General features: G+C 45.8%; 4 protein-coding genes and 1 long non-coding RNA gene across 16 annotated transcripts in view; 3 read left to right on the forward strand and 2 right to left on the reverse strand.

Annotated features, from left to right (window-relative positions):
* Window positions 1–6,894: 6,894 nt before the first annotated feature.
* Window positions 6,895–8,676, reverse strand: LOC120108642 (cytochrome c oxidase subunit 6b-3-like). Its single transcript, XM_039122300.1, has 3 exons — window positions 8,515–8,676; window positions 7,442–7,530; window positions 6,895–7,307 (listed from the first exon to the last, which is right to left on the reverse strand). The coding sequence occupies exons 1-3, from the start codon at window positions 8,521–8,523 to the stop codon at window positions 7,103–7,105; spliced, it is 303 nt and encodes a 100-aa protein (XP_038978228.1). The 5' UTR covers window positions 8,524–8,676; the 3' UTR covers window positions 6,895–7,102.
* An 18,540-nt stretch (window positions 8,677–27,216) lies between these two features.
* LOC103701372 (tetraspanin-15) lies at window positions 27,217–27,753 on the forward strand. The gene has a single exon (XM_017841363.1). The coding sequence runs from the start codon at window positions 27,217–27,219 to the stop codon at window positions 27,751–27,753; it is 537 nt and encodes a 178-aa protein (XP_017696852.1).
* A 3,896-nt stretch (window positions 27,754–31,649) lies between these two features.
* LOC103701186 (putative per-hexamer repeat protein 5) lies at window positions 31,650–32,214 on the forward strand. The gene has a single exon (XM_008783158.4). The coding sequence runs from the start codon at window positions 31,714–31,716 to the stop codon at window positions 32,119–32,121; it is 408 nt and encodes a 135-aa protein (XP_008781380.2). The 5' UTR covers window positions 31,650–31,713; the 3' UTR covers window positions 32,122–32,214.
* Window positions 32,215–40,185: 7,971 nt separating this feature from the next.
* Window positions 40,186–42,053, reverse strand: LOC103701187 (UDP-glucuronate 4-epimerase 1-like). Its single transcript, XM_008783160.4, has one exon. The coding sequence runs from the start codon at window positions 41,765–41,767 to the stop codon at window positions 40,469–40,471; it is 1,299 nt and encodes a 432-aa protein (XP_008781382.1). The 5' UTR covers window positions 41,768–42,053; the 3' UTR covers window positions 40,186–40,468.
* A 26,456-nt stretch (window positions 42,054–68,509) lies between these two features.
* Window positions 68,510–71,587, forward strand: part of LOC113462349 — a 10,244-nt gene continuing 7,166 nt past the window's right edge. For 5 of the 12 annotated variants that reach the window (XR_005509906.1, XR_005509908.1, XR_005509904.1 and 2 more), the window contains exons 1-3: window positions 68,510–68,757; window positions 69,534–69,780; window positions 71,254–71,587. The exon at window positions 71,254–71,587 is cut by the window's right edge and continues 11 nt beyond it. This is a non-coding gene — a long non-coding RNA (uncharacterized LOC113462349). Of the gene's footprint in view, window positions 68,758–69,533; window positions 69,781–70,744 lie in introns of all 12 variants that reach the window. The other 7 variants (XR_005509911.1, XR_005509912.1, XR_005509909.1 and 4 more) reach the window with 6 other exon arrangements.

A 71,587-nucleotide genomic window follows, 5' to 3' on the forward strand; every position in this document is an offset into this window, starting at 1 on the left:
GAATCCCTCAAAACCCAGCGCCCGAATCCGATCGAGCCCTCATTCTGCCCTAGCTACTCCCCTATTTCTCCTCTCCGGCTTCCGTCTTCCTCCTCTCCGGCACTCCCTAACTTCCGTCTTCCTCCTCTCCGGCGCTGCCCTAGTCACCCGTCTTCTTCCTCTCCGGTGCCGACCATCCGACTCCAACCTCCTCTCTCCTCCTCCTCTCCGGCGCCAACCGACCAACCCCGACCTCCTCCACCTGAGGTATTTTTCTCCTCCTTCCTCCTCTCCTCCTTCTCGCTTGTTCTCCTCCTTCTCCGCCTCTTCTTGTTCGTGTGTTCGTGGGTGTTTTTTCTTTTTTTACAGATTCTCTAGCTTTGCCTTCGCCGAGGATCTCCTCCTCCTTCCTCCTCTCCGGCGCTGTCCGAGCAGCCCTCAAACCTCGATCGAGCGGCAACCCTGATAAGTATGATCGTTGATGCACAATGAACAATTATTTTTACTATTTTGTTGCTATTTGGCTAAGTTAAAAAATTGAGTATCAATCAGTTCTCCTAAGAGCCTATTTAGATAATCTATCAAGATTTGGACTGAATTTTCTACTGGATTTATAGGCTTGTAAGCCCATTTGAGTACCGTTTTTATCAACCCAACACTCTCCGGCCTGAATCATGTGGGACTTTTTTCCTCCTTGGAAATTAATAGGCCTAGAATCAGTTAACAAATCCAACCCCCAGCTTCCCCAAGAACCTTTAATCAAAGGAAGGAAACATCTCCAGCAACTTCCCAAGAAATCAGTAATTGCCTTACTTCAAATGAAAATTCACATATCCATACCATTGATCATGATCTCCAATATCTAAATTGCATAGAACTGAATGTTTTGAAGGCCTCTTATGCATTGATGTGAATGTCCAGAGATGCAGTTTTACCAAACAATATGTGCACTCAAGAAATTGAATTTCTTGACATAGGCATGTATGGCGTGGGTGCTAAGTGTCCAGAGTGTTTAAAAACTGTGACATGGGAACACTTGTGCAATATAATTTATAGAAATAAAAATGTATTACCTTAATATTAGCATAGTTAAGACAGTCAGTAACATTTTTTCAACAGAGAACTTATATAGGCTATAGGTTTGATACTTCACCATAAGAGCCTAGACATTTTACTAGTATTTATTTGGTAATATAGTTGAGAATTAAGTGCTGACAATTGCTATGATGTTTCTTAGATCCTCAAAAAAAAAAAAAAAAAAAAGAAACATGCAAATGCTCACACTTCTCTGAGTAGGATGCTCCATTTTTTCCAATATTGTGTTGTCTTGTGTTGGCTTGGACCTATGGAGTGATATTGAAGGTCTTCCAATTTTTAAGAGTGATTATGTTTATTTTGAATATTTTGCATGATTTTGGTGCTACAATAAGCAGAATTCAGGATCTTTCTATTTTTTCGTGACAAGAAATTGTCTACACTTTTGCTGATATGATTTTACAGTATCTTTTATGTAAAGCAAGAAAGTTAACAGGTAAGCCTCTTGTTCTTTGGCATATGTATACTTCCTCCATGGTAGTAATTGTAGATAATTGTTAGCTTCTGAACTCTATGTGGTGATGTCTGATGCACTCCCACTTGTGCTCAAGGAACAATCATAAAATATTCTCATTTACAGGTTATGTTGATTCTTGAAATGATGTATCTCATGATATGGTAGGGCTCAAGGAAAGCCAAACCAATACCGGAGCCCGTATCGATTGGCGACCAGCATGGTACGGTACGGATCCATACCATACCACGTCGATAAAATCATATTGGAATTTTGTTTAATCAATATACTAAGCAGCAATGCATGGACTTCGATATAGATGTATATTGATTCTTTTTTTTGTATACTAGGTAACAATATGCCCGAGGAGACGATTTAGAGATGTGGAGTTCCAGCATTCTCAGGTGGGATCTACTTCTGATCAGTCCCTGCAGTCCCAGCAGCCATGTGAGCACCAGCAGCACGAATCAGGATCTCAGCGTGAGCCTCCTGCTGATTGCCCGGAGGATGAGCTTCGGATCTAGGGTAATTCGATTTAAAGTTCATATTTTATGTTCATATTTGTCTTCAACTTTTTAAGACATATTTTATTTAATTTTAATAGATGGACAAGGGACGGTGAGGACGAGACGGGGACCCACTCAAGCAAAGGATGTGTGGAAGCTTCCTCCGGGTGAGAAGATCATCATCCGATGCAACGAATTGGGACAGCCCATCAATAGAGCTGGAAGTCTTCTATCAAGCTTTTAGGATCGGTTGCACGCAAGGGTCAGCTGTGTCTAACTTCTTTATTAATTTTACTTTTTTAAAATATTAATGTGATTGTTTTTTTGAGAGAGAGATATAGGAAAGAGCTACAACTCTTATTTCAGAGCGCGTCGGGGAGTCATCATCATCCGACGCGGCAGTCGCGTCGAGGCTCAGGTCTATGCCGAATTGATGGGCCCAGAATGTTATGGTCGCATGAGGGGTTATAGTGTCGGAGTCACCCACTCAGCTGTCTGCAGTGAGCCGATATACCCAAGATGCCAAATAAGGTACTAGCACTGCAGAGATTTGTAGTTTGAAGACAGAGATGGCACAGATAAAGCAGTCATATGAGACAAGGATAGAGGAGATGAGGCAGAGTCATATGACTGATATAGCGGAGTTGAAGCAGAGCCAAGAGTTGAAGTACAATCTTTGCAGGATCAGCTTGACCATATTTCATCTTTTTTGCAGAGATTTGCTTCTCCGGTACATAACTAAATCTATTTGAATATTTTATGTAATTATAATTTATTCTTGTATGAGCGTGATGACTTTCGTATTTTTAGTTTCTAAGTATTTTTTTCTTGTAGGTTGCTGATACTTCATCTACTCGTAGAGATGATGATGCCATCGACCTTGATACATGTAGATTGTATACTTAAGAATTTGAGATGTATGTTTTTAGAATATTTTTAAGTACAATATAATCAAATATGATAATATGAAATTTTGAATGAAAAGTTCTTGTTTGCGACGTGTATTTTGTTATTTATGTGATTTAGGCCCTGTTTGGGGAAACTGTTAGTAGTAAAGCTTTTGGAAGTAGAGCTGTTGGAAGTAGAGCTGTCTGAAGCAAGCGTTTATAAAAAGCTGTTTGTTGTTTGGTAACTACATTTCTAAAGTGCTGTGGCACTTTAACATGTGTTTGGTAACAAACTGAGAAAGTACTTTTGTGTGACAAAATGACCATAAAGGACATACAGTTTATCAATAGAGCATAATAAAATATAATATGTATTAATACATTATATATATGATAGTATATTATGTAATATAATATTATATTTATAGTATAATACAATAATAAATATATTAATATTATAATTATTAATGTAATTAATTTTTCATCCTTCTAATGATCATTTATCTCTCTAAAAAATAGAGAGAAAGGAAGAAGAAGATAGAGAAGGAGGGAGAGAAGGGCGGGATAAGAGTTTTGGGAAAAAAAGTGTGATTTAAATAGGGGTATTTTGGTCCAAAAAATAGCTTCCAACAAAGCTGAAAACAGCATTTTCGGAAAGCTCCAAATTGGAGCTTCTCCCCAAAAGCTGTTTTCAGCTTTCCGCAAAAGCTGAAACAGCTTTTCAAAAATTTTACCAAACATCATTTTTTATCTTAAAGTACTTTTGGAGGGCCAGAAAGTGCTTTTTAGCCCTCCAAAAGCTCCCCCAAACAGGCTTAGTGTATTTGTTTTGTTAGAATTTAATGTATACAGAGTATTAAAAATTGCTTTTACGAAAAAAAAATTTAAAAAAAAAATTTCTATTGCCGACGCTTTTAAGCATCGGAAATAGCAAGTGGCACGAAATCTGGCACGCCTTTAACGACGCTTTTAAGCGTCGGAAATAGCAAAATGGCATGAATCTGGCACGCCTTTAACGACGCTTACAGCGTCGGTCAAGAACCATAAGCCGACGCTTTTAAGCGTCGGCCTAGGTCCGACAAAAAAACCAACCGTTTGAAACGTCGGTCCAAGTTCACCGACGCTTTTAAGCGTCGGTTACCTCACGGATGAACAATGCTTAATAGTGTCGGCATAGATTGACGACGCTTTCCTGACGCGTCGGCCTAAACCGAGCCCACGCCCACCTACGCGACGTCTTACCCATGCTTTTGGGGGGCGTTCGTAGGAAATCTACCGACGCTTTTACCAAACAAAACGCCGGGAGATATCGACAGCCTGTGCATTGGAATGAGTGTCTAAAAACCTTACCGAAAGTGGTTTGCCCCAACTCATCTTCTGCTCCTGCAGTTGAACCTGTTCTAATTAAAGACAATCTATTCTTGTTTAGCTTGTTTATGAAATGTTGCTGGGTCTTGATAGTAGCTGCTTATAGGCATGATAGTGTTCTGAAGATTTTTTACAATCACATTGCATCTTAGTAGACAGCGACACATCAAATGAATCCAACTGGCCACTAAGACCACCAGATTAAAGCTCAAACAGCCATCATCGACCACTATTTTAAGTACCAGTTTGGGTACCCATACTGGCACCCAGCTGGTGCAGTATCATTATAGTACAGAATTTTGCACAGGACATACCGGGTGTTGGTTTTATTGGCAATAAAGTATTGTATGCCCAGTACAGACCAGTACTCAAAAACATGTCGCAACAACCGATGAAATGCATCCACATGAAAACATACTGAACAAAATTTCGCAGTATTTAAAAAGGATCTTAAGCATAATCGAGAAAGCGTATGTGCAGAAGGAAAAAAAAGCAACAATTTGTGCCCTTCATTTCCTCTATTCAAAGGCATGTCAACTTTAAGATGCCAAGTTCCCAACCATATTGAGTTTCAACTTGTTTCATAATCTCTTGAACAACAAAATCTCATAAACTATCAATGTTTGTAAAAATAATGTGCATATTTCGATGAACCATGATATGGTCCATAGATATTGGACAGACATTAATCGTTCTCTTCAACTGATACGGTGTTCATGGTGTTCATGCATCTAATAAGCAAGGTTTCTCCATGATGATTCCATTTATATTATCCTTAAACATTTATGATCACAATCAAATTTAGATAAAAAGCACTTTCAATTTCCTGACATATAATTGATGACCATACTATCGACAAATTAAGAGATGTGATTATAGCACAAATGCTCAAAGCGGAATTATGATGACATCCTTGACACTAGGCAAGCTCAATGGGTCCATCATGCATTTGGAGTTTCATCAACCTTGAGCAATAGGTGGATTAACAACTCTGAAAGTAAGCTTCTTGAGGCTCTCAATCCAATGGTTGAAGTATTCAGTCACAAATTTGACCCTCAAGTGTCCATGCTAGCTATCACATAACCAGTCCTTATGCTCCAATTGCTTCTCTACCTCCAACAGCAATCCTATATAAAATTATGTCTAATTGGGATGCACTTGGACTGAAACTAAACCCACAGCCACAACATGCAAATATATCAAGCTAATATTTGCTGTTCTAGATCCTGTGCTCCTCATTGCATCGAGAGATCAAGTTCTTCCATGTCGTCCTTAAATCGAATTTCTTGCTGGAGTTTGTACATTTGAAAAGGAGAAAATAGAGAAGGTATTTATCAGGTAGGAACAACGTTCACTAAAGTCCATCTTCTCCAGTGAAGTTTAAGATGTTTATTCAACACAAGATGTTAAAAAAGAGAATGACCAAAAAGGAAGTCAACGAGATCATATGGAAGCGACAAAATTAGTTGCTTACTGAAGAATGTTAAAGATACAGTAAAACCTCATTCACGATCGAGGTTTGAGAATAAAGAAATGGCAAAAGACTAGCATGAATTGCCGATGTATAAAATAAGTTAACAAGAAATTCAAAACAAATCACAGAAAATTTGGTTAAGACTGAAACTGAAAAGTTTCAATTATGCTGTCAGAGTTCGAGAAACTTTGAGACATCCTTCTCATTATCTTGGGTTAAGTCAGGACAAATGGCCAGCAATCTCTCATCACGGTCTTATATCTTAAGCCATGTTCTCAAGGTTCTCTTTCATATTCTCAACTACTATCTCCTACATCCACGATGCAGCAATCTAATACCCACCACTCACCAGCATATCCTCTTACCCAATCCTCCCAAAAGAAAAGAGCTTGCCCAACAAATCTTTATTTACTCTTTCTACTGAATATATTTATAATGCACTGGCAATTATAAGGTGCACATGTCCTTAATTCATATATGCTTTAGAACTCTCATGCATATCATAATATTCACTTATCCACACCTATGCAAGTACCAGTTACAATACTCTTCTTTCCCAGGATTCAGATGCCAGGTGGTCCAATTCTGAAAATGCAAGTTTGTAAACCCCTTCTTTTGCACAATTTCAGCTGGCAATGATCATCAAGTAATACTACTCTCCACTCCCAATTATGTTTACATTCTCATTCCTTAATATGCAATCCATTTCTTTTTTTTTTTGCATCACCTAGCATTGAATTCACATCAATTTGCTAACAAATTTCAATCATCTGGAATATGTAATCTAACATAACCATAAAAAATTAACTTAACAAACTTGAAACATATAAAACTTGTACCTCATTTAAATCCAACTGGAGAAGAAGAAGCTAGAGGAGCCTTAGATATTATTAATTGCTGAGAAAATGAATAAAAAATAATACCAACAGATAAAAAGGAAAGAAAGGAAAATCAAGAACTTTCTTATGTTTAATTGGGATAAAAAAACTGCAGTGGAATTTGTAGGCAAAATAGTCAATATATAATTGTCTCCTCCTAGTCTACTTGCCTATCTGTTATTTTCCCTTTAAAAGCCTTCTTTTGGAGAGAAAAAAATTCTAGGTTTCTTAAAGAAAAAATGTGGGTATTACTATCTACTTAAATTTGATCTTACAATTTTGTTTTTCATTACTACAGAATGGTATAGGTCATTCTCCTTCTTTCTTCTCTCTTACTTTCTTAGCAAACAAATAGGACCCTAGATTTCATATTAACCAAACAAGGGAATGGCCACCAAGTTTATATTCCATATTAGGTTGTACCAAAAAACTTCTCAAAGGACTCCCACACAGGATAAACTTTAAACAACAAGGGAATCTGTACTGTAACATGAAAATAATGGTTCTGTGAGGCTGATGATAAATATTAAAGTACAAATTAGACTGAAGATAAGTGTGCTAGAACAGGAGGCATAAGCACTCACCCATTCCAGTGGGCACAAAGATCTATAGTATCTGGCAAACTTTTGACAATCAGCAGCATCTTCACCTTTAGCCTTCAAACACCTGAATTTGCAGTTATACGTCTGGCTAATTACTTTTACAATATGAATTGGCATGGTCAATAGAAGATGCACCAAACAGACTGTAAGCGGTCAGCATGCTACTTGCATATTAAATATAGATTAAAACAACCATACTTGTGATATTCAATGTAGCGAGTAAAACAATGACTTGTCTGATTTGCTGAGGGAAAGCAAAAATCTGCTGGTGCAGTTTTCAACTCAATCTAATAAACAAGACGCAATAATATAAAAAGATTAGCATGAAATATTCACCACAGGCATTCTCATACTAAAAGAAGGAGAAGTGTTGAGATAAAGCTATCAAGCAACCTAATAGGAAACTAATGTTTAAGCACAAAAAATCAAATGAAAAAACTAGATGCAAGAAAATTTTAGAACAACATTATTAGGTACAAGTTACGTGACCATCCAAGCATCTAAGAAATTCTGAGATTGACTCGCAAGTTATGCAATTCTGAGATTATATTCACAATTCTCGGCTTTGACTGAGCAATTTCATAAAATTATACCCAAATGGAGCATTCGATATAGTATGAATAAGTTGCTTATGGCAACTAGAACATTTGTTACTCATGGAATTAGATGAAAGAGGTTGTGTATTTGTAGATGAAAAATTGCAATGTATTTATATATTCTACTTCTTTTATTCTTCAGTGCGCCAGAAAAGAAAATGCCACAACCAAAGGGAACATTCTTTCATCAGGCAGCATAAAAAGAAGAAAAAAAAACAAAAATAAAAAGCATGGTAACAAAAGGAAAACAAATGAAACTACAAAAACGTGAAAATTACGTGATGATCCCATCAAGAAAACCAAAAAAAATGGAACTGAAATTATAAAACAAAATAAAAAAAAACCTTGGTCAACGAGTTACCCCATATATTTACAGTGAAAAAAACAAAGAAGCCCTTGTATAAGAAGCGCTGAGAAATTGCTTGGATCAAAGATAAAAGAAAAATAGATAGAAGACCATCTAAGAAGCTAAAGGAGAGAACTTTTGACAAGATCCCCTAAAGCATCAAATATTTAGAAAGATTCTTGGCCGATAAAGATTAGCAGATCCGTAAGCGATCTCATATACATAAATAAATGGAGGGGAAATAGGAGAAAGATCGGGTCAGCTAGGGTTAAATCGAGCGATCGTAACATCGATTGGTCGATAGAGAGAAAGTGGTGAGGGTCGTTTACCTCCGCCATCGGTAGCTTCTTGGCCGCACGAGACGAAGCTCCGGAATGCGGCTCACCACGGAGGCCGGACGCCCTTGTTCGAACGTAATAAAAATGGATCCCCGTTGTCTCCGTAGATTTTCGACCGTTGCATCAGAGTCGACAGCTGACCGTACTGGGACAGAAAGATGAAACTTGGGCCAGGCTGCATTCCGCTACGGGCCAAGCTGATTATTTTTATTATTATTATTATTATTATTATTACTACTGAAATAGATGTATCATACATAGCAGGTAAGAATATATTTAAAAAAAATCAAAAGATAACAAGTTCTAAAGGCACCAGATAGTCCCCTCTTCCGCATAGGAAGCTATCCACAAGGCCTCTTCAGAATGGTTAGCCGCATAGGAAGCTATCGACAAGGTCTCTTCAGAATGATTAGCCACATAGGAGGCTATTCAATCTGCTGCCCCATTGGCCTATCGATATATATGCTTGGCCTACAAGACCATCCCACCCCTCACCATCTTCTGAATATCCTTAAGAAGCAGATAGTAATCACCCGCTTCTCCCACACTCTACTGGATCCATTTAATAATAGTTGCCAAGCTGCCCTTAAGCATTAAGGTATTGGCCTGTAACATGCGCCAGGTATACCTTAGGCAAGTTCAGGCAGCTCTCAACTCTATTTCTGCAACAGAAATATCGAAAATCTGGCAACCACTAGCTACAATCACTCTAGAATTTAGACCTCTAAGAATGAAACCTGCTTCTCCCCTGCTACCGCCATGGTACTCGTTTTCCTGCCCGAACTAGCTACGTCACATGGCTTCAGATATCACTGAAGAGACACTGCAATGAGTACGTAACCTGCGATGAATACTAAATACCTTAAATATTTAGTAGGACATGTGTTATTACGGTTATCAATTAATCATTACAGGAAAAGTGCATGCAAACAATATAAAACTAGACTCATTGGTCGTCCAAAGACACGAGTTACAAAACAGGACGTAGCATATGAACCATGGACTTGTATTTCTGATATCATGTGCAAGCAAACCGAAAACCAATTCTTCAGGGGAGGCTTGAAAGCATATCAGTTCATCTTAAACTAGCTCTTGTAAAATTTTCACCATGTAATTGAGTGGGGATTTGATTACTACAATGGCGGTTGATGACCTCAGGTTAACCTCTAATGAGATTCCAGTACAGAAACTAGCATAAAGATGATCAGCCTCTCACTACTATATATGAGAGAATGCATGGTTGCTTAACATGGCATAAAACTATAGAAGAACAAGAGAACAAGGGCATGTTCCGTTTGCAACTATAGAACAAAACAAGAGAACAAGAGAAATTTGAAGTGGTGCATGGATGGCATGAGGCATAGTGATTTGTGATGGGCCTATATTTGTAGAGCTGATCATAGGTCAAGCCTTGGGCCTAAATTTTATTTATTTTTAATCAGATTTCATACCGAATCTATTTAAAATTTGATATTTTTTGTACCAAAGTCCGGCCCAAGACATAAAGGGAGCAAAATAAGTTGTGAAAAATGTCAGAGAGACTGATTACATTTGCGGCAGGCCCGCTAACAGTGGAATGGGCCAGGCCTCAGGCTTAAAATCTATTCATTTTAACCGGGCTTCGGGCTGATGATATATAATATTTAATATTTTTTATGCCCAAGCCTGACCCATAATCAGCTTTGGCGTTGATGCAGCTTAATCCTTTCCCATGTAGATGACCCTTATTCACGCTAGATCTTCCCCAAAAAGGTTGAGTAGCCCAAATTATTTCATAGCCAGGGGATGATTACTTATTGAATCAGATTTTGACAAGTAAACCGTAAATGTAGCCATTGTTCTATTCATCCATTCAGTTGTTTGTATGATTATTTGTAAGAGTTCAGAACTTTACCATTTGTAGTTGGACTAGAAAAGACCGGTATGCTGATCACAGGCCATCTATGCATTATGCAACGGTCATGTTTGAGTGGATCATGTGTGGATATCATGCCATATGGAGCTTTTCCTTTTATAAACCAGATTTATTAAACCAATCTAGAATAAATATATTTGTAGGAATCAAAAAATAAAATGTCTAAAAATTTAGCAGGAAAATCTAGCCAACAAGAAATATGGCTTGTTTTCCCCTACAAAAATCTAGCCAACTAGATACAGGAGATCGTGGAACAGCATCGGATACAGCCGTTGCAGGGAGTAGTGGAGCAGGAGGCCTCGGCGTGCCTCTGGGAAGCAGCCTGTCGTTATCAAGAGATCTCCGACTCGGGGTCGGAGTGCTGGATCAGGGGGCAGCCGACTCGGGGTCGGGCTGCGGTGCTGAGGATATCCGACTTGGGGTCGGATTGCTAGATTAAGGGGCAGCCGACTCGGGGTCGGGCTGCGAAGCCGAAGATGTCCGACTCGGGGCCGGACTGCTGGATCGAAGGGCAGCCGACTCGAGGTCGGGCTGTGGAGCCGAAGATGTCCGACTCGGGGTCGGATTGCTGGATCAAAGGACAGCCGTAGTCTTCATGGGCGCGCGTGCCGGTCACGTGGAGCATGGCGGCTTAGTTCCCCCGTAACAGTAGCCCCCCACTTCCGAGCCTGGAACCAGTAGGGGAACGGGTGAAGGGAGTGATGCTTCGAGATTGCCGCCATCCCTCGGAGAGGCGCGCGCGCTTCGAGCTCCCCGCCTTCTTTATGGCGTATGGCGGTTGTTGCTGACCTGGCAGTCTGAGGATTTCGGCGGACATCCTTCCTTAATGGTGCCGATTCGCCTTTGGGGCGCGAGCGACCCTTCGGCGGCCAGGCGTCCTCTGGCGTCATCGAGGCATCACCCGCCTTTCCGCCTATTTAACCGGGGGCCCTCCCCCGTCCGTCTTCCTCTTTACAGACATTTTCGAGTTTTCCCTTTGCGCTGCCGTTGTTGCCGTCGGACTGTTCGCTTGCTTCTCCTTTGACGCTCTCGGAGCCGTTCTTCCTTCTCTTCCGGTGAGTTACCCCATTCTTCTACTTAGGGCTCTCCATACTTTCTCCTTTTGTACTAGTGTACCCCAGTCGTCCCGGTCTTTCCCCCCTTCTTGTCTCCGTCCTGACCGTAGGTTTATTGGCCATTAGGAATGGGCGAAGTGAGAGCAGACCACATTAAGTCGGAGCTGGTCGCCGAAGACTTAGACAAACTCGTGGCTCGGTACCACCTTCCCGAGGCCTGCAACGTTACGCTCCCGGGGCCTGAGGAGAGGATGTCCCATCCTCCTCCAGGGAAGATCGCCATCAATGAGGGCATTCTCCAGGCCGGGTTTCGCTTTCCCCCTTCGGACTTAGTCGTGCAGGTACTCCGGGGTTTAAGAGTTGCGCCGACGCAACTGGTGCCGAACTCGTGGCGTGCCCTGACGATCTTCCAGGTTCTCTGCCGCATGCACGAGATTCCCGCCACTCTGAATGTTTTTTGGGAGTTCTACAGCCTGAGTGGCCACCCCCAGGACAAAGGGTGGTGGTGCTTTGCGGCGCGGCGAGGGTGCGGCCTCGTCAAAGAGGCTCCTTCCTCCATTCACGGCTGGAAGGAGCGTTTCTTCTTCATCGATGTAGATCCCTCTTGAGAAATCAGGGCGACCTGGGAGACGCCGATGAAATCCCCGATCGGCCTATCGAGACTGTCGAGGGAGGAATCCGATGGCTTGGCCGCCTTGAAGGGGTTGGTTGCCGAGGGCCAGCTCCCCCCGGTGGCCCGCCTTATTTCCGAGGATACCTTGGTGAATGTCGGTCTGAGCTCGGTCCCCACCGACCGTGAGCCCGCTACCACTTCTTTTTTGACTCTTTTCTCCTCTTTCGTCTCGTTCCTTCCTTCGGTTTCTCAGCCCTCGACCATCTCGTTCTTGTTGCAGAGATTGACGACGTCATGCGGTCGGACAAGGGACCGGCTGTTGGTAGGTCGTCCCTACTGGAAGCGGTCCGGAGGAGGAAACAAGCTCCTCCGAGCGGGGCCCCGCCGGCGAAGAAGTCCCGCAAGGAGGTGCCTCCGACGCCGACCGACGAGTCCGGGCCCACCGATCAGGGAGACGCCGTGGGCACGGACCGGCAGCTGACGCTGTATCAGCCCTCCGGTGGTGAGACTGCCGCTATTCCGGAGGTATCATCCGAGCCCGCTCAAGACGGACGGGTCGGACGTGATCGGTCCCCGGCCCGGCCTTCGACTCAGCCGGCTCCTGATGATTCGAGGAGGGACGCGCCGAGGCCCCGGCCGAGCGGGGCCCTATCAATTCCTGGAGTGACCCCCGCCTCGAGCACAATCAGCAGGACTCTTCCCCAGGCGATGGATAAGGGTAAGGCTGCAGAACCACCATCCGGCTCCGGGGAGAAATCGGGGTCGGCCTTCACTACCGATGGCGCCCGAAGCCTCATCGAAACAGTGCTGCTGGAGAAGGACCGTCGGCGGGTCCGGGAGTTGGGGGTCTCTGACGTCGGAGCTGCCAGCTGCGTCTGTCTCATGTCGGTGAGTGTTCTTCTGGCCGCTTTTCACCATTTATTAGCTCTGTTGTTCTCCGCCTGACGCCCTCACTTTTCCTATCTCTTAGCTCGCCCAGTACATGATCCGTCTAGAGGAGTGCTACAAGGAACAGGCGGGGCTTCTGGCGAAGGCCGAGGACCGACTGAAAGCAGTGGAAGAGGGAGGCCAGGCTGTGGCGGGCAGGACGACCGGGGACCTTGAGGCGAGGCTCCGGGAGGCCGAAGAGCGGGCACTCGGCTTCGCCGCCCTCGAGAAGCAACTGTTGGAAGCTCGGGAGCAACTCAAAGTCGCCTCGGGCCTCGAAAGCAGGGTTAAGAAGGCGGAGGAACGAGCTGAAAAGCAGTCCCGGAAGGTCGCGGACTATCGAGAGAGGTGGGAGAAGGCTCAGTGGTCTGCCGACAGCGCCCGCAACCGAACCCGGTCTCTTGAAGCCAAACTGGGCGAATTGGAGTCAGCCTTGGAGAGGTCCCGCGCGAACGACCAAGAGCTCCGTTCGCGCCTGGAGGAAGCTGAAGCCGCTCGCACTGCTGCCGAGGCGAAGCATAAGGAGGCTCAGGCTAATCTGCTGAGGGTCTCCTCCGAGGCTGAAGACCGGATTGTGGCGAAGGTCTTGGAGGCTAAGGCTCAGATTACGGAGCGAGCAGAGGCGGCGCTGGCCGAGAAGAGTGCGGAGATCGGGCACCAGGCGGTACAGGCTTATCGTCAGTCCGCCGAGTTCACCCGTGATATGTCGGAGGCGGTACGGGCCTATCGTCAGTCTGACGAGTTCATCCGTGACGCGTCGGACGCGGGGTCCGAATCCTTCATCTTAGGCTTCGAGGAGGGCCTGGCAAGGGTGTCGGCTAAGTACCCCGAAGTTGACCTGAGTGGGATTTCCCTTCTCGACTCCTCTCCGGCGCCATCGCCTGCTGATTCTCCTACCGTCTTCCTACCCCCTGCGGACGAGCCCGACGCTCCCGACCCGGGGGTTCCTCCAAGCTGACCTCTTGTACCTTTCGTTGTCCTCTTTTTTGTATGTCGGCGTTTTGCCAAATTGTATGGGCCTTGGCCCTGAAACAATGAAAATTAATACAAGTCGAATGTTTCTTCATCTCGCTTTCGTCCTCCTCTTTTTTTTCTTTTTAACTCTTGGCAGCGTCTTGCCGACTCCTGACTCTCGAAGTTCTTCCGGCCCTAAGCCAGGCATCCGAGGGTTAGGCCTCAGGAAATTCTTCCGGCACTAAGCCAGGCGTCCGAGGGTTAGGCCTCAGGAAATTCTTCCGGCGCTAAGCCAGGCATCCGAGGGTTAGGCCTCAGGAAATTCTTCCGGCACTAAGCCAGGCATCCGAGGGTTAGGCCTCAGGAAATTCTTCCGGCACTAAGCCAGGCATCCGAGGGTTAGGCCTCAGGAAATTCTTCCGGCACTAAGCCAGGCATCCGAGGGTTAGGCCTCAGGAAATTCCGCTCGTCGGTCGGCCAAGGCTGGCGCAAGCCGAGGCGACCGGTCGGGGCTTCAGGCTAGTCTGGTCCCGGGATGGTCATCGGGTTAGCCTGGCATCCGAGGGCCGAGCCTCGGGAGATTCCGCTCGTTGGTCGGCCAAGGCTGGCGCAAGCCAAGGCGACCGGTCGGGGCTTCAGGCTAGTCTGCTCCCGGGATGATCATCGGGTTAGCCTGGCATCCGAGGGCCGAGCCTCGGGAGATTCCGCTCGTTGGTCGGCCAAGGCTGGCGCAAGCCAAGGCGACCGGTCGGGGCTTCAGGCTAGTCTGGTCCCGGGATGGTCATTGGGTTAGCCTGGCATCCGAGGGCCGTGCCTCGGGAGATTCCGCTCGTTGGTCGGCCAAGGCTGGCGCAAGCCAAGGCGACCGGTCGGGGCTTCAGGCTAGTCTGGTCCCGGGATGGTCATCGGGTTAGCCTGGCATCCGAGGGCCGTGCCTCGGGAGATTCCGCTCGTTGGTCGGCCAAGGCTGGCGCAAGCCAAGGCGACCGGTCGGGGCTTCAGGCTAGTCTGCTCCCGGGATGATCATCGGGTTAGCCTGGCATCCGAGGGCCGAGCCTCGGGAGATTCCGCTCGTTGGTCGGCCAAGGCTGGCGCAAGCCGAGGCGACCGGTCGGGGCTTCAGGCTAGTCTGCTCCCGGGATGATCATCGGGTTAGCCTGGCATCCGAGGGCCGAGCCTCGGGAGATTCCGCTCGTTGGTCGGCCAAGGCTGGCGCAAGCCAAGGCGACCGGTCGGGGCTTCAGGCTAGTCTGCTCCCGGGATGATCATCGGGTTAGCCTGGCATCCGAGGGCCGAGCCTCGGGAGATTCCGCTCGTTGGTCGGCCAAGGCTGGCGCAAGCCGAGGCGACCGGTCGGGGCTTCAGGCTAGTCTGCTCCCGGGATGATCATCGGGTTAGCCTGGCATCCGAGGGCCGTGCCTCGGGAAATTCCGCTCGTTGGCCATGCGCCTGTCGCTTGCAGCCCGACGGGGTTTCTCCGTGGCCAGCTGCGATCGTGTTTCTCCTCTTCTCCAAGCGTTGCCTGGGGAACACCAGAAGGGCATTAAACGCTAATTGATGCGTTACCTGGGAAATCGGATCGCCAGTTGCTGCTTGCGAGGAGTGTCAGTTAAGCGGCCGTGATGCGCGCGTTCTTCGGGGCGGATGCGGCCTGGGCGCGAGCGGAGATATGTGGATCTAGGGGTACGTGCCACCCGGAGTGTCCTGCACAAAGAATGCGATTAAGGAGAATGACGCTTAGGAAATTACGGGAAGATACGCCTCGAGAGCCAGAACGGCTCCGGATTCAATGCGTCCGCATTTATGGGAGCCACCCGCATCGGAACGACCGGGGGGCTGCAGTTTGGCTATAAATACAGGTGCAGGTGCGATGGAGTTTGCCAAGCCGGAGCTGTTCAAGTTGCCATGGATCGTGGACCTTCTCTCTGGCGCATGGCTGAGAGACTCCTGCCGAAGGAACGGGAGGCGCGCCCCTCGCGACTTCAGCCAACTAGCCGTTTCATCTGGGATCAGCAAGGAGGGTCTCTCCGGCGGAACTCCGCTCTAGGCGTTTCATCCGGGATCACATCTTCCCTTCTTGAAGTTCAGCCTCCCGATTGAGCTCTGCACCAGACGCTCGATCCGGGACCGCGCCTCCATATGCTCTTCTCCCTCGTATTCCTTCTCTCCTCTGACACTGGGGAGGATCGGAATATCCTTTGGAGGCGGCGTTCCCCTGGGGGCAGCGGGAGCTTCGTCTGCGGCGGCTCCTCATCCTCTTCGTGGGGCGTGGATGGCGCCTCCGGTTGGAGGTAGTGTGGACTTCTCCTTCGTCCACTTCTTCTTCATCCGCGCCGGCTCTTCGTCTCTTTCGTGAGACGCCGATGGCGCCTCCGGTTGGAAGCACCCACTTCCGACGGGATTGCAACCGCTTCAGACGGAGGTTTCGGGATCCCAGATCTTCAGCTCCTCGGAGTCTCCACCTCTTCTTTACTTTCTTTACACCCTAATTCCCCTCTGGGAATTCCTTGTAATCACACGAGCACGCCGTTGTAACCAGAAATTATTGAAATGCAAAGTGTTATACATTTTTGAACTGTCTTTCTGGCATCGTCGTTCTACTGGTAATACATCCGCAGGTTAGCGGAATTCCAGCTCCTTAGAATTTCTCGACCATCTAGGGCCTCCAACTGGTAGGAGCCAGGTCGGTTTACCCAGCGAACCTTATATGGGCCTTCCCAATTTGGCGCTAGCTTCCCACCTTCCGCAGGTCGAGATGCTTTAGCTCGCCTTAGCACCAGATCTCCGATTCTGAAAAGCTTCGGTCGGACCTTGGAGTTGTAATATCGGGCTACCCTCCGCTGATACATCGCCATCCGAACCTGCGCCATTTCCCTCGCTTCTTCCAAGAGATCCAGGTTCCCTCGGAGTTGTTCCGAATTGGCCTCGGGTCGGTGCGCGGCCACCCGAGGTGAGGGGAGTCCGAGCTCCACGGGGACAACGGCTTCCGTGCCATAGGTTAGGCTGAAAGGCGTCTCCCCGGTAGGGGTCCGATGCGTGGTCCGATACGCCCAAAGGACATTCTCGAGTTCTTCGACCCAAGCTTGCCCCGTCTGACCGATTCGCGCTTTGATTCCTTGGAGGATTGTCCGATTTGTGACCTCGGCCTCGCCGTTGGTTTGGGGATGCGACACAGATGTGAACCGATGCTCGATCCCGAACTCCTCGCAGAAGTCACGGAAATGCTTGTTGTCGAACTGTCGCCCATTATCCGAGATGAGGACCCGAGGTACCCCAAATCGGACAATGATGTTCTTCTTCACGAACTTCCGGACTTGCACCTCCGTGATAGTGGCCAGCGGCTCTGCCTCCACCCACTTGGTGAAGTAGTCGATTGCAACAATCAAAAATTTCTGCTGAGCTGAAGCAACGGGGAATGGTCCAAGGATATCCATTCCCCACTGGGCAAAGGGCCAGGGTGCCGTGATTGGTGCCAAGGGGACAGAAGGGACTCTCTGGACGTTGGCGTGGCGCTGGCAGGCGTCGCATTTCCGCACATGATCCTTTGAGTCCTCCAACAAGGTAGGCCAATAATAGCCTTGCCTCATGATCTTATGCGCCAAGGACCTAGCCCCCAGGTGTGATCCGCAGATGCCTTCGTGGACTTCGCTGAGGGCGTAGGCCGCTTCCGAGGAGCGGAGGCACCTTAAGAGGGGGGCGGTGAACGAGGTCCGATACAGCCTCCCTTCATAGAGTACGTAGTGGGCGGACTTCATGACGAGTCGCCGAGCTTGATTTTCGTCCTCTGGGAGGATCCCTTCGGCGAGGTAGGCGACGAGCGGGTCCATCCAAGATGGCTCCGGATCAATCGCCATCACCGCTCCGGCCTCGCCGATGCTCGGGGCATCCAGGGTCTCCAGGTAGATCGCCCTCGACAAGTTGTGCGCGTCTGCGCCCACCAAGCGGGACAGCCTGTCGGCCCTGGCATTTTCGCTTCTTGGGACCTGCTGAATGTCAACACTGCCGAGGTCGGGAATGAGTGCTTGCACCTTCCAGACATAGCTCTGCATGGTCGGGCTCCGAGCCTCGAACTCCCCTCGGACCTGCCCGACCACCAGCTGGGAGTCGGTGAAGACCTTCAGACGCCGGATGCCGAGCTCCTTGGTGAGTTTGAGTCCTGTGACTAGGGCCTCGTATTCCGCCTCGTTGTTGGTCACTGGAAATCCGAACCTCAAGGCATACTCGGCTATCACTCCATCGGGACTGGTAAGGACCAGCCCGGCCCCTCCACCTTCGGGGTTCGACGACCCATCAATGTGAAGCGTCCAGATTGGGAGGTCGAGGCTGGGTGTTTCCGGCGGCCTAGGTTCCACCTCCTGCACAGTGCACTCAGCGAGGAAGTCCGCGAGCACCTGGGCCTTGATGGCGGGTCGGGGCTGGTAGCGGATGTCGAACTCACCAAGTTCTACTGCCCACTTCACCAGCCGTCCCGCATTCTCAGGATTGCTGAGGATCTGCCGCAGTGGTTGATCGGTCAAGAGGGTGACAGGATGAGCCTGGAAATAGGGGCGAAGCCTCCTGGCCGCGGTGAGCAGCGCGAAGGCGATCTTTTCCGCCTTCGTATACCGCGTCTCGGCATCCCGTAGGACCCGGCTGATGTAGTACACAGGCTTCTGGAGCTTTGCCTCTTCCCGAACCAGTACTGCGCTGACTGCGGTTGGGGAGACCGCCAGATAGAGGTAGAGCATCTCCCCCTCTTGCGGCTTGGACAGCAGGGGAGGAGACGCCAAGTACTCCTTGAGTTGGTCGAATGCCACTTGACATTCGGCCGTCCAAAGGAAGTCTTTCGGGCGCTTCAACACCTTGAAGAACGGTTGGCAGCGTTCGGCCGATTTTGCCACAAATCGTCCGAGCGCGGCGACCCTTCCAGCGAGCTCCTGAACCTCCTTCACTTTGGTTGGAGGGGACATATCTTGGATGGCCTTGATTTTGTCCGGGTTGGCCTCGATCCCCCGCTGATTGACAATGAAACCGAGGAACCTCCCGGCCGAAGTACCAAAGGCGCACTTCGCTGGGTTCAGCTTCACGCGAAACTTCCGCAAGGTGGCGAAAGTCTCCTCCAGATCCGCAATGTGCTGGTCTGCATGGCGACTCTTCACCAGCATATCGTCCACGTACACCTCCATGTTCCGGCTAATCTGCTCCTTGAAGATTTTATTGACGAGGCGCTGGTAAGTGGCGCCAGCATTCTTCAGACCAAAGGGCATTACCTTGTAACAGTACAGCCCCCGGTCTGTTATAAAGGCAGTTTTCTCCTCGTCCTGTGGAGCCATCATTATTTGGTTGTAGCCGGAGAAGGCGTCCATGAAAGACAGCAGCTGATATCCGGAAGTCGCGTCGACCAGTTGGTCTATCCGTGGAAGCGGAAAGCTATCCTTGGGGCACGCCTTGTTCAGGTCAGTGTAGTCGACGCACATCCTCCACTTTCCGCTCGCCTTCCGGACAAGTACGACGTTTGCCAGCCACTCGGGGTAGCTCACCTCCCTTATGAAGCCTGCATCCAAGAGTTTGTCTACCTCCTGGTCGACCACCCGGATCCGATCCGGGGCACAGTGTCTCTTCTTCTGCTTTACTGGTCGGTGGGTCGGGTCGACGTTGAGGGCGTGAGAAATGACCTCCGGGTCGATCCCGGGTACATCGGCCGCCGACCAGGCAAATACATCAGCATTGGCTAGGAGGAATTCCACTAACCTGAGCCGAGCTTCCGAGTCGAGGTTGGCACCGACCCGGACCGTACGGTCCGGGCGACCCTCTTCAAGGGGAACTTCGATCACACCCTCGGCCGGCTCCCCGTGCCGCAAAGCCACCTCGTCTCTGGCGTCAAGGGACTCGACGCTTAGGGCCTCCACGGGCTTCTCCCCTTTGAGAGTTGCTAGGAAACATTGCCGTGCGGTCGGTTGGTCACCTCGGACCTCTCCAATCCCGGCCGCCGTGGGGAACCGCATTAGCAAATGGTATGTAGAGACTACCGCGCGAAAGGCGTTCAGTCCGGGTCGTCCGAGGATAGCGTTGTAGGCTGAGGGAACACGGACGACCAAGAACCCGAGCCGCACCGTGGCTTCTGCGGGTGCAACGCCCGCAGTCACAGGCAGCTCAATGACACCTTCGGCCGAGATAGCGTCTCCAGTGAATCCTATGAGGGGGGTGGATGTTTTGTGCAACACTTGTCGGGACAAGCTCATCTTTTGGAAGGCCTCGTAAAACAAAATATCAGCTGAGCTTCCACTATCCACAAGAACACGCCTTACATCATAGTTCGCCATAGTGAGGGAGATCACCATGGCATCATCATGGGGGGTCTGAACCCCCTTTACATCCTCATCACAAAAGGTGATTACATTTCCGACCCGCTGCCTCTTCGCGACGGCCACCCCTGATGCTTCCACCGAGCCCCCTGCGTTTCTCACGGGCCGAGAGCAGCCCCCAGTGATGGTGTGGATTACGCCCGCGACGGGTCGATTCTGCTCCCGAGGCTCCTGAGGGGCCGGGTCGGCCGGACGTGGGTCTGCGGGGGGACGTCGGTCGTTTACATATCGACCGAGACGCCCTCGGCGGATGAGAGCCTCGATCTCGTCCCGAAGCTGGAAGCAGTCTTCGGTATCGTGGCCGTGGTCTCGGTGGTACTCACAGTACGCCCGAGAGGGCCTCCTCCCAGGGATTTTCTTCATCTGCCTCGGGACCGGAAGGTTCTCCCGCCCCTTGACCTCCATAAGGATCTGGGCCCGGGGGGCCAGGAGTGGGGTGTACCGGTTGAAGCGTCGGTGCGGAGAACGAGGGCGTGGGGCGCCGTGGTTCCTCGCCGGTGACGGGCTTCTGCGCCGATGTTGAGGCGTCGGGCTCCTCCTCTGGGGTGCCTCTTTTCGCCTTTTCTTCCCGAGCTTTAGAGGGGCCTCGGCGGCCTCCTTGTTCCGGTGGGCGGCTGCCTCCTCGGCGTCTGCATACTGGTTCGCCCGAGACAACAGCTCCTGGAAGCTCCGCGGCAGGCGTTTGTCCAGGGAGAAGGTGAGTCTGCCCTTCCGGAAGCCACGCTTCAGGGCTGAGAGAGCCACCTCCTGGCTCAGGTTCCGGACCTCCAATGTAGCCTTGTTGAAGCGGGTAAGGTAATCCCGCAGGCTTTCTCCCTCGTTTTGCCGGACATCAAAGAGGGAGTCGGAAACCAATCGCCGCCGGCTACTGACGGCGAAATGGCTGATGAAGAGGCGAGTGAACTGGTCAAAGGACTGGATAGAGTCAGCCTCCAGGCCGGCGAACCACGCCCTGGCTGGGCCACGGAGGGTCGCCGGGAAGGCCTTGCAGAGGAGGGGATCTGATGCTCCATGGAGGAGCATAAGAGTCCTGAAACTCTCCACGTGATCCCGCGGGTCCGCCGCCCCGTCATAGGGCTCGATCGCCGGCATTTTGAATCCCGGCGGATTTGGGGTCCGCAGGATCCTCGAGGCAAGCGCCGGTTGGGAGGAGATCTCCAAGTCGGCGAAGAGATCTTTGGAGTGGCCCTTCAGGACCTGGAGTTGTCTGTGGAGATCGTCCACCCGCCGGTCCAGGGAGCGCGACCGGTGGGTGGGAGACAAGGAGCGGCGCGAGGGGGACCGACTGGAGTGCGGGCCCCTCGAGGACTGGGGGGTCGGAGAACGCGCCCGGGTCCGCCTCTCGTACCCCGCGCAGCTTCGATGAGAAGGTCCTGGCAGAATGGACCGTGCTCGAGAATCTTCCTCGCGCCGGCGCTCCTCCCCATGGGAGAGGAAGGAGCGCGGGTTGAGGAAGACAGGTGAGCGCTCGGGGAGCAGCGGCTCCTGGGCCCGCTGTGGCGCTCGAGACATCACACCCTGCAGGTTCTGCACTACCTCCGCGAGGGTGCGAACCTGCTGGGCTAACTGGTCGAACTGAGCGGCTTCGACCATCTGAATGGGGGGTGGAATGGTGGAGTGTTGCTGAGAATGTGTTGGAGACGCAGCGGTCTCCCGGCCGGAGGCGCGAGAGGCCCCGCGACCGGAGGCATTGGAAGCTCCACGACCACCTCGCCGTGCCATTACGATCGCTCTGAGATCAGTCCCTTCCTCTAGCGCCAACTGTTGCTGGTGGTCCAAACCGAGAACGATTGACACAGCGGTGTGAACGGGGTTCCGTCTGAGTTGTCTTGGTTGGTGTTGGTTACGCTCCACCTTCCACCGGGAAACCTGCGAGCAAGCCTCGCACCACCACTGGGGTAGCGGGGGCCCTCCGACGATCAAGTCAGAGGAGATTGGAGGAGGAGGAGAGATGATAATAGCAAGCAAGAGAGTGCTCTGGAAGATATTGCTTACCCCCCCTTCTCCCCCCAGCCGCATATATACCTGGCTGGGGGGTCTCTCAGGGGGGTTTGTCATCGTGGGGCGTGATGGAGTGGCCACTGACATGGCCGTTACAGGGCGTCGTGGAGCAGCGCTGGGTACGGCCATGACAGGGCGTAGTGGAGTTCCGCTTTGTACGGCTGATACAGGAGATCGTGGAACAGCATCGGATACAGCCGTTGCAGGGAGTAGTGGAGCAGGAGGCCTCGGCGTGCCTCTGGGAAGCAGCCTGTCGTTATCAAGAGATCTCCGACTCGGGGTCGGAGTGCTGGATCAGGGGGCAGCCGACTCGGGGTCGGGCTGCGGTGCTGAGGATATCCGACTTGGGGTCGGATTGCTAGATTAAGGGGCAGCCGACTCGGGGTCGGGCTGCGAAGCCGAAGATGTCCGACTCGGGGCCGGACTGCTGGATCGAAGGGCAGCCGACTCGAGGTCGGGCTGTGGAGCCAAAGATGTCCGACTCGGGGTCGGATTGCTGGATCAAAGGACAGCCGTAGTCTTCTTGGGCGCGCGTGCCGGTCACGTGGAGCATGGCGGCTTAGTTCCCCCGTAACAATGCCATATGGAGCTTTTCCTTTTATAAACCAGATTTATTAAACCAATCTAGAATAAATATATTTGTAGGAATCAAAAAATAAAATGTCTAAAAATTTAGCAGGAAAATCTAGCCAACAAGAAATATGGCTTGTTTTCCCCTACAAAAAAAAAAAGTCATTACATTATAATTCAAATAATGTAATAGGATCACTTGATGGATGTTCGTGTTTGTGTCTAGCTTTGTTTAGGACTTTAAGCCAGCAACAATGCTTTCATCAATATTTTTTGATTCTGAACTAGCAATATACTTTAAATCAGGGCCCGTTCCGAGCCAAAAGTTTTTTGTGGCTCGCGGATAAACTGCGACGATCGGCTCCATACGATATAGATATAGGAGTATGATAATTTTGCTTTATTTTTTTTATGCTTTGTCCGTTGAGATCAAAGGATAGGATGGTTTTTCTTTTTTTTCCTGGCCCGTGGGACTTAATTTTAACCCACTCAAAAAGAAAAGAAAATCAAAATTTGCATGGTCCGAAGGTTGTTTTTATCCATACATGCATGCAGGCACAATATCATCGATAGTCATGATGTCTTCTAGAGTAGAAAAAAATCATACAATCTGGTGATCCTTTTTGAGTGTGTCTTTAGTTACCGGCTTGTTTGGCAACACTGTTGCTGTTGTCATGCTTTCGTTAATCGCAATACGAATTAGTAATTATATCAAGACTGACATTCAAGATTGCATTTGCACAGGATTTTTGAGATCCTTTGCTTCTATTTCTGCTCTATTTTGAAGGCAACAAAATTTGCTTCCAAAAATTTCAAAAATTTGACAAATAAATTGAAAAATAAATTTTTTTCCTTCGTACATGTACATTCTTAAACATATATATTTTTTTAAAACAAAAGAAGAGTGATACCAAACAGGCCCTGCACCATTCACAACAAAAAAAGAAATACATAAAAAAAATGAAAACAAATTAAAGATAAAGGCAGAATAAACATAACATCGACTTTATTGATGTAAAAGAGCGTTGAACAGTTTTTACACAGTTAACAACACTGGAAGAGAGAGAGAGACTTTTGTTCATCTACCGAAGACGTGCATGGGTTTAGAGACCGCAGAATGAAATGCACACAGCTGGGCCAACGGTCTCCTCGTCAGTGGCGGCCACCCCCCGAACCAGACCCGGAGCCATAACCATATCCCTCGCCATACCCCGAACCGGAACCGGACCCGGCACCATTGCCGGAACCACCCCCATACCCATGACCTTCCCCGTAGCCAGACCCTGACCCCGAACCACGCCCACTTCCCTGACCCGCCCCTGAACCCGCGCCGGACCCTGCCGAAGACCCAGCGCCTGAACCACCCGAACCAGCGTAAGAACCGGCGTTGGAGCCAGCGTACGAACCTGCTCCCGAGCCCGAACCGGACGCCGAGCCCGAGCCGGATGCCGAGCCAGAACCGGAGGCGGAACCTGAACCAGAGCCCGAGCCAGATGCCGAGCCCCCATCGCCAAGGCCGAGCCCGAGACCAAGCCCGAGGCCGAGCCCGAGGCCCAAGTCCTTCCGGACAGGACGGCTCTCCGTGGTGGATAAAGCCAAGGAAAAGGAGAAGAGAAGCAAGGCAACAAAAGAAGTCTTCTCAGCTGCCATCTCTACCCTCTCCAGGCTATTATTTGGAAACTCTTAAGAGAAGTACAGGGGACTAGGAGAAGGGTATATTTATAGGCCATTCTGCAACCGAGTGGAAGCCGTCATCACACGTTAAAATAAATGGTTGGAGTTGTATTCAAGAAGAAGCAAAGGAAGTCCACGCATGATTTGTGGCTGAAAGGAACGGCACAAAAGATAGTGGGGGTTGCAGGAATCCATTTAGTTTGTGAGGGCAACAAAAAAGAAAGATCGAGTGTCACGTCCACGCGCACTAGTGTCTGAGAATAACACGTAGGCTAGCACGTGTCGAGTACGGGGCCAATGTTGGAGTGGTCATTAGAAAATAGATATTGATCTGGTTCTACCAAATCTCTTTAGACTTCGTGCATGGCTACATGCAAACAAGAGAATAGTTGGAGGTTTAATACAGAGGAACTTCAAACAAGCTATAAACCAGCTAGTTCGCTACGTTTCTAAAACTTGGAGCCCTCACCCTTCGTTTAGAGGGGCCCAATGCTAACATGTTAGGTATTGGTGCATGAAGCTATTATAAGGTGTGGATGGGTCCTACGATTTGGACGACAAATTTAATCTCTTTTCTCTCTCTTTTTTTAATGTATAATAGCAACACGCGTCAGTATGAATTCATTTTAGATCCATGGTCAACTTGATCTACCTAATAATTTCTATCTCCTCAGTTATGAGCTGCAATACAAAGTGCATGAAAGATTTCGGCTATGCCGTTGTTGTCAGGTTCCACTAGCGAGGACTTAGTGGCCGCAGCTTTACGACACTGTCACGTTAAAATGGTCTATGATTATGTCCCGGCCTGCGGCCACTTTATCAAGTTGCCTTTAGCTGGAGGTCCCGGACCTCGTTTCCTTCGTTCGAATGGGACCGAGACAGAAGGGAAGGTGCGACGCTGCAAACTTTATTTTATTCCAACGCATGGCTCAAATCTCTAGATAGGGTGAGGTTTCAGTTTACGTGCTCTGGTCTTCTAGGATCTAGAAGGTGATAAGATTTTCCTACGGATGGAGAGTGCAACATTGCCAATTGTCCGAAGGGTAACATTATTGCTGTTTGTTCTATTGGAAAGGCAAATGTTTGTTGGAATATGGAACAAGCGAGATTGCATATAATCTTGTGATTGTTGTTGCTTCAAGTGCACAATGTTATACTCTTGATCAGCTTTGATTATTGTTGTTCGAATTCATTAATTGATATTGGGTTTCTAGTATTGCAAGTCGATGAGGCCCGATTAAGGGCTTACCAATTCCAACTCTACCTGTTATATTGCTGATCCAAAATTGAACCAGACTTCAAAAGATTTTGACCTTGCTACAATTTCTTGTAGATAGATGTAAGCTGATTTGGATATATACATGCACTTATACACATATATACATATCTATGTATACATTTTCGTGATTCTGGGGAGCAATGTCCCTCTCTGGCTCTCTCGTTGCGATAAAAAAAAGTTACTTTTGAATCCATGTCCTTGCGAACTTGCCAAAACATCGTCATTATCTAGGGTAAAGTGCTATATGCACATTTTTTTTATATAAAAAAGGAATATCACGAACTTATCAGTTTAATTAATAATACTGTTACTTGAAGAGTGTATAAGATAGAAGTGAGATACATAAAAGTGACGTGTTTATGCTTCTTGTCTATCTCGCATTCCTAGGATTCTCTGGCCGGCTTGAAGCCCAACAGACTGGGCTTCGGCCTAGCTCGAAAAAATTCAAACCAAATTTGGGCTTAAATTAGTAGTACTCGGATATGTCATTAGCTCGACTCGGGCCCAACCTAAGCCTGAGCCCCAATAAGACCTGAGATGGTGCCTGATTTGAGACCCGAATCAATTTAATTTTGTATGTTATTATTTAGAGAGAATAGTGAGAAAGTAAATGATTATAAATTAAAATGGGTTGAGCCGAGAATAATGTATTATGTATCATTTACTTGTATTATAGGAGAGAGTCAAATTTTTAACTAGCTCATTTACTTGTGAAGTACTATCATAAAATATAAATTTTCAATTGGGTTCAGACCGAATCTATTTTTAGCCCAAATGGATAATTCTAGCGGGCCCAATCGGGTTTGGGCCGAGCTTGAGCCTGAGCTTGGGTCTGGATTATCCAAAAAAACTTTGGACCTAAGTCATGCCTGAAGTCCCAAACAAATTTAGGCCGGATCGAATAGAAACGTGGGCCGGGCCGGCCCCCTTCCAGCCCATCTATCAGCAAGAGGAACAGCTTTGATGACTCCCGCAGCTTCCGAACCAAACGGTAAATTGACTGCGTCGACCGTTGGCAAGCAGTGGCGCGCAAGACGGACGCGGAGGGCTCCGCGGCGCGCGACGAGAAACAAAAGCGGAGCCGATCCCGCCCTCCATCCACTATTAAAGAACACGCGTACGGCCAACATTCTTCCTCCAAACCAATATCCGTTGGCCGCCTCACCTCCGTTCCGATCCAAATGCTAAGCTCTTCCATCTAACTATACTTTTGACTCTTTCTTAAACCAAAGATTCCATCAAGATATGCGACTAACAACCCCCCTAATATCTCTCACTCAACTCAACTCGCTCCCTCACTCCTACTACGTACTAATCTTGTTCTTTTCTTTCTTGTTTCTCTGAGAAGACTTCACTACTTGATGACCTCTGGGGCTCCTGCACCCAAAGCCCTCCCTCCTCCCCCTTCTTCCCCCGCCGAGAAGATGAAGAAAATCCTCGGCACGCTTGCCATCTTCGGCTACTTCCTCTCCCTCCCAATCCTTGCCTTCGGCATCTGGCTCCTCGCCACCCGAGAGTACGAGTGCGAGAATCTCCTGCAAATGCCGGCAATGCGGATAGGCATCGGCGTCGGGCTGCTGTTCCTCTTTGTGACCAGTAATGTTGTGGTATACTATGGGAGACGGGTGCTGATGCCCGGGCACACGATACTGAGCGTCGCGCTGGTGGTGATGCTGACGGTGGGGCTGTCGCTGGTTGGCACGTACAGGATGGAGGCCAGAGGAGTGCCGGCATCGCCGATGTGGCTGCGGGGGAGGGTGGCGAGAGGCGATACATGGAACAACATCAAGACATGCCTCTCTGACAACGGCATATGTGCCGAATTGACCTACAAGACGATCCAGCTCACCTCGTACGAATTCAGCATGGTGAAGCTCTCTGCTATCGAGGTAAGATGAGATATAGTGTAGGAAAATGATCGATCTTAGAGCCTGTTTGGCTAATCCAGTAGGAATCTGCTGAATTTTCTGCTGGATTCCTGGATTGAGCTGACCATTTAAGAACGGCTTATATCAACTCAACACCTCCTTTCTCTTCCTACGGACGGACTGACCCACTCCGAGCTGGTAGCTATTTGCCTCCCTTGTCTTCGAAATTTTTTTTTATGATTACTAAAGGGTAAGTGACAGTAAGTAGGTTATTGGAGTAACTTAGGGCCTTATCTTATACGCTAGGAAATGAATAGTTTAGATGGAACGAGAGAGATTGATACCAATTTCGTGCACCTTCGTATTATTAACAACTTTCACGTACAAAACAATCTTCTTTAACATTGGTTATTCTAATCATGATGGCAGCCAACTCACTCAAAAGATCGGCTTTAAATGAAGTAGAAATCACTCAATTTTTTCGTTTGTTTTTTTGTTTTATAGTGTTTGGCCTATCAAATTTATTGTGTAGCCAAGTCGAAGATGATTGTTTTGCATTATGTCGATGCAAAGATGGCGAGAAGGTCCATCACCATTTCCTTGGATCATGAAAATTTTCATTTGTTTGATTGAAGAAGATCTGTTGCCTTCTTAATTATAAAGTTGATAACTAAACTACAAATTAAGTTAATGTTTTAAATGTTATTGACGATGATTTTTTTGTGATGAATAAGGCTGGTTGTTGTAAGCCATCAGACTTGTGTGGTATGGTGTATGTAAATGCTACGTATTGGAATGCGGCTGGGAGGAAGAATGGAGGAGAAAACAGATCGGCAGCAGATCCAACGGTGCTTCCTTCCTTTGGGGATTGTGGCAGATGGAGCAATGAATGCAATGAGCTCTGTTACGGTTGCTACTCATGCAAGGTGGGGTTCTTGAAGACCATAACATCTAGATGGAGGAAGACAGGTATATTTCTCACTGTAATGTCAGTGTTACTGGTGGCAGTCCATTCCGTACGTTTTATTCTCATGATGTCTGAGAGGAACAAGTAGCTAGCAGAAAGCATAACACTTGGAACTGTAGGGTTTTTCATTGTTTAGCATGTCTTTTGAAGAAAGAGTTTTTTGTAGTCCATGCTAATGGAAAGATTAGGTTTCTCTATTTTATTTTATTTTACTTTCGTTTCTTGGCTACGTAGTAATAATTTTTTTTTTAAAAAAAGAATGAATTATTGATGAAAATAGAAAACAGGACTTCCATGATCACAAAATGACTAAAAATTCCATAAATTTGTTCCTTACAACTTCTCTACAATCACAGGTAGAGAACCCGCAGCTGGGATCGATATATCCCACTTTATAACTTAGTCCTCAAATCTCTGCACATCTTGCTAATAAAATTTTCACTTTAAGCATAATTTCACTTTAAGCATAAGCATAATTAATTTCATAATCTCAACGTGCATCAATTCTTTATCTTTTTAGGATACTTTAAGCATAGTTAATTAATTTCACAATTTCAAACAACCAACCAAATCTTATAAATGTATATCCTCATGATGAAAATGTTCTTTATAAAAACATCAGTAGGCAATAAAGATGAGAATACCGCTAATTAGCTCTGCCCCCTAGTAAAGATGAGAATGGATTGATGACTCGGTTCAACAGTCAAGAATTGATAAGCTGGTTTCTTTAAGTCAATCATATTTCGTTAGCTATATGAAACGCCTAAAGGTCATGCAACCAACTCTTCTGTGTGCGCGGGGCCAAAGGGTGTGACCTCAATAGCAGTAGGAATTGCTCCAACTCGGTGAAGGCCGAGGTTCTGGATCTAGTGACAGTTCGGGCCCAGGTTATGGTGGGGGTAATGGGTATGGGTCTGGGGTATGGTAGTGGCCATGGCAAGTGATTCACTTGACTGTAATTTTATGTACTAGAATTGCACCACCTCACTGTATTAATAAATAAGGACATGGCCAATAAGAGTGCTTCAGCTTTGATCTATGATCTTTTCTTTCAACTGCTTTTCTTAAACACTACGGTAAGTTCTGACTTCATATGTGCAATTTGTATGGAATGTCAAATTTCCCGTATGGAATACCAAAGATGCATCTATCATATAAGCTGTGACTAGAGGATTGCATGGCCACCTAAGAAAGCTCGATTCCAAATAAAAGGAGCGAGATTTATCGCGTACAATATTTTTAAGAAAATCATACAAGAAAGATGGCTCCCTTCTAATGCCAACTTCACTGCATATTGCTCTACATCAATCTCTCGCTTACACTCACTCGATATACTCGCAGCATGCTCTCCTAAACTTGGAAAAAATGCGACGGCAAAACTACTAAACTTAATTAATTGTTTCCTAAAACTAAGGCAAGCTACGGAACTATGCCCGGAGGCATGCAAGAGGACCAGACCTCTTAAATGTTAACCTGGTAGAAGCCGGCTTCAACTAATTAAAGGGGATGCTTTGACATGAAAAGAAGTTGGCTATCTCATGCAGAGCAGCCATGCATGCCCTCAGAAAAGAAAATCTCTCCAAAGATGCAATAGGTGAAGAGGAGTTCCTTCATCTTTTAGGTTCAAATTACTAGTTATCTTGAGCACCTGTGCAGATCCTATATGTTGTTATAATCATGTCATGGAGATACAAAATCCAACTAGCATACCAACTTGGTAATGGGTCTCTTCGCATGGCAGTTGATCCTCCACAACTGAAGTCATAGAGTTGCATAACCAACAAAAAAACAGGGCAAATTGATTCCTGGTCCTTTCTTTGACTGTCAGGTGCCCCAATGGAAAGTAATTTTGCACAGCTACAATTGTATAGGATTGCACATTCTTCAACTCGAGAAGTCTTGCATCATTGGCCGGATTGAAATGATATATACTTATACTTCAAATTTTATTTGAATTTTCAGTTCTCCCACCAGTTTTAGGGCTTACTCATCTGTAAAGAAAAATGTAGATACTAGACAGAACAATGAGAAGCCAAGATCTAATATACCTGGGTTGGGCGTGTTCAAGATCATTTTCTATGCTTGCTTCGTTAAGCCATGAATCCTCATAGGAAGTATCAGCATGCGGCCAAGATTGGATGTTTTCTTGAGTGCCCTCATGGCACCTGGATCACCTCCATCTAAGTTTGATAGATGCAAACCAAGATGAGAGCAGGCTGACACCAGCATCCAATATAAGACTGCCATCATCTCATCATGTTTTGAGTAGGTGCGGTAGTCATCCAAGCTGTCCAGCACCTTCACAATTTTGGTGGCAAGATGTCATATCCTATTTCATACTCCTTTCAATTAGTTTTCTAAATAACACAAGTTGTTTAGCTGCATTTCCAATAGCAACTACATTGACGACTCGTGGCAATCAACCTCAACGCGACTCAGCAGAGTAAATAGTTTATCCATTGATCCCTTTTCTTCTAGACAAATTGTGCATTGTTCCACTATGAGTGCATGCATGCCTGGATACATATATATATATATATATATATATACATCCTGTTGAGATAACCACGTAACGCTTCTTAAATAAAATTCTATCCTACCGCACCATTTTAAACCAAATGTCGCCTAAGAAGAGATCTAAACACAGCAACCTTCATCTTTTTTGGAAGCTCTGCAATCCACTAATTAAATTGCTTATTATAAAACAAGTAGATACTCACTCTACCTTTAGTGCGCGGGGCAAATGGGCGGTGGGGTTCGGCTGCGTGGCAAACAGCACCAGAGATTAATGCAGGTGGACTCCTCCACTGAGAACGTATACAATCTCCTCCACAAGCTTCGAGGGGCACGCCAACCCATCGAGATCCTTCTCTGATCTGTCTCTCCAGTCATCACCAATGCTTTGCTTCTACTTGCCGCATCCTTGTATCCACCAGCCTATAAATAGCTATTCCTTCAGCTACTCTTCGTCACAAAACTTACAACTATACTACCATCTTTTTAGTGAGTAGGAATTAGAAGAAATGGCTTGTTTGAAGCCTCTAGTCCTTGCTGTTTTTGTTGTTGCGTCCTTTGCTTTGGTTGCAGAGAGCCGGGTCTCTAGGATGGACCTTGGCCTGGGACTGGGTGGGGGAGTTGGTGCTGGCACTGGAGTTGATGTTGGCACAGGAGGTGTTAGTGTCTCTGGCTCTGGGTCTGGCTCGGGCTCGGCATCTCGGTCTGCAGGCTCCGACTCCGACTCCGATTCATTTTCTGCTTCTCGGTCTGGGTCTATTTCAATCCCCCTTCTGGGACCTGGAGGTAGTTCATCTGCGGGTTCTGGTGCCGGTTCCTCTGCGGGTTCCGGTGCTGGCTCCGGTTTGAGCTCCGGACATGGTGAAGGCTATGGTGAGGGCCACGGACATGGGTCTGGCAGTGGAAATGGCAATTAAGAGAGTAATATTATGAACCAGATGTCTTGCACCACCTTAGTGTAATGATAAATAAAGAGATGGTGAATGAGAATGCTTGTGCCTTGAACTATATTCTACTTTTCTTAAATATTTCCTGTGACTAACAATAGCGTAATTCATGCATGCAGCCCTTTTGACTTACTTGCATTCCTTATCTAAGAAGCAAAAAAAAAAAAGAAAAGAAGAAGAGTTTTGCATGTACACCATCAATGGATGGCGTATTGGAACGTGGAATTTGCATCTAGTAAATAACAGTGGCTAAATAAGTCATAGGTTTCCTGTAAGAGGGATGAAATCCACTATAACACTCGTTCTTCCAGATAAATGGAGGTCTGTGTTGTATCTAATATTTTAAATACAAGAAGGATGGTGTTTCTTTGTTGTCCTCCACCATATATATTTCTCACCATATATTGTTCTGTGAGATGATGGATGGATATTAAATCAAGTACGCTTGCCTGCATGGAATGCCCCAGCAGATCAAAGCTGCTGGAATTCTAATCAAAACGTAAAAATTAATCCATACGTTTCTTAATGCAATGAAGAAAAAACGTGTGGTGTTAAAGGCAGGATAATGGATGGACAGTTTTCTTTTGTTTAATGGTAAATAAAAAACTTGTTGCCAGTTTTGTATTTCGCTTTTAATGGTTGGTTAAAATAAACTTGTACTGTTGGGTTGTAGATGCCTATATAAGGCTACTGTTGTTCTTTGTTTTTAAAAATATATATTAAAGAAAGGCCTCTATCTTCATTTGTGATAGAGTTCTAAGTTCATAAATTTAGAGCCTTCAAAAGCATCCTTACAATGCCTAGTGTAGGGATTTTTTCTGCAGATAATATTAATGCCAGCTGCTACCAAGTTAAGGATGAGGGAAGGCTGATACCAAGTTACCAAAATCCAATTTACAAAGTCCCTAATCTCATATCGACATGTTTCAGATATATGCAAGAATTATCCAGGAGTTCTAGAGCAGTTCATCAATCTTGGCACCCAAGACCTAATCTACTTTCCCTTAAAAAAAATGAGATTTTTTTTGATACATGATAAACCAATGATACCCCTTCTATTAATCTTCCTAAATAGCATAACTGGACAAGCTGAGGCCAGGTTTGACTAGTAGTAAACCTAGCCCGCTGCTTCATTAATTATATTTTCTTTTCTTTACCCACATACGAAAGCTTAGTCAACCTCCATTTGAATTAGTAGAATGGTTAACTTTAAGCATGAGTCCATTACACGCATGCATTGCAGATAAAAATGTCTATTGATGTTGGTGATGGTTAAATAAATAAAATCGATGCATCACACCGCACCATCTGGATCATTCGGCCAAAGACCCAAGGTGTCACTAAGTCACCTAACAAAGGATGACCACTACAACGTCAAAAGTAGGTCACGAGACCAAATGAAACCACGCTAGAGACTATGGGGGATGGCTCCACTGTGATTGGATATCCTATCTCCTCCGGTGCTTTCAAGGCCACAAAGCACAAAACATGGAAATCAGTCCCCCCCCCCCCCCAAAAAAAAAAAAAAAAAAATCACAAAAGCTTGCATCTAGTGTTGGAGCAATTTGGTTATGAATGTTTTTATGTGCCATTATATGGGGTTTGATATACAATCAATGTAGACATCTCTTGGTGGCCTCTAAAGAGAGAGACGAGGTACATGACGGTGTTGGAGCAGAGAAGACTGTAGCTTTGGTATGCAACACCTTTTGTGAAATTTTTTATAGATACTGTTACGCCCCCACCTGCACGGGGCACGTGAGATACCCAGTGCCCACGTAGGAGCCACATGAGGGTGGACCGTGGGGCTCTCCTGCCAGATATTGTCTGATTCCGGGGTTTGCACGCGCGCCGCACGTACCGCTTAAACCCCTTTTCGATTTTGTTTTCCACCCAAAACGCGTCTGCAAGATCTAGAGACACCTGCCTCATATGCCCAGACTCTGAAAGGAGTCTTTCCGATGTGGGACTATTGGGTCTCGCACCCTTCCCACCATCAGATAAGAGCCGTCCTTGGCTTTGATACCAAATGTCATGCCCCCGCCTGCATAGAGCACGTGAGGCACCTAGTGCCCACGTAGAAGCCACATGAGGGTGGACCGCGGGGCTCCTCTGTGAGATATTGTCCAGTTCCAGGGCCCGCACGCGCGCTGTACGCACCACTCAAACCCCTCTCCGATTTTGTTTTCCACCCAAAATACGTCTGCAGGATTTGAAGACACCCGCTTCATATGCCCAGGCTTTGAAACGAGTCTCTCCGATAAAAACTATTGGGTCTCACAGATACTATGCAGAAGATTAGAATACAAAAAATTATAAAATAAACTAGAATCAATCAAGGAGTACATTGAGATCCCTCTGAAGCCATTGATAATTATTTTTTGACTTTCTCGGTATGATCTTGCGACTTTTAAGCCCACTTTTGAGTAAGCGCCCGAATGATTTCAACAAAAGGAGGTAAAATCTCCTAGTTGGGCTCTCTTCGAGCAAGCTCTTCGCAGCAGTAGCGAAAGAAGAAAACACAAGAGCAGAAAGGATCTTTCTATCTTCTTCTCCTTGTTGATGCATATCTCCTTAATAGGATAAGAGCCTCCTAGGAACGTAGAAACGTGGATGCTCTAGAATTTTATATCATACGGATATATGTACAAGTGGAGTGGTGACCTGGCTTAATTAGTATAATGTTGATGGGTCTATCCATTATGAAGCCTATTAACCAATCTAGGCCTATACCAATACTCACTATATCATATAACTTAGACAACAATGTCCAAATTAACAATATGATCACAAATTTATTTTAGACTCCTTAAATATTCATTCATACGATAACTAAGCTCGTATTATATAGTGAAATGAAATAAAATCAATCTATAATCAATGGAAGCCAATTTTTCTGAAAAATTCGAACACCCTTATGTTGAAAACCTGCATTGCAAGTGGAGTATCAATCTCCCTCTCACTCTCTAGGGATGATGACTTTCATAACCATTGTTAATTATTATTTTAGCAAGAAACAACATATAATAATGAAAGAATAATAACACTATTTATCTAAATTGCCACTTGCTACATAAAAAAGCATTATTTTTCGATTAACATAGATTTAAGCTTTAAAATTCTAAGTCCATATCTGTATTAGCTGAAAATCCTTCTTTTTTATATGGCAAGCAGTGATTTAAAAAAGCCTTGTCTCATTATATATTTCAATAAAAGATTATTTAATTCGAGTAAATTTAAAACTTCGAACAACATCTCCCATCCTACACCGGTTATGATTTAAATTTTGTATGATTAATATGCTTATTATCTTCTAAAGAGGTATTCCTTGTTGTAGAGCATCAAAAGGCTTCTAGCAAAACGCATATAGGGTTTTCCTTTGGAAAAATGCTTCCTCTCCCTCAAAATTTTCTGGAAACTTATTCAACCCAAGATTTTTGTATTTTAGCCCTCACACCATCTACCTGTGTTTGGCGACAAAAAAAAATAAAGAAACAAATAAAATGGGGTTTAGATCAGTGGATATTATTCAGTGAAGCTTGAGACATATTGTCAGAAGATCTCTAACTTAGCAATATATTAAAAAATTATTTAGACGAGTGGGCTGAAAATTTTATTAAATTTGTAGATTGAACCAACACAGCCAATAAACTTATAAAATTATGGGGATCTATACTCAGAAATAGCTTTAAAATGGATTGATCTGAATTTTATGAGGAGAAAAAAAATCTACTTAACCTAATTTATAATTTCATAATTTTACCGGTTGCATTGACAGAATCAACAAATTTAATAAAATTTTCGGCCCAGCCTAATAATTTCATCCATTCCGTATCATGTGAGATCGAGTAGTGAGGAAGTACAAAGCAGACAAAAAGAGTTAATCCGCCGAAACTATGACTCTTGCCATGATGCATGAATTGCTGGATGGCATTTATTCACATTCATTTCCCATGCCATTCTCGCCATCAGTTTAGCCCAACACAAGGCCTTCGTAGTTTAATTGGCACCTTGTTTTTCTTGTAGGTCCACATTATAATAATCGACCAGTTCTGTTCTGCTGTCTTCCACCAAATCACATCAACATTGCATGGGCCTAGTATTCACATAACATATCTCTCTCTTCTTGGACTCCCTTTTTCTCTGTAGAGTGTTATTCTTGTATGGTTCCATGATATGAAATCAATGAAGTAAATATTATAAAGCTTCTCCTTTTGAGGCTTTTTTTTTCGGTAAAAGAAAAAAAAAAAAGAGGGGAGGAGAGAAAATCTTACCTGCGTAGCAGCCTCCACTAGGCTTTCCTTCCACCAGAAAATGGTCGATGCAGGCCGCAAATTTCCGTGTATCCTCTCCGACCCATGAGTTTTTCCCACTAGGTTCATTATCCACGTGTAAGTACGTCACCCCAGCGCCACCTCAGTATCAGCAGACCAGATGGCGACTCTACCGGACAAATCAGGCATGAAGCATCTGGTCCTCTCGTTTAATCGACGCCCGTATATTTCGAATCTGGATCACTCTGGTAAAATTTAAGCTCCATTCCAATCGTGCTACCTAAGGATGACAATCGAGTCGGGTCAGACATAAACGGGCCGGGTCAGATATTAAATGGGTCAAAAAAGTATAAACCTGAACCTAACCTGTTTATTAAAAATGTTAGAAATTACACTCAGAACCTGACCTGTTTAATAAATAGATAATCCGACCGGATCCGTTTAACCTGTTTAATAAATAGGTCGATTAAACAGATCGGGTTGGTTTATGTTTACCCGTTTAACTAAATATTACTGCAAATAACCAGAAATAAAATACTCAAAATAAAAGAGGAGAGAGATTATCCGTGCTCGATGCTTCCCTCGTCCTTCCCATCGGGGAGCTTATTGGCGCTCCTCGGCCTGCTATCACCGTCATCCACCGACAAGAGAGAGAGAGATGGGAGGTTCGACTAGGGGAGAGAGAGAGAGGTTGGGGGTTGGGGTCCTTGGGGTTCCGTTCAGCAACAGAGAGATGTGGAGCGGTTGGGAGGCTTCGACGGAGAGAGAGAGAGAGATGTGGAGCGGTTGGGAGGCTTCGACGGAGAGAGAGAGATGTGGGGGGTTGGGGCTTTAGCCAGAAAGAGAGGGTGCCTACTGGTTTGAAATGAAGAGATTGAGAGAGATACGACTCACACTTTCTCTTCCTTTCTTTCTAATTTCTCTGCTCCTTTTCTTTCGTCTTGCTCCTCAGCTCCATGGCAGCCGCAAGATTTCTCCTCCGCCGCAGCTCTTTCGCCGCCGCCTGTTGCTCGGGTCCAAGTCGTCAAAACCCTTAAGCTGCTGCACTGTTACCTCCATCGTAGTCCATGGGCTTGCTCGAGTCCCTGCCGCGGTCGCCATTGACGAGAAGGCGGAAGTAGTCGGCAAGGGGGAGGAGAGGGCGGAGGCGGAGGTCCGGAGGAGAGGGGGAGGAGACGGCAAAGGCGAAGAATCCAGAGGAGAGGAGAGCGGAGACCGGGAGAGGGACGTTGAGGGAAGAGGGCAGAGCAGTGAAATCAGGCCTCGGAGGTGACACAGTGAAATAGAATCGGGACTGGACACCGAGGGACAGAGGGAGGAAAATGGGAATAGAGCTCGGGCGGCCACAAAGCCTAAGGTCTCTAACCCTAACTTAGGAAAATGGGAATAGAAGTCGCGGACGGCGCTGTGTGGACCTCGCAGGCCGACGCGGGGAGTTGGGCCGAGGCAAAGAAAACAGGCTGAGGCGGAGAGTTGGGCCAACTCTGGGCTTTGTGGGTTGTGGCCCTCATCTAACAGCCCAATAGTTAAACGGATTAAATAGGTTAAACATGTCAAACATCTAAAATCCGTATCCGATTCAATTAATAAATAGGATAAACGGGTCAACCTTTTTATGACCCATATCTGTTTAGGCCAAATTCAAATCTTTTTATGGTGGATCGTATATGGATCAAATTGGCAGATCGAATCATATTTTGCCATACCTAGTGCTACCATCTTGGTGGCCAAGCTTCTCCTTTTGAGGCTTTTATGTGCTTTGCCTTCACTAGGTAAGGCTTCTGTCATCATTAAGAGGACAGCTAACCCTTTTCCGTTGCTGTCTTCCATCGAACGTTAATAGCATGGAGTTTTGTTTTGCACTCCAAGGCACCCCGGTTATCCCGCCCACGTGGCGCCAATTCGGTCTCTCATCGCGGTGCGATCAGGCGGGCCCACCGTGCTATGATCATCCCACCAACAGCCGCACGCCGTTACGGCACGAGAGACTAGAGAGATGCCTCTTTATAATGGCTTGTCGGATCTACTTGACGACGGTCGATCTAACGGTTGTCATCTTACACGAATCAAAGTACACTGCCTGATGGTATACTCCATTGAAGAGTGATAGCCTACACTAAAAGCTATCGCGCAGCTGTTTGGGATTTGTTAGGTACGGTGACGCTTTCGGCCGAATAGAGCTGGATGATAACACTTGCACCAGCATTCTTGACCCACATCAACCCAACTTGGAATTTGGTCAGGATTCTTGGATCCATATCTTGTGTCCATGAGTTGACTTTAATTTGACCAACTCATAAGACCTTTGCATGACCATCTCCAGCCGACTCGACTTGATCCGTTGTCCTAGGCAGAGGTAGTGCAACCTTATCCCATTGCGGCATCCCTCCTCAATTAAGACCATAATGTTATGGTTTGACTCAGATCAAAGCTTAAATCCACTCTATCCAGTAAAATTAAAAAATAAAATATTTAAAAATTAAGATGAAAGACGTGTTGGAGACCAAGGGAGGGTTAGCCAACGATAGGGTTAGCGACGAAGAAAGGGGCCAACACTAACGAGAGGCAAATGTTCAACACGTTTGTGCCTGCACCGAGCATGGAAAAGCATTTTCTATGCAAGGCTAGTGTTGGACAAGTATCGCATCCTCCTCGAAAGGAAGGGAGGAGAAATTGTTGCTCACGACGCTCACAGATTGTTGGAAGAGTGTATTTTCTATCAAGTAGACTGAATTGTCTCCAAGACAGCAAATTATTTTAGAAATTTTTATTAAGATAAATCACGAATCAATGCCCGACTGTCTGTGCCTCTATATAGGCTTTTATTTTCGGACCTTGTTTGCTTGCTGTATTCCTATCCTGTGAGCTGCAGTTGTATGTAATAGTAATTAAAAAAACCCAATAGTACGGGCTCTTTGATAGCTCCATGGCTAAACCGTTGGATCACGATCAGGTGGTCCACTAATTTTCCCTGTATTATAGTAATTTCAAAGCCGACCAGTCGTGGCGGACCTCCCGAAACTGCATGGATTTGAGCGCTATTCAAGTTTGATCCCGCTCAATCCAATAGCGCGTCCCATCGTTGACACGCTTCCGCCGCGGAAGATTCCAGACGAATCCACGTCATGTGGTCCCCGATGTCCGCCCCACCCATATCGGACCGTCCAATCAGTCCACGTTGTGGGCCCAGATTAATATCATGACGTCAAAAGTGTTTATAAGTAATAACAGGACGAAAGGACGCGTAATTGTTGCCCTTTTTACAGCTGGATATAAAACGGTATGAGCTGTAAGAGGACGGGAGGCAGATTGACGGGAACCGTACGCTCCCTAGAGCAGGCGCGGCGTATCAGAGCCGTCAATTATGGTGCTCCCATCCGTCCCGCTGTCCAGCTTGCGCCCATGATTCACATATCGTGGCCCGAAACTCACCTCCCGTCCACTCATTCATTTAAAGCAAGGCCAAACAAAGTTCCACAAGTCGACCAAGATTCCCGCAATATTTACGAGAGATGCCACTTACCGAGAGCCTTTCCCACCGCCGTCGATCCGAATCTCGAGCGCCAGCCTGTTCGTGATAAAAGACCGGCTACTTTTTCCAGTGGACGGTCACGTGGAATACTCAACCGTACTCCGGTGATTGCGCACCGGCGGTGATCGGATCTCCCCGACCCCACGTGAAGGAGAATAAAGAAAGAGAGAAGCAGCAGAACAGAGTCACCGACCAGTAACATAAATAAAAGAAGAAAGAAGAGATAGAAAGATTAAATATCGGAAAAATTCCACCGCCCAAAACAATAGATTGATGGAACCGGAAAACCCGATCCTTCCTTTACAAAATTAAGAAAAGAAAGAACAGAAAAAAAGTTCCCCACAACGAGTACAGGATCATCAAAGGCAAAGCCTTTTTCTCCTTCCCTTCTTTCCCTCTTCTCCAAGCAAAGAATTTCAAGTGTTTTTTATCCCATAATTAAGGGAAGACCCTAAGAAAAGAACAAAAAACATTAGTAAAGAGCAACCAAAAAAAATGGAGGATATTTTTTTTACAAGTTCTTGGTTCCCCGGGGACTGTAGCCGTAGTAGTGGAGATACCACTTGACGAACTTCTTGAGACCGGTCTCGAGATTGGTGGTCGGCTTGTAGCCGAGCTCGGCTCGAGCCAAGCTGATGTTGGCGTGGGTGAAGGGGACGTCGCCGTTGCCCGGCATCGCCACAACGTTCCGTTTCGCCTTCGCCTTCAGGTGGCGCTCCAAGATCGACACGAGCATCGGCACCGTCACCGGCGACGTGTTCCCCAAGTTGTAGATCCGGTACTGCGCCGGTCCCCGCTTCTTCCCCCCGCTCCCCGTGCTCTTCTCCGCCGTGTCCAGCGACCCCAAGCACCCCTTCACAATGTCGTCGATGTAGGTGAAATCCCTGGCGAGATCGACGCGATCCTTGCCGCTGTAGACCGTGATCGGCTTCCCTTGAAGAATATTTCTGGTGAAGGAGAAGTAAGCCATGTCGGGGCGGCCCCAGGGCCCGTAGACGGTGAAGAAGCGGAGGCCGGTGATCGAGAGGCCGTAGATGTGGTTGTAGGTGTGGGTGATCTCCTCGCCGGCCTTCTTGGTGGCGGCGTAGAGGGAAGCGGGACGGTCGGTGCGGTCCGACTCCGAGAAGGGGGCCTTCTCGTTGAGTCCGTACACCGACGAGGAGGAGGCCCACACGATCGCCGGCTGGGGGTCCGCCGCCTTGCACGCCTCCAGAAGCGTCACCAGGCCGGCGATGTTGCTGTGGACGTAGGACGCCGGGTTCTCGATCGCGTACCGCACCCCGGCCTGGGCGGCGAGGTGCATCACGTGGGTGAATGGGACCACGTCGAAGAGCTTGGCGAGGAGGCGGCCGTCGTTGATGTCGCCCTCGACGACGACGATGCCGTGGGAGACGAGGAGGGATTTCCTGGCCTTCTTCAACGAAGGATCGTAGTAGGTATTGAAGTTGTCGAGGCCGACGACGCCGTCGCCACGCTTGCGGAGGGCAAGGGAGACGTGGGAGCCGACGAATCCGGCGGCGCCAGTGACGAGGACGGAGATCCCTTGCGGGCGTCGGACCTCGGCGGAGGCCCGGATCTGCTTCTCCCAGTGGAGGCCGCCCCACGACGCGGAGAAATACTTGGACGAAGTGTCGACGAAGCTCTGGAAGCTGAGGTACGACGCCGTCAGCGCGATCAAGAAGAGCGCCCACAGGAACATGGTGCTCGTCGACGCGAAGCAACGGTGGAACTGCCGATTAATCGCATGGGCCCGCTCGATCTTCACCTTCCCCGGCGTCGATGGGAACAACTCGTCCTCCAGAATCCTCATCTTCTTCTCCGTCACCGTCTTCGTCTTCTTCGTCTCTATTGCTCCTATTATTCTACCCTTCTCTATCAATGCGTCTCCTTGTTCCTCCTCTAAAACCCTCGAATACTAATAAATTTTAAAGCGGTGGTGGGCTGGGTCGAATAGTAGAAGAACAAATGGATGGATGGGAGTGGGAGGAGACGAGGGAAGGGTCGGAATGCAAGAGAGGAGGCAGGGCAGAGGGAATAAATATATATTTTAATTTTCGGAAAGAAATTTCTGCGCCTGCTGAAGAGAAATGGGCGGAGTGGGGGAGATATAAATAGGGAAAGAGAGAAGAAGGGACAAGGAAACGCGTGAACGCGTTGCACGAGGAATGGCCAAATTAGCTTGCATAAAAATCCCGATTTTCCTAATTTATAGGATTTTGACATTTTGTAAACCCCTTTTTAGTGTTTTTTAAAGTTTCGTAGTTTTTGTAAACAGAATTTCAGGTTTTTTTTCCTTTTAAAACCAATTTAGTTGAAATTAATCTAACATGAAAAAATAAATTTATTATATTTAATATAAAAAGACCAGATATAATAAAAAATAATAGATCGTATATTTATTTTTGTAAAAAAAATAAAATAAATATCATAAGGAGGTGAACTTATTTTTTATTTTAAATTATCAAATAAAGATAATCTAAAACATCATTTTTTGACGAAAATATTATCGCTTATTTATATCAATATTATACTAATTGTATATATTTTATATTAATATTATACTAATATATGATAAAATATATTAATGTATTGAACAATAACATTTATAAATAATAATATATTGAATATATTTATCATAGATATGGTTTATTAATAAATAATTAACATATATTTATTAATCATCAATAAATTTAATATAAAATTAGTAATATTTAATATATTTATTTATAATAAAAAATATTTTTAATATATATGTATAAATTAATTTATAAATATTTATTAAGTTATGTAAATATATTTTAATATTCTAAATAGCCAATATTAATAGCATTTGTATAAGTAGGTCATAAAATGGCCAATAAATAAATTACAAAATTTTATTATCTGGATTATTTATTTAAAAATATTGCTGAAAATTTAGCAATATTTCATATAAAATTATCTCCAATTAAATATAATATTTTCAATACTATTTTTGGAAATATTTTTTTACTAATCGAATATGATAAAATTCATATTTTTTTCTATAATTATTTTATAAAATAAATAATTTTTGAAAATTATCAGATTATGTTATAATTTGACCTACACCAACCAAATATCCCTTAAATTGTTTCCCAAGCGAGGACTGGGGGGGCCACCGTCGACCGCGGTTTGCTGGTTGGTGGAGCGATCCCGCGGCCCTTTACGTACGACCCCCTTAAGCCCTCGCGAATAGGAAATGTAAACCTTTACTAGCTACTCCATCGAATAAAAAGATGCCACGTGGATGGTGAAGGTGGGAGAGGAGTGGTACTATGAAAGCGGATGCGCGGGATTAATGGAAGAGAGGGAATTCGGGGGAACGTGGGGGTAATGGACGGCCGGTTGAACCGGTCGCGGAGAGGGAGGAGGGGGGGATAACCGGGAGAAGACCGCGGGGGGGGCGGTGGTCGCGGTTTGAGATGCCGTTTCGTGGGGACGGTGGACGCTGCTTTGGCTAGCTTTTGACTGTCCCCGTACCGGTTTGTGGGCTAATATTCTCCCTCTCGGAGACTGGCTTCTCCTCCGTGTCGCAATTTAGGGGCCACCATCTGGGAAAGGCCGGGTGGAATACGCCGTACCCGTGAGAGCGGGGCAAAGAGCTAACTCAAGCCACATGGATAGATAGTTGACTGGATACGGAGTGCGGATATGAATGGACACGGATGTCCGTTGCTTTGCGAGATGCGATATGATCATAGGGACAAATTTCTTCTAAGTAGCACACGTTTATTGAAAGGCAAACAGTGCACTAGGTCGTCTTTTTTGTGGCCTGACATCAGAGTCGGAGATATACCCCACACTTTGTATCTTTTTTTCTTTTTTTTGATTTGGCAAGTTGTACTTATGTGAGAACTATATGAATGCCGCTTTTAACCAAAAAAAAAAGCCATATAGATAGGTTATCCTTCGGATAAGGATGGAGGCCCTTTGGCTGCTGCCCCTGGTATCACTGCGAACTGTCGAGCTAACTGATATCCAGCCAAAATTAATAGTGGGATAAGAGCAATAAATTTGTACATATTTCTAAATTATTTATCATGATGACCTCTCTTTGTCCTTTATGCTGCTTCAGACCCACAGCAACCTAAGAATTTTATCCTGGCAAGATCTTTATTATTATGCATCAGCTATATTAATGTATACAAATTTGATAATTTTGCGAATGTTAATCCTTTTTCTATGATTTTAGATAGATTTTTCATTGTCAAAATTCATGGTTCTTCTAAAAAAATCGATATTTTAATATCGAGATCACAAAATGTCTCATTTGCATTTGAAATTTTTCTGCAAATTATTTTAGAATTTTTTTTGCATGAATACTCTTCTAAAAAGTCCATTATCTTAGTATCAGCCACCCCTAAAATTGGAGAAATGAATCAATTTATTCAGAAGTTTCATTATACTTTGTTTCCTACCACAAGTTCCTTTTCTCAGAAAGCTGATCAGGTTTCCTTTGCCATACCAACCCGTAGATTGGTCATGTAGAAGAAATATCATCATTTCTACCTAGCTTAGATGTGGAATTAGAACATTTAGCATTGAATGAATAAAAGTTTACTAGCCCAACAATCTTAAAATGAAGCCTATAATTTCATCATTTTCTTTTATTGTATCTTTCTAGCAGTCTCAAATGAACTTTTCTTGTTATATACCCTTTGCCGATATGTGTTGCCATACATCTCTACCCAAGGAATATCATCTTTCCCTACTAATATTTATCTTATTCTTAATGGCCTTCAAGTTGCCAACATTCATCCCACATTCCACATGCTGTGATGAATGGGAATTCTTTAAGATTCTGAGATGACCTCATCCATCATCAGTTTTTTTTCTAATCTTCATGTCATTTTCTCCACTCAATTATTTACTTTTGTATACCTACACAGTCTATTTTTATAAAGAGGCCAGTGTGGGAGCATGTTACTCAAAAGGAAGGACCCTTCTAGGAAGTCATAGTTCCTTGGGGCACCCCCACATTATCTGATAAGTGGTCCTCTTTATGTCTAGCTATGCAAGGTATTGTTTAATGTTTTTTTTTTTTTTTTTTTGTGACCATATTGCTGAAATCGTTGAATGAATCCTTTTATTTAAGTTTGGCAGTAAGACTCAGAAACTGCAGTACACTTTCTTCTGCAAGCTTTGAGGTATGGCGATTGGCCCTCCTCAAAACCCTAGCATGATGCCCTTGTATTTTATTTGGTCTCTTCTCGTTTGTGCTAATTTTGTATTGATGTGGATCCTTCTACAGTGCTGATTATGATCACAAGCACATGAGATGAGGGACTTCTTGTTGTTATTTCTAATTATATATTGCATCAAGAAAGATCGTCTCCAAGGCAATTCTAGTGGAAGTCTACCGAGCGCAATGACAATTAGAATAAGGCTTAAAACTAGCATTGCATTGTGATCTCTAGTCTTTTTAATACTCAATCCTGATCATGAGCTTCTAGATTTGGGCAAACTCTTTGTTTATCTTCTTAAAATATTCTTAAACTTTGATGAAAGGAGACTGGAAAACATGGATGCATGACTTTAATTAAATTAATAGCAAATATGATGTTGAGCATGTGTGCTCATTGCTGTGTACCATTTGGTTTAACATTTTTCATGCAGTAGAGCAAACCCTAGTCCACAAATCTCTTATTGTTCAAGCCATGCATTTGTAACCTGAATAATTAATGTAATAATTTAGATCATACAATTATAACATGTTCAAGGAGGTCGATGGCGCTTTAAACTCCATTGCACATTGCTTAGGAGTGAAAGGGCTCCCTAATTAACCTATCAGGACGGAAAACTAGAACTTGAAGCAAGCATCTATACTTTTTGATAAATATCTTATCCTTGGAGGTATCAAATCTAACTTGCAAGGAAAAGCTAGCATATTTATATTCTTAGCATATATATGGGAGTTGCTAGTTCGAGAGATGGTATTTTCAATGAAAAATAGTCACATTATCTTTTACAAGAATTTAGCAAAAAAAAAAGGGCAATTATTCTTTCCACGCCTATAATACAAGATCAATAATTTGAAAGAAAAATATAAAGAGATGCCCCATTCATATATAATATTCTCGTAAAAAATACTGAACATACAAAAACATGTTTATATTTTGATATTTTATAAATTTATGGAAGTAAGACATTTTCACTAGGCCTTGGGACAATTACGCGTAAGAGAGGATCAGTATTCTCTATTTTTCTGCCATGAGATATTCATAGCCAGCATTTTACTTCATAAAGATTGTCTTTTGACTGTAATTCAAAAACTGCAAGTATATATGCAACTTTGACGCCAATGAATGGAACCAGAATTAGGGTGTTGATATAATATGAAAATTGATAATTGATGGCGGATTCCAATGTTTATTTAAAAAAAACAATTTGAAAAATTCGAATGGCACAAAAATTGCTATATGAAAATAAAATGTTTCCTCGAATTGGAATGATAAAACTATAGCATCTATGGAGATAGTTTATGATAAAAACTGGGGTCAAAGTAACGGTCTTAGAGACCCCACTTTTGTTCTAGAGACTGGACTTTCTCCTCATCTACCATCGATATGTGATGCGATTCCTCGTTGTATCTTGGATCCTTTTAGATGGGTACAAAAAAAAGAAAACAGAAAAGCTTTGCCACCCTCCCTTGGTACCAAAAACACTCAATTGCTAGAATTGGCGTTCCATGCATGGCACCAACCTTCTCATGTCATGCGGCGTGGAGCTTTGTTTGGTGACATGGTGGGACTTCATTCATAGCACAAATATATATATATATATATATATATATATATATATATATATATATATATATATATATATATATATATATATATATATATATATATATAATCACTGCAATCTGACATCTGTTCGATTTCATGGAGATAGGATTCTTAATACAATTATTATGAAGAAATAGGAGGATGATTAGCGTCTTTGAATTCTGGTCTACGTCGAGGTCCTGGGCGGGTTGCAGATCCGCGATCTTCTTCTTTCGGGGGTGGAGGGTGGGACAGTGCCCGGATCAACCAGTTGTTCGGAGCCCAGCTTACGGAGAGGATCCAATCTGTGCCAGTTCCGAGATACACTAGCCCTAATATGAGGGTTTGGAGCATGACCTGCAAATCCAGAATTAGGGTGGGCGATACCTTCAGCACTCTCTTTAGGAAGCAACACCAAAGGAAGGATTACGCATGGATTTGGCGGTTCGAACTGCACCTGAAGGTGGCCTTGTTTCTCTAGAAGGTCGTCCGGGGCCGACTACCAACGAGACTTGTGCTGAGCAAGAGAGGTCTGGGCATTCTCCACCATTGCCCTAAATGTCAGGTGGATGAGTCAGTGGACCACGCCCTCTTCCAGTGCCAGCGTGCGAGGAGGATCTGGGAGCTGGCTACGCTCCACTAGAGGTCTGGTTTTACTTAGCGTCCTCCCTGCATGTCACGCCCCAGACCCGGATCCATGACACAGCCGTGCTATTGCCGACTACCGCCCATAATAGCACGAAGCCTCATACATGGGTAAGAGGTAGCCAAAATAGTCAAACTTTCATATATTAAAGTATTTTCGGTACAACTTGCTAGTTGTTACAAAATACAGAGCTTCTATACAGATCATGTACACAAAAGTATATATGTTTCACCCCAAAAAGAAAGAAGCTCTAATACAAAAGAAAAGTGTCTCTGACTGCTATTATTGGTGGTGATCTGAAAGAAAATATAAATGAACGGATATGAGCTACACGGCTCAGTAAGTAATCCTGCATAATCTTATCGGATCAACTATAATGCTAAACATGTTTAAACAGGATTTGAGAAGCTGACATGAACACTACTTAACAATTCGTCATGATAAAATATTTATACTGAGTCAATAAATCCATGTTTTAGGTCAACAAGAATTTTCATGAAATATACAACGTAAAAATCGTACCCCCGGTATTGCCGTGGTTCATACTCTCGGATGCTACTGCGAAGTCATTATCGGCCACTGGCGGAGCCAGTTCAGTCATTTTCAGCCACGGACGGGGCCGGCTCAGTCATTCTCGGCCACTGGCAAGGCCGGCTCAGTTGCATTCGATCAATAACATCTAAGAGCCCATTAATAGTACCTCTTGCAAGTAGTACCTCTTGGATGCTATGGCGAATTCATTAACGGTTACTGGCGGGGCCAGCTCAATTATTATCGGCCACTGGCAGGGCCGGCTCAGTCATTCTCTGCCACTGGCAAGGCCGGCTCAGTTGCATTCGGCCCATAGCATCAAGAGCCCATAGTACCTCTTGCAAGCAGTACATATAGCTAGATGCAATTACTATATCAACTTGCATGCATGATACTTTAAAATCAGCAAAAACATGATGCATGCATAACCATAAATTATGAGATCAAGGCATGTTACTTACTTTTCATAATATGCCATACATGAAGTATGTATATGAATAATACTCAAAACTTTTAATAAACATGGTGCTCACATGATCCATATTAAGATTAAAGAACAGGCTACTTGCATACATGATCCAACAAGATGAGGACAAATAACTTATACTTGATAATTCATGTAAGAAGACATAAACATAACATGATCCATAAAAAGATTAAGGCAAGTTACTTACAATACTTTGTTATCCAAATTTCTTAAGTCCAAGTGACCGATCCTCAATCACCTAAAACCATATCATAAAGATCACATTATTCTCTATTTATTTATTATACAATTTAGTTCATCTTGTTATGGACTTACTCCTTGGATCCCATCCAAAGATCTTAGCCCAATCCAATTTACCCAATTTGAAGTCTTCGGGGTTCGATTAAAACCAAATTGGGTCTACATGGGTTAATTGGGCTTTTAATAAAAGGATTGGGCCTGATTTATGATTAAGTTCAGCCTTCTCTAGCCAATTTGGCCTTTTGATTTGGTCAGAAGACTTAGTCCCAAGTTTAATTGGGCTTAAATTTTGGTTCAGGGTCAATGTGGCTCATTTGGGCCTGAGTCCGGTCAACCTGAGATCAATTTGGCCTTCTGTCAGTTGAATTGGACTTGAATTGGGCCTGATTTAAAATTAACTAAGTCTGCTAAGACCAACATAACTCAAATGGGATTCGGACCCAGCTCAATTGGGCTTAATTGAGTTAGGATTTAACCAAATTTGCTCAATTGGATCCATTCAGACTCAGCTCAGTTTAGTTAGGTTCAGACCCGACATCATTTGGGCTTGAATTTAGCCTATTTTATTCAATTGGGTTCGGGTTCAGGTCTTATTGGGTTTGCCAAACCCATTTTCTTTTATTTGGGCCTAATGGGTTTCGGACCTGAACTCGGATCTGACCCGTTAGGTCGACCCGCTTAAGGGATCTTTCTTCGATCTTCCAAAGGCTTCTACCTCTTCGTCTCCCGCTACCCTCTCTCTCTTTCTTCCGGTCTCTCTCTCTCTCTCTCCCCTTTGTCTCCACCGGAGACTTGCTACTCCGGCCGAACCCTCGGCCTTCTCCTCCTCCGGCCTCGTTTCCTTCCTCTTCCCCTGCAGCCCTCCTACTCCTCCCCTTCCTCTTGCTGGCAACCGGGTGGTGAGACTCCCTCGGCCCACTGGTCGAGGTGGTGCTCCCACCTTGGAGCAGCAGAAGACAGGAGGTCGGCTCTTCTCTTATCCGAAGTGATACCGGAGAAGGGAAGAAGGGTTTGGAGGTGGGGCCGAGGCCCGGTCTCCTTCGGGAGGTCCTCACCTACTCCAACCATGGCAAGGTAAAGCCGTCGTTCGAGGATGAAGCCTCAAGGGTCCGGTAAGCCCCCCTCCCCCCCCCCCCCCCTTTTGTTTGTTTATTTACTTTCTTCATCTTCCCTTTCCCCTTTTCTTTTTCTTTATGACGACGCCACCACCTCTTCATCGGAGAAGAGGTGGGGGTTCAGAGCTTCTTTAACCTCTAGCTCCAGGGGTCCGGCTTCTCTGGTGCAGTGCTCCAGAGGGCTAGAGATTAAGAGGGTATAGCAAATCTTGGGTTAAGAAGCTGAGGGTTTAAATAATGTTGATTAAGAAATGACCCCTTGGAGAGGTGGCATCCTCTCCTTCCCCCTTGCTCCGGGAGCCTCCAGCTGCCCCTTTTCCTCAGGCCAGCTAAGTTCCTCCATTAACCGAGGATGAGAGGTAGCGGGCTCCTAATTTGCATGGTTAAGGACCAACAGCTGGCCTTCTCTCTACTGGCCAGCTGGGGCCCTGTCATTTCTGCCCTCAGGCGTGAGGTGGCAGCCCTCCATGGGCTGCCATCCATGGGTCCAATACGGCCCACTAATAACCTGTTCCAAATACCCTTAAACTGGGCCTCAAAAGTATTGGGCCCGGACATTACACTGCAGATTACTAGATGGCGGGCTTCTACCTTGCGGACCCAGCAAGCGGCTATTGAGGCTACATGTACAGCTTATCAGTTTTGGTTGTCCAAGAAGGACTGGACCTTTGGTGAGGACTGCCCCCGCTACAGGTCATTATCGAGCAGGCCCGACTTCAGGCTGCTAAGATTGTGTAGTCACATCTGATGGACAGATCTTTGATAGCTCGAGACATCTGGGGCTCTGTTTCTTCTTGTAGAGCATTTCGTACGGTGTTCTTCACCTGTGAGCCCCACCTTCGAGTTTTCTCAAGGTCAATTTCAATGGATGTATACTGGATGGTGGTCGGAGGGGCGGGGTCGGTTTTATTATTAGAGGGCCGGACTCCAGAATAGTTGCAGCCGGTGGTTACCAGTTTTTCTATACCTCGGTCCCAAGGGCTGAGTTGAGAACGGCTTGGGCCGGCCTAAGGTATATTTGGCAGACTCTGCGGACCAGGATTGTTATGCTGGAGGGAGATTCAACGATGGTTATTGGCTGGATCCAGCAGAGCGAGGGTGGTGTGGGTGACGTTCACCCTCTACTTAGAGATATTTGGCCTTCCACGCTAATCATGTATACCGTAAAGCCAATGGGGCAACGGATTGAGTGGCTTCATATTTGACCAACCACTCTAAAGACACTATTTGGCTGGGGGAGAGGGGTTGCTCGATGCCCTCCGAAAAGTGATATTTTTTGATTTTTTTGGTTGTATCCGCACTCAATCTGTATGATACATCCGTCTTAGTTAAAAAAAAAAAATAGTCTACGGTGAAAAAAGAATTATTTGAATTTTCATCAAATTGGCCTATGAGAATGGAAACTCCAAAGAAAAGGCATCTTGTCTTGGTTTGGGATACTTCGCTTTCATCAACCATTTCTTCAATCTTGAATTGGAACACCTTGAAACACAAGACTTGCATAACACCATCCATTCTAAAGGCAAGGAACCTCATTCACTTTCATGGAGGAGTATGGAGCATTCTTATTCTTCGTTGCCGGCATCTTCTTTTTTTCCTCCTCTTTTTTTTTTTTTCTCTCTCTTTCTGCTCCCTGTATGTGGCACTAGATCACAAGGTTGCCCCAATTCTACGTCAATACCAACTTGCTGGAATCAGTCATATCAAAAGAAAATACTCTACAGCAAACATCTCTCTACTAGTCCTTGCACTAGACAGAGACCACGGATTCAGACTTTTTGAGTGTGGCATTGCAGCTGTATTTCTTTTTCCCAATTTTTTTTTAAAAAAAGGCATTCTCAACTCTCATAGAAAGAATTAGAATACAAAGGATCAACCCAATCAACATGTTTACATTAATATGGTGCACCCCATCTACACTTCTAAGCCTCGTCCTCTTATATATTGTGTATTTATTTTTAAGCAGCCTCATCTAAACATGTCTTTGCATGCAACTAACTGAATAATTGCACGAACCAATTGAGATACCTAGTCTTTCAAGGGCATTCTAAAACCTCACTACAACAAAAATAGTCTATAGCGATAAAATTTTTGCGACAATTAGAAAAATGTGTTACCATAAATTCCCTCTCGGAACGGCAGCAAGCCGCAGCCGAGGAAGTGAATAAGCTCCTTGAGGCCGGCTTCATCCGAGAGGTCTCCTACCCAGACTGGCTTGCCAATATAGTCCTCGTGAAGAAGGCCAACGGGAAATGGCGCATGTGCGTGGACTACACCGACCTGAACAAGGCCTGCCCGAAGGATAGTTTTTTCCTCCCCAGTATCGACCAGCTCGTCGATTCCACCTCGGGACATCAGCTGCTGACCTTTATGGACGCCTTCTCGGGGTACAATCAGATCCGAATGGCGCCAGAAGATGAGGAGAAGACGGCCTTCATCACTGACAAAGGCACCTATTGTTACAAAGTAATGCCATTCGGGCTGAAGAATGCCGGAGCCACATACCAAAGGTTGGTCAGCCAAATCTTTGAAGACCAGATCGGCCGAAATATGGAAGTCTACGTGGATGACATGCTGGTGAAGAGCCGAGTGGCGGAACACCATGTGGCCGACCTCAATGAAACATTCTCTAAGCTCCGGAAATATCAAATGAAGCTCAACCCCGCAAAGTGCGCATTCGGAGTTACCTCGGGCAAATTCCTGGGCTTCATAGTAACCCAGCGTGGAGTTGAAGCCAACCCCGAGAAAATCCGAGCGCTGCAAGAGATGACACCTCCAAGGACAGTTAAAGAAGTGCAGCGGCTCACTGAGCGGGTCGCCGCCTTGGGGAGATTTGTCTCCCGGTCGGCCGAGCACTGCCTCCCTTTCTTCAAGATCCGTAAGCGGCCAAAGAACTTCCTGTGGTCGGAGGAATGCCAGCAAGCCTTTGAAGAACTCAGGCGCCTTCTGGCCTCTCCCCCGCTACTCACCAAGCCTCGGCGGGGTGAGGTTCTTTATTTATATCTAGCCGTCTCCCCGGTCGCAGTGAGCTCAGTCCTGGTCCGGAAAGAGGACAAGCTCCAGAAGCCAGTCTACTATACCAGCCGGGTCCTCAGGGATGCTGAGACTCGATATTCTAAGCTTGAGAAGACAATTTTTGCCCTGATCATTTCAGCTCGGAGACTCCGGCCTTATTTTTAAGCACATACCATAGCCATACTGATCGACCAGCCTATGAAGCAAATACTGCAAAGGTCGGATCGTGCCGGAAGGGTTGCCAAATGGGCGGTTGAGCTCGGGGAGTTCGACCTTGAATACCGCCCCAGACCAGCTATTAAAGCTCAAGTACTTGCCGACTTCATCGTGGAGTGCACCTTGCCAGACGACCCCGGGCTGCCACTCACACCCACAGAGGAGACCCCGAGGCCGCCATGGGTCCTACATGCGGACGACTCTTCGACCTCGGGGGGTAGCGGAGCTGGACTAATCCTCACCAGCCCGGATGGGGTGGTGGCTGAGCAAGCCCTACGCCTCGAGTTTCCAGCCTCAAACAACGAGGCAGAATACGAGGCGCTCATTGCCGGACTCAAATTGGCGAAGGAGCTGAAGGTGGAAGACCTAAAGGCCTTCAGTGACTCCCAGCTAATAGTAAGCCAGGTCCAGGGAGACTTCGAAGCAAAGGAGCCATCGATGCGGAAATATCTCCAAAAGGTGCGGGAACTTACATCCGCCCTAGGTTCCTTCAGCATCCAGCACATTCCCAGAACGGAGAATCTCAGGGCGGACCAATTGTCAAAGCTGGCGACCTCCCGCATGAGTGAGCTTTCCAAGGCAACGGTGCTCGAATATCTTCGAACACCCAGCACAGAGGAATCTGAGCCGACCATGTGCATCGACTTCGAGCCAAGCTGGATCGACTGGTTCATCCGCTATCTTCAGGATGGGACCCTCCCTCACGACGAGCTGGAGGCCCGCCGGATCAAGCGTCAAACTCCCCGGTACGTCCTATATGAGAACAAGCTCTATCGTCGGTCATTTACTTCTCCTCTCCTTAGATGTCTCCGCCCCTCGGAGGCAGACTATGCCCTCCGAGAGGTCCATGAAGGGATTTGTGGAAACCACCTTGGAGGCCGGGCACTAGCCCATAAGATCCTGCGACAAGGATATTTTTGGCCCACGCTTCAGAAAGACGCAACGGACTTCGTCCGGAAGTGTGACCGGTGTCAACGGAACGCCAACATCCAGCGCCGACCTTCGGCCCCGCTGACCTCAATTATCGCCCCCTGACCATTTGCCTAGTGGGGAATTGATATCCTGGGGCCCTTCCCCCTAGCCACCGGGCAAAGAAAATTTTTGGTCGTCTCCATCGACTACTTCACCAAATGGGTCGAAGCTGAACCTGTGGCCCGGATCACCGAGCAAAAAATGCGGGACTTTGTTTGGAAGTCCATAATATGCAGATTCGGACTCCCCCGTATCCTTATATCTGACAACGGTCGTCAGTTCGACAACATCCACTTCAGAGAATTTTGCTCTGAACTCGGCATCGATCACCGTTTCACCTCGGTCGCCCATACGCAGACAAACGGAGAAACTGAGGTAACTAATCGTACCATTTTGCAGGGGCTCAAGGCTAGGCTTGATCGGTCCAAAGGACAGTGGGTCGAGGACCTGTACAACGTCCTCTGGGCTTACCGGACTACGTTCCGATTACCCACTGGTGAGACCCCCTTCAACCTGGCATACGGCACGGAGGCTGTTATCCCGCTGGAAATCGGCCTCCCCTCCTTAAGGGTGGAGCACTACGACGCCGACTCCAACTCTTTCCGGCTCAGGAATAACTTGGACCTCGTCGAAGAGACGCGAGAGGTCGCCCGAGTCCGCATGGCAAGGTACCAGCAGAAAACGGCCCAGTACTACAACTCCAGAGTCAAACCCAAGCTCTTCAAGGTGGGGGACCTCGTCCTCAGGAGAGCCGAAGCTTCTCAGCCCACCGAGCAAGGAAAGCTCACCCCGAACTGGGAAGGACCATATCAAATCGCTCGAGTGCAACGACCCGGAGCGTACAAGTTGAAATCTCTTGAAGGAACCCCTATCCCGCGAAGCTGGAATTCCGAGAATCTACGGATGTATTATCAATAAAACCCCAAGGGGTTCCGGGCGATCAGGAACATGGATCCTGTCCCCTCTTTACAATGATTTGCCTCCTCACAATGATTATGATTATGTCTTCTCTAATATTGGGTCGTTTGTGATCCTTAGATACCCCGACTAAGGTCGGGATGCCCCGCGCGTCGACCGTAGAGTCTCAAACTTTCTCGACCTCGAAAAGCGCCACCAGGTCGACGATGAGCTCAAGCTCCCTCGGCCCCATATTCGAGACCCCGACTAAGTTCGGGATGCCCCGAGTGTCGACCGTAGAGTCCCAAACTCCCTTAACCTCAGAAAGCGTCGCAGGTCGACAGAGCGTTCCCAGACCCCTCGACCTGGTGCACGATTCCTCGACTAAGGTCGGGATGCCCCGATGATCGACCGTAGAGTCCCAAACTCCCTCGATCTCGGGAAGCGTCGCAGGTCGACAGAGCGTTTCCAGACCCCTCGACCTGGCGCACGATTCCTCGACTAAGATCGGGATGCCCCGAGGGTCGACCGTAGAGTCCCAAACTCCCTCGACCTCGGGAAGCGTCGCAGGTCGACAGAGCATTCCCAGACCCCTCGACCTGGCGCACGATTCCTCGACTAAGGTCGGGATGCCCCGAGTGTTGACCGTAGAGTCCCAAACTCCCTCGACCTCGGAAAGCGTCACGGGTCGAGAGTGCGGCCCCAGACCCCTCGATCTCGTGTATGATCCCTCAACTAAGTTTGAGATGCCCCGAGTGTCGACCGTAAAGATCCAAACTCCCTCGACCTCGGAAAGCGACGCCAGGTTGATAGCAAACCCAAGCTCCCTCGACCTCGCGCTCGATAACCCGACCAAGGTCGGGATGCCCCGTGAGTCGACTGTAGAGTTCCAAACTCCCTCGACCTCGGGAAGTACTGCCAGGCTGACGACGAGCTCACGCCCCCCTCAATCCGAGGAAACCGGGGACAGTGCCTTGACGATCCTCCGGGACATTCAACAGCAACAACGGAGCAACGCTCGCGAAAGCTTTCGACAACGGCAATACCCCCTGGTTCAATTGGTATTCCCGAAATAGACCCCAAGCTAAAGGGTGACTCCGAAGGCCGACCAGGAAACAAAGCGATCTACTCCACTACGAAGCGCGCAATCTTGGAGGTGCAAGAGGTACATCCCACTTGACACCCGCCTTGTTATATTCATCTACTATGTATTGCCAGCGAAATCCCGATTGAGATCGGGACCTCATCTCGGCCAAGGCCGGGTCGCCCCTACGAGTTGATCCAAGACCGAGGTCCCACCGACCTCATGCATGCTTCCTCTACCGGTGACCCCCATGACAACTCATGCAAACCTTTTTGAGTAAGGGCCTGATTCGGCCCCCATACGTTGAGACATCGATGTCGATCTGTGAAGATGACCTCGACCACGGGCGTGCTGATCGAGCTCAAGAAGGCCGAGGTACTCTCTACAGGTTCCGACTCCGCTTGCCAGAACCTCGGCAGAGCCCGAGGGCAATAACCATGAAAGCCCCGATGACAGTTTGACTATTGGCTCATGCTCCCCTTCAGGGAACAGCCCTAACATTTTTATGGACCTACGCTCCAAAAAGCCAAACTCAAAGCTTGGCCAAATACCCCGATAGCGACCTATGCAAGTCTAACAAGGCCCCTCTCGGGGGTCCGAGGCCCGAGCCTGGTGCCTCAGAAATCCAAAAACCAAACCCGGCAACCTCTGCGAGCTTCAAATCCGAGCTCCAAGACTTGGTGAAGCTTCCTAGAATCCAAGCTCAGAGCCCCCCCTAATCAGCGTAATCGAAACTTGGACACTTAAACAAGTTAGGGGAAAGAAAAGCAAAACACAGCCAAGAAACATGTTTTCATTGACAAGCAGCCCAAAGGCTAGGATATAAAGTCGAGGGTCGGTAAAACAATAAGTTGAAGTACCGGCCTCGCTTACAACTGAAGAAAATAAAAGGGAAAAATAAGCGCAGAATGGCGAAAGAAAATTTTTTCATTAGTAAAGTGCCGGAAGGCTAAGTACAAAATTGGAGGTCGGCCGTTCAACAAATTTGAAGGCCGACCTCATTTACAATAAAAGGAAGATAAAAGTCTATGTCCTAAGGGGCGGCAGTTGCGTCGGCGTCACCCTCGGGGTCATCTATGGCGATGACCTAGGGGGCCTTCGGCGGACACGGGCTCGGGGTCTGCGGCAGGGACCTCGGCGGGCGCCTCGGGAGCGTCCTCGGTGATTTCGCGAGGGAGAGCCTCCGTCACCGCCGGCGCGGCTACGTCCGCCTCAGCCTCAGCAGACTCCTCCTCGGACGCGAGGGCAGCAGGAACGTCGTCGTCGGAGTCGGCGCCCAACCTCGTCCTCGGACGAATCGTTGAGAGATCAAGCTGGGGGCAAAACCGAGCCATCTGCCTCCGAAAGTTGTCGAAGCCACGGAGGAACCCATCCACGGTCTCCTCCTCTAGCATATCGCGGAATTCGTTCGAGTCCTTGAAGAGGTCCACGGCATGCTTAGCTCGCTCGAGTGCCCTCTTTCTAGCGCCAGTCCCCCCTCCACGGAGGACGCCGCTCGCCGACAGATCGCCGCCCGCCAGAGTTTGCCGAAGCTCCTCCTCCTCAGCCGACGGCCGCCCCCGGGTCCAATTTCCAGCAACACTAGTCTTTCAAGGGCGTTCTAAAACCTCACTACAACAAAAATAGTCTATAGCGATAGAATTTTTGCAACAATTAGAAAAATGTGTTACCATAAATTCCCTGTCGTAATAATTTAAAAAAATATCATAAAAGATATATAATGTAATATTGCAGCGATTTATCAAGAGTGTTGCTAAAAGTTATCATATGGCGATGGTATCTTATAACTGCTGGAAAAAATTGTATTGTTGCTAAATTAGAATGACATATATTCTGGTGGTCCTTCTAACGGTGACGCTGATTGAGGTGTCACTTAGAATGGTCATAGTAGCTACATAGTTGATTTATTTTCTCGGTGGGATTCTCAACTAACACAATCACCAGGCACTGTAGAAATGATCCTTATCTAAGGATTTAACACATTCTTCCTCTCTTTGCTATATCCTATGAAATATTGAACTTATTAATTGGTTAAAAACAATCTCAAAGTACATAGATCCAACCAGAAGGTAGTTAAGTCTAGTGCATGGAAGGTCCGAAAATTAGACCACAACTGATCATTATGTGCTATGCTAATTTTTCTCCCTTACCTTGTTCTTACTTTATTGTGGAAGCGACTGCGTTAACCTTTGTCTATCTTTAAAGACATGGATGCAGGTGGGAGAGCGGAGAACATTCCACCTAACCTATTCTCCTGAGTTTCTACTGGTGCGATGGATGCTTTCAACAAACACCACATAGAAATCAAGGTTTCGTAAAAAAGGCCATATGATAGTAATCAGCTCTCATTGTTTGAAACCTCGGGCGACAAATTTATGGCAGCGGAATTGAAGTTGGCCAAAAGTCCCGACATGCGGAAGTTGGAGTTCTGGTGACGGGAAACTTGGAAAGCACTCAAAAGCACCTTGCCGTCTCCATGCGACCAGTCTAATGGACACCCAAGCCAACAAAGAAGTTTAGTGCCACCTTCCTAAAAGATATCTAGATGACGTATAGGATGTTCTCGAGAAGCCAACATCTAAGCGGGAACATGCTTGAATGGAGGAGTACGTCCAAATGCCACCAACTTATCAGAATTAGCCAAAATCCTATTTGAATTCACTTCTATTTGGTCATGGATTGCAATCGTGAATTTGGCAATTTAAATTTGAAAAAGAGTGTATATATTTATATATATACAAGTATATACATATACATACATAAATACATGTATATACATACATATACACACTGATATATACATATGTACATACATACATACACACACACATATATATATATATTGATGGGGGGAAATATGGATCGTCTTGCTCACTACAATAGGGCCACCCGATTTTAGCCAAATAAACCCCAACACCGGTTGAGCCGGGCCTCGGCCCCGCAAGGAATTAATCTGAGCTCGAACTTCGTCGAGGGCTCAACCGACCTTAGACAGGTCTCTCCGCTGCTACAATCTGCGTTAGTCTTCTCTGATGTTCATAGCAAGGTGCTCCTAGTGGGATAAAGTCATGAGGGAAAAATTGTCGTGCACGAGCCGCGCACTATGTTAAGCACGTGCGTGCTCCCCTAAAGCGGACAATACCTTGCTCTCTGTTGAGGTGCTCCAACACTCTTCATAGACAATGCGCTTTGGCCGAGCCGGGGGCGCCCCTATGTTCACCAATGCACCCCGACCGAGCTCGGGGTGCGTTATCCAACAAAGCGCCCCGACCTCCGAGCTCGGGGCGCTTCATCGAGCACACCTTGGAATCAGGGATGCTAGACCGACTTCAGCACCTGACAAGCCGACTTTATCAAATGCCTGATACGACCTCACCGAGCTCGATCTCGCCTATGGCCGCATCCACGAGCCTGCTTACACCCGATCACGTGACCGTACATTGCAACGCCCCCTCATTTTGCTCATTGGCCAATGACAATCAAGGACAACGCCATGCTGCTCCAGCCATACCCTGCTACGGCTGTCAACGCCTTCCATTCATAAGAATGGACTGCACCGTGCGCCTCAAGTATGCTCTAGCCACACGCCATCTTGCTGGAAGCCATCTCCTCTCATAATGAGAATGGGCCATACCTCCGCCACCTGGACGCCTTTACAGGGACTATAAATAGTTCCGTCAGGTAACGTCTGGGGAGACTTTTGATCCATCTGAGATGCACTCTAATTTGAGCATCGGAGGGTCCTCACCAGAACCACCGGTGAGGCTTTGTGCAGGTACACCATCGCGCGGGAGGTGGCTCGCCTTCTTCCTAGACATTCCCGCGGCTCCCTGGACTCCTCCGGCGTGGTCACTCTTGGGCCAAATTTGAACCACAACATTTAGCACTAGAGGAAGGGCCTGAGTTGTGATTATGAGGTTGGGAAGTCACAGAGCTCCAAATGCATCGAGTAGTTGGGTACCAACGCCCGGCAACTCGCTCCAGAGCCCACCCCCAGCAGCACTTATGCTAGCAAACCAAACCCCTCAAGTCCAGCCGGGGCAGTTTGATCTGCTCACCCTTCAAGTCCAAACACTCACCGCGGCTGTTCAAAACCTCCAGCTTGTAGGAGCTCCATCCGTTGTCGAGCTCAACAAGAAAGTCGAAGAATTGGAGCGACAAATTCAGATGCTCCGGGATCAGGTCGCGGAATAACGCGAGGAGCGCAGTTGATCAAAGAGCAGATCCCCACAGCATAGGAGAGGACCTCCTCGACCTGGGAGTGAGGTTCATCCGATATCCCCCCTCCGAAGGCTCGAAAAATATGTTCTCCTCCAAAGGTTTGGGAGGTACACTTCCTCACATCCATCCCGGTCAGTGATTCTTATAGAAATCGAGGGTTATGGCTACCTCCAACCCCCACCAAGGATGCAACCATAAGGAACGCGAGAGCGCTCGGACAAGTACTGCCGCTTCCATAAAAATCACGGTCATGATACGGAGGATTGCTACCAGCTCCATGATAGGATCGAGGCACTTGTCCGCCGAGGACGGTTGAGTCGATTTATCCGTGATCAGGCCGATGGAAAGGCACCCGGGGGGCAGAACCCGGGGCCACGCAACGCGCAGAATAGCCATCGTTCCATCGTGGACATCATCGACGCCGTAGCCGTGTATCCCACATGCTAGCGGCTTCGTGACCTCGGAGGGTAGCAAAGAGGCCTTATCTCCATCAATCCGGGTCTGGTAACTCGGCATTTAAGATACGACCCCCGGACGGGACTTTAGCCCCTCCAAATTAGGATTTCTAAAATCCTAGGATATGTTAATCAATAAAGTAGTCCTCTAGGATTTCTCTAAAAGTGTCTCTAAAATGCCTTAATGAGCTCGATATGCCCCGGTAGTCTCCGCGACACGAGTTAAAAATCTACAAAGTCATCCCTGGAGCTCGGCTCGGGATGCCCTACAGTGTTGCTTGAGAGTCAAAGCGCTCCGCGACTGCAGGATCTAAATCTACAAAATCATCTTTGGAGCTCAGCTCGGGACGCCTTGCAGGGTCGCTTGAGAGCCAAAGCGCTCCGCGACTGCAGGATCTAAATCTACAAAATCATCCTTGAAGCTCGGCTCGGGACGTCCTGCAGCATCGCTTGAGAGCTGAAGCGCTCCCGACTGCAGGATCTAAATCTACAAAGTCGTTCCCGAGCTCGGCTTGGGACGCACTGAGGCGTTAAAGGGGAGCCATTGAAGAGCTCCTCCGACCGTAGTATTCTACAAGTACGCTCCCGATCTGAGTGGGGGCGCCCTGCGGCGTCAACGAGGAGCCACTGAAGAGATCCCCTGACTGTAATATTCTACAAGTACGCCTCCGATCTGAGTGGAGGGCACCCTGCGGCGTTAACGGAGAGCCACTGAAGAGCTTTTTCGACTGCAGTATTCTACAAGTACGCCCCCAATCTGAGTAGAGGGCGCCCTACGGCGTCAACGGGGAGCCACTGAAGTGTTCCCCCGACCGCAGTATTCTGCAAGTATGCCTCCGATCTGAGTGGGGGGCATCCTGCGGCGTCAACTACGAGCCACTAAAGAGCTCCCCCGACCGCAGTATTCTACAAGTATGCCTCCGATCTGAGTGGGGGCGGCTTGCAGTATCTGCAATGACGTCCCTTGAGCTGGGCTCGGGGCGCCCTGCGTTATGTCGATCACGAGCCAAAGAGCTTCTGCGACCGCAGGTATCTATGGTGACGTCCCAGACCTGGGTTTGGAGCGCCCTGCAGAGTCGACCAAGGGCCCAAGAAGGTCCGCCAACCGATCGCTGAGTGTCCTTCGACAACACGCCCTAACCTAAGTTCGGGGCGCTCTACGTCACATCGGTCGCAAGCCAAAGGAACCTCCCATGGCTGCTTCTGCATTGAGTAACGTATCATCCGAGTTCGGCCTAGAAAGCTCGGCGAGCTTTTTGCCAACTCTGCGGGGGTTACATGGCAGCGTGGAGGCTGAGCTAATCCCTAAACTACGCAGTTCGAGTCTTACTAGCTAAGCATAAAGCTCCAGCATGCAAGATTTCAAGGTAGTGAAGAAAATCCACTTCATTCACATTGAAAGGTTAGGGGCTGATTACAAAAATAGCCGACCTTGAGGTCGGGCTAAATACAAAAAGGCCTAAGTAGCCTACTTAGCAAAAGCAAAAAGGGAAAAGAAAACTAGAAAAGAACAATCGGCTTGAACAACTTCCGACCCGGCTGCCGTAACTACCTCTGCGGCCTCCCGGACCGTCACCCCCTCCGTGAGCTCATACGATTCAGCGAGCCTGTTCTTCCCGGACGACATCCGCCCCAGTGTCTGTGAGCGTAGATGAAGCGCATTTTATAGCGGAAGCCCTTCGTCACACTGGTGATGAGGTTCTTCGATCCCTCCTCAGACCGAGCTTCATCCGACGCAACCACCTTGTCGTGTTGAGCCGTCAGGGCCCTATTACTGAAGACCATCTCCACAAATCTTCGCAGCAAATATGGCGGCTAGGTAAGGAGATGAAAGCGAGAGAAGTCAAGTGAAGGCTCCAAGTCCCACTACAATAGCTCTGATCGGCTAAGTCGAGCAATCAAGTAGGCCAAATCCCGCCACGTGTTAGACCCGGAAGCAACGTTAGCAAATCTTCCCAAATCACGGCACTAAAAACCGACCATCATATGGGGCGCTTCGGGGAATGGAACATTGATAACTGCCCTCTCGCGTTCCATCAGGAGGGGCGCTTTGGAGGACGGGGCATTAATGATTGGCCCCCTTCGCGTTCTATCCAACAATGCCTCGGAAAGAAGCGCGCACGTGGTACATTAAAAAGCTCCCACGGCTGTTTCTGCTTGGAGCAATGTGGCAGCCTAAGCCACCCAAGCCCGGCTCAGAAAGCCTGACTCAAAGCGATCGGCTGCAACAACACAAAGTGTTCCCAACTCGGTGCATAAATCTTCATAAGCGCTTAACCTCATCGCAGACGGAGCAACAATCGAGCTACTTCTTTCGTCCGAGCTAAAAAGCAACTCGACCTCGGAAGTCGGGGGGCAAATGATGGGGCACAAAATGGATTATCCTGCTCACTACAGTAGGGCCACCCGATTTTATCCAAATAAACCCCAACACTGGTTGAGCCGGGCCTCGGCCCTGCTAGGAATTAATCCGAGCTCGAACTTCGTCGAGGGCTTAGCCAACCTTAGACAGGTCTCTCCACTGCTACAATCTGTGTCAGTCTTTTCCAATGCTCATAGCAAGGCGCCCCTCGTGGGATAAAGCTGTGAGGGAAAAATTACCGTGCACAAGCCGCGCACGATGTTAAGCACGTGCGTGCTCTCCTAAAGCAGACAATACCTTGCTCTCCACTGAGCTGCTCCAACACTCTCCATGGACAACGCGCTCTAGCCAAGCCCGAGGCGCCCCTCTGTTTGCCAACGCACCCTGACCGAGCTTGGGGTGCCTTATCCAACAACACGCCCCAACCTCCGAGCTCGGGACGCTTCACCGAGCATACCTCGAAATCAGGGATGCTAGATCGACCTCAGCACCCGATAAGCCGACCTTATCAAACGCCTGATGCGACCTCACCGAGCTCGGTCTCGCCTATGACCGCATCCATGGGCCTGCCTATACCTGCCCACGTGGTCGTCCATTGCAACGCCCTCGCACCATGTTTTGCTCGCTGGCCAACGACAATCAAGGATAATACCATGCTGCTCTAGCCATACCCTGCTACAGCTGTCAACGCCTTCCATTCACAAGAATGAACTACACCGTGCGCCTCAAGTATGCTCTAGCCACATGCCATATGGCTGGAAGCCATCTCCTCTCATAAATGAGCGGGCCATACCTCTGCCACTTGGACGCCTCTATAGGGACTATAAATAGTCCCATTAGGTAACGTCTAGAGGAACTTTTGATCCATTTGAGGTCCATTCTAACTTGAGCATCGAAGGGTCCTCACCGGAACCATCGGTGAGGCTTTGTGCAGGTACACCATCGCGCAGGAGGTGGCTCGCCTTCTTTCTTGACATTCCGGCGGCTTCCTCGACTCCTCCGATGTGGTCATCCTCGGGCCAAATTTAAACCAGAACATACACACACACACACATACATGTATACATACACATATACATATAGGTATGTGTAGAGACTTGATCAGGTATAGCCAGGTCTAGCCTTCTCTCTCTCTCTTTCTCTCTTTATATATATATATTGTATATTCTAATTATTATTGCCTTATTATATTTAAATGAAAATTATTCCTAACTTACAGGAGTGGCTCAATGCATTTGGATGCCTAAGGTGAACTCAAAGGCCCAATATAAATGTATTTGGGGGCCTCAATGCATAAATAAAAAAAAGAGATAATAAATTTCTTTAGGTAAGAGATATGTTCCATATAAATACATTTAGGGGCCTCAATGTATTTATAACTATAAAGATATATAGCATTTGAGGTCCCCAATGCATTTGGGGGCCTCAATACATTTGGACACTCACCTTGGAACTCACTATAATAAATGCATTTGGGGGCCGGGGCCTCAGTCGCCTAAGGATGAGTCAGCGCTGCTAATTTAGATATTTAATGAAGAGCCAATACAATTAGTGGTTGACTTTAAAGTTAAGTTTGTGATCTTGTTTTACATGATTTGCGAATTGCAAGAGAGTAGGATATAAGAAATATAGTTTTTTTTTCATTGATAAATAGTAGAAGTTCATTGTTTGATATTGTCATCAGTATTTTTTATTTGATGAGATATCATTATGAATATAAAAATGAAGATTTGCCAAGACCCTCTCTGACTATAGTTCTGACTAATCCATGCAAGCTGGCCTACAAATTAAGCTATAGAGATTTTTTTGAAAAAAAAAATAAAGCTATGAAGGAATTGTAATGATAAGGAATTGAGAATGCATAGAGTTTAAGTGTTTGCTAGGCTTGGGTTGGTGTAAATTGTTTTAAGCTTGTGAAGACAAAGGCGGCTGCTTGGACTTAAGCTTGATAGGAACCTTTCAAAAGGAGCAAGCTAAACTTTAACATTTAAATGGAAGCCAATTTGAGTAATACTATTTTGTATAATGAGACAAGTTTTAGTAGTCTAAAACTCGATTTATTGATAACAGTTTTGTAATTGTATTTTGGTTTTCTATTCTTAGAAAAAAAAAATCAAAAAAAGAGGTTATACCGTGGTTCTATTAGGTTGAGTCAGATTTTAGATACCTCAATCCAAGACGTGGATATATTGGAACAATTGTAGGTTGAAATTTTATGAAGGAATAATAAATTCTTTGGCTAGTGGTAACAAATTATTTTGCTGACAATAGTAGATGTTGTTTTCTCTAATTTCTTTTCTTTCCTTCTTTCTTTCTTTTTCTCTCGGAGAGATTATTTTCAACCCTTCTCCGCACCCAGGCCAGAGCCCAGGCACCTAGCCACATGGGCATACTGTAATATGGCTCAAAATGAGGGCTAATACCTGTGGTATCAAAATTCCACCTCTTGTTTTAAGTGGCAAAGGTCATGTCCTCCGAATCAAATTTCCGTGATGTAAAAGGTGATTGAAATGCACTTTTGGTTTTCAATTTTTAAAAGTTGAAATATAAAAATTGAGATAAAAATTTGATGAAAAAATTATAGAGACATTCCTTTAAATTGGGACTTCTTAGACCCTAAAAATTTATAAAGTTTCAATTAGCCACCAAAATTTTATTTTTATTGCAATATGGCTGCCCGGTCGTCTATCTGGATGCTGACACTGTTAACGGAGTGAGAAAAAGAATAAAAATATCCTTGATCTAGAGAGACCAGAACTTAACTTTTATGCGACCTCAAAACACTCCATCTTTTGTCATGCATTCATCTGCATAGCTCTTAAAGCACTCAACTTATTTCATTCATCCACTTGTACATATCTCAAAGCTCCATCATCTATCATCCATCCACTTACACAGATCTTAAAGCACTTCATCTTTTATCATCCATCCACTTGCATAGCTCCATCCTCTATCATTCATTTGCTTGCTCATAAAAGTAGAAATCGGATAGGGTCAGGTCGGACGTAGGTCAAGTTAACAATTCATCAATCGAACTCAACATGTTTATTAAACAAGTTAGAAATTCAAACCTGAACTTGACCTTTTAATTAAACAGGTAGCCCAACCCTAACCTATATAGCTTATTAATTAAATAGGTCAATTCAGATTAAACGGGTTAAATATGTTAAATGAGTTTTCTACTGATAAAACGAATTTAAACAGGTTAAATAGATTGGGTAAAACAAGATGTAAATATATTAAGTAGGTTTTAAATTGGTTAAACAAATCTTAAACGGGTTAAATAGGACAGGTTACGACTTGATCCGATTACTAAATAGGTCAAAATGAGTTAAACATGTCAAAGGTCTAAATATAAACCAAACCTATTTAGTAAATAGGTCTAGATGGATTGACTTCTTTATGATCTAAACCTATTCATGTCAAACTTGAACCTCTTTAAAATGAATCATTTGTGGGCCGGATTGATGGGTAGATCATAAATTGCCACCTCTACCAGCACAACTCCATCCTATGTCCTTCATTTTCTGCACAGATCTCAAAGCATCCCATCCTCTATCATCCATTCGCATGCATAGATCTCGAAGTGCTTTATGCTTTATCACCTATCCTCTGACACAGATCTTAAATCACTCTATTTTGTGTCATTCATCCGCTTGCACAAATCCTAAAGCGCCCCATCCTCTATCATTCATCCATATATACGGATCTTAAAGTGCTCTACCTTCTATCTTCCATCCGTCTGCATAGATCTCAAAGCACTCCATCTTTTATTATCAATCCATCTGTATAGATATTAAAGCGCTCCATCCTTTGTCATACATCCACCTGTATAGAACTCAAAGCATTCCATCCTCTATCATCCATTCACCCGCATAAATCTCAAAGCATTTCATCTTTATCATTGATTTATCTGCATAGATCTTAAAGCGCTCCATCTTTTATGATCGATCTATCTGCATAGATCTCAAAGCACTCGTCTTCTATCATCCATCCACTTACGCAAATCTCAAAGTATTTCTCCTTTATTATCCATCCACTTGCATAAATCTCAAAGCACTCCGTCTATGCATAAATCTCAAAGCACCCCGTCTCTACATAAATCTCAAAACACTCCATTCCTCCATCACACGTATCTCGAAGGGTTCTACCCACATAACTCTTCTTTTCCTCACTATCAATTTGTATCAAAACAAGAGCCCCTCGCCAAGTTAGTGCGAAGGACAGTTTTGAGATTTTACAAATATTTAGTTATTAGGTAACCTTTACGTGATAATGTTTAATAAAAAAGAGAGACGGCTGGGCCATATTACAACAAATTTAAAATTTGGTGGCTAATTGATACTTTTGGGTTCTAATTATAAATAACATAAACTTAGAAGGATATCTCTATAATTTTATCAAAATCTATTTCTTAAAGTAGTTTTTATTTTCTAAATATATTTTTTTAAAAAAAGAAAGATACCCAAAATAGTTTTTTCTAAGAAAATTGTGGAAAATATATTTTTAAATATAAATATTATTTATTACTACTCAAGTTTCAACTTGAGATCTCACATTTTGAGAGGAAGGTGCCAACAAGCTTAGATACGAATGGTTAGTGTAAACTTATATGACTTATACCATAAACAATACAAGATAAACATGACATAAAAAGATTTACTCCTATAATGCTATGCATAGTATTAGACAATCTTTGAAGCTTAGTCGCAACTTAACAATCTAACCCTTTACTTGCGCCTCCTTGATAGTTGATAATTTTGATATATGCCTTCATTTGAGAACACGTGCCAGTGGTTGAAATCTAGTTCATTCGCTATCCACTACTTCTAAACAAGCAGCTAGTATGTAAAATAATATATTTTTAGTGAATTGAATATTATTGCAGATTTACATGTGCCATAGATATTTTGGGCAAGGTGGTGGTAAGTCAAGCCAAATTAGGACAATAACATGTCTCTCCCCCAAATCTAACCTGAATCGGCATGGAATCGAGACCCACTTGCCGAGCCAATCCCCATAATTCAATTTGACCAATACGACATGTAACACAATCAAATTTACAAAATTCAATTCTTTAATAATTCCATCTACCATGTTTAATCTAATCTTTATATCTTTTGATAAGTTATTTTGAATATAAATAAAACAAGTAGCATTGAAAAAATGTTAATCCTTGCTCAAGCTCATGACTCAACCCAATTTAACTCATTTCAATCAATTAGAATTCCACTCTTATGAGCGAAATTGTGTCGAAGATCTGGCTCATACCTGGCCTATTTAAGCAGAGGATCAAAAAAAAATTTGATTCATACCATAACCAAAATGATCGAATTATGATGTCCGCAAATTCAATCTCATCGACTCATCCGTTTCGATCGTCTAATCCAACGATCGATGGTCCAATCCAACGGTCGACGAAAAGGGGTATTTGCAGTAAATAGTCCCACGTTTCGAGGACGTCTTGGTCCATTCGTCTTGGCGATGTGGATTTCATTTCGCGCGCAGTGGACGGCCAAGAGACCGTTCTACCTCCGTCCGCTGTACGGCGCCTCTCTTCCACTCTGTTTCCCTCCCTCGCTCCCCTTCCTAGCTTCAAAGTTCCAAGTTCCCCCCCTAAACTCCTCCAAGAGCCCCCAAACCCTTTCGTTTTTTATCTGATTACGACGATATTATCCGCTGGGTGAAGATCTTCTCCTCGATTTTGTGTTTATCTCAAAGGATTTTTCCTCCAGATTGTTCGCTGGCTGAAGAATCCCCATCTCCGGCAGGTGCGTATTGGGCTTTCTATTCACCTTCTTAGGATTAGATACCTTGTCAATGCCCTTTTGTTAATCTTTGGGAACTGTTTTTGGGAGTATACGTTCTTTTTACTCTTTTCTTTGTCACTGAGTAGTTTCATGGTATTTTATTGGTTTTAGGGTTTTGAGGAAATCTTGTTTTGATCCTAGTTTTTCTTTCCTTTTTTATCTTCTTTTTCTTTTTCAAATAACAAATTATCATATTTTCTTGGTTTTATGGGTTTGAGGACTTCTTTCTTTGATTCTCGTTGTTGTCTTCTACTCGATTTGTTATCTATTTGAGGTGTAATGGGACGTGAGATGCTTTCCTTTCGTTGAAAACTTTATATTTTTTTTTAACATAAGGTTAGGTGCAAAGTGTATTCTTCCTTTCGTTGGTTATTCTTAAAAGAAGATAATGAAATCTTCTCAGTATAATTTGGTTATTCTTAAAAGAAGATAGGGAAATCTCCTCAGGGACTCTTATGGGAAAGATATAATGCAAGTAGAATTGCAGATGTAGTGTTGATATCACTGCTTCTGCTGTAGTCCAAAAGAGGGGGTTGGAATCACTAGTGATCTCATAACATGCAAGTTGGGTGGTATCCAGCGGAAAGAATAATGATAAACATTTTTAAGCTGTGAATTTAGTTATGGCATTGTGCTTTCCCTCAAAAATTAGTGGATAGGCAATGGTTGTAAGACAGTAGTTTCTGCTGAGTAACAATGCCAAGATTCTTGATTGACTTTAGGGTTTGTGGCTACAGCTTTTGATGAATCTGCCAGGAGGTATTAGTGGCCGGGTCTAAGGAGAGCGACATTCATGTTCAGTAAAACACAATCTTAAAACCTGAAAGTTATGTGGAAATCAAGCCTCTTCACATCAAGACATACTCGTGGAGACATCCGCAGCATTACCTACTGGTGGGGTTGGTGATGCCACATGGTAGGTGTTGCTGCATGGCTGCTAAATGATGCTATAGCATAAGAGCACCAGGTGGAGTTGGCACTCGGGTAATATGCTGAATGAACTCCAACTCGTTAGATTATGAACTTATAATTGATTGATTTTGCTTTTGCTGTTTGCAGTCGCACCTTTTAGGTGCAAATAACTTTTATGCTTCATTCTACCAAAAAACAATCTTGAAAGGATAGAGTTAGAATTGATTGACTTAATAGTTTATTGTTTAGTACAACGATAGTGGATTAAGTGATGGATTAGAGGATCAGCTGTTCTGCTAAAAGCCATCTTCAAAAGGCATCAAAAGGTGCATGGCAAGTGCTGAGAAACACAGTAACATACGCATGCACACATGTAGAATATCCCTTTATTATAATATTTCTTGCTTCTTTTTAGTAACTAGTAGACTTCTTCTGAACTTTGCAATAAGAATTTGACTCCTCCAACCAAATTTACACCACAAGCCAATTCGAACATGTACATTAATAGTATTTTGTATATGAATCTTGTCAAATCAAACGTTTAGTCATTCGTATACAAAGAAAATAGACAAAATAAGAGTACATAGGAAACACAATCCAAACTAAGTTAAGGAATTCAAGTTTTAAGGTAAGGACTGCGTATAATTTCTTTAAGATTCAAAGAACAAAGGCATAAACTCATAAAATCGATAAATACACAGAAAATATGAATAAAAGAAACACTTTGTGCTCATCTCAGAATCAAAATGGATATGCATATTTGTTTGGACTAGGGAGATTTGCAAGTGAATAATGGTTCCATCTCACATACTGATTTTTCCATTCCCAAGTGCTAGCTCAACAATTCCAATTCTTTCATTAACATGAATTCACCTGTACTCTTTGTATTATTGAAGCATGTGATGCCTTGATGGAGGGTGCAACCATAGTTTATCGTGAGTCATCTGACAGTGTATTGACTTGTAACATCTGTAATCCTGTACTATGATACTGACTGATATATGATTGGTTCCCCTGATATTGTAACTTTGTGCAGAAATGTATCATTCAACATTGTGCAAGCTCAATTCCTTGGATAAAATGATGAAATGCTGTTTGAGACAGTTTGTCCCTCTAAGGCATAGGTCAGAGAACTAGTAAATGTGGGGTCTTGGTTGCAAGCTGAAAGGTGAGAAAATGGGGACATCCTTTTGAAAACAGAAAATGGAGGAGATATTACGAAAGTCTCCAGGCACTTGACCTTGGATCCTTCTAAATGGTGAAGTAGGATTCATAAAGCCTGCCTATTATTGATGGGTTAAAGATTGTTCTCCGCACATATGTTGCTCTGTAATTAATTCATTTTGTGTCAACAAATTAATGTACTCTTGTTTCCATTTAAAAATTAATGAAGTTTATCTATCATGTTTATAAGATCTAACTTTTAAAATTTACTTGCTCAGAATGATTTGAATTATGTTGGCAGTTCAGAACCCAATAGATCTCATAAGTTTTTCCTTCCATGCAGTTTCTGTAATCCTTTTTTTGACACAACTTCTCTTTCAGGAACTGGAGGTAAACCACCCTTACCAAGCTTTGTCTTTGGTTGGCTTGATGATGGGAATACATTTCAAGCAGGTGATGTAGCAACTATTAAGATCAAGCTTTTGGATGATGCTTTCAATGATAAAAATTTTAATTTTAGCAGATATCCAGTGAACTTTTCCTTATCGGCAGGTGAGAAGAAGGGAAATAGTTCATATGGGTCTGGTGTATTTCCATATCCTGAGGGGGATCCTTTTTTTTGGATTATTTCTTTTATTACCATTTAGGTAGGGGAGTTTACAGTAGTTATAACTGAAGATCATGTTGGCATCAGCGATTTAACTCGTCATTTCTA

Source organism: Phoenix dactylifera, unplaced genomic scaffold, assembly GCF_009389715.1.
Source record: "Phoenix dactylifera cultivar Barhee BC4 unplaced genomic scaffold, palm_55x_up_171113_PBpolish2nd_filt_p 001456F, whole genome shotgun sequence".
NCBI lineage: Eukaryota > Viridiplantae > Streptophyta > Magnoliopsida > Arecales > Arecaceae > Phoenix > Phoenix dactylifera.

What these genes read in the sequence shown, in the direction of transcription:
- LOC103701372 (XM_017841363.1), top strand. Translation starts at nt 27,217, where the DNA reads ATGACCTCTGGGGCTCCTGCACCCAAAGCCCTCCCTCCTCCCCCTTCT.
- LOC103701186 (XM_008783158.4), top strand. Translation starts at nt 31,714, where the DNA reads ATGGCTTGTTTGAAGCCTCTAGTCCTTGCTGTTTTTGTTGTTGCGTCC.
- LOC120108642 (XM_039122300.1), bottom strand. An exon ending in CGCTACATTGAATATCACAA is followed by an intron (nt 7,308 to 7,441) that starts GTATGGTTGTTT and finishes CTGCAAATTCAG; the next exon opens with GTGTTTGAAGGCTAAAGGTG.
- LOC103701187 (XM_008783160.4), bottom strand. Translation starts at nt 41,767, where the DNA reads ATGAGGATTCTGGAGGACGAGTTGTTCCCATCGACGCCGGGGAAGGTG.